Consider the following 72,089-nt stretch of genomic DNA (forward strand, 5'->3'; position numbering starts at 1 on the left):
CCCTGTTACGGCGCTGTTAGTGAAAAGTACAGGACTCTGAGGAGATCAAAGATTCATGAATGTGTACTGACTATTCACTCGGTGGACATTTTATTAGGTACACACCTATTATGCATCAGGCAGGTATGACCCCATTTTGTGTGTCGCCCCCATCTTTTTCAAGGTTTTAACAGTGGCTGGATGATGGTTTATTTATTTTCAGTAAACTCTATCAACCTTTAAAATGTCAATTTAGGCCACGGACGTCCATTTGATATTATCTATTTTCTTTTTATCTCTGGGACCCAATTCTAAACTCAAGGACACCCCATTGAAATCCAGTGCTGTGCACAGCAAGGGTTTTCAACCTTTTCAGGCCATGTAATGACCCTAAATAAATATTTGAACTGACAAGCACTTGGAATTGTAGGAGTAGAGGCATTACATTTAGTTTGACTCTGTAAATATTGTGAGAATGGCCTATCTACAAGCTCAAAACACCTCGCAACACGAGGCGTTATGAGCTTGTAGATCGGCTATTTAAAAAAATGTTGCCTCTTTCTTATATTATTTGACAATTTGGCCAATGTTTGACCAGTTTTTATAGTATAGTTTGTTCATTGCTTTTGATGCAGTATATGGTCTTTTTTTCCTTATTAGATAATTTTTTTAGGTATTAAAAAGGTCTTAAAAGTCCTTAAATTGTAACTTTACTGTCACCTGGGGACCCTCCCAAAATCATGTGGGGACCCCCGTCGGGATTCCAACCCACAGTTTGAGAACCACCGCTGTAGAGGAGGGTATAGCTCTTTCCGAGACGCTGGAACCACCCCGTCTAGCACAAAAACAATCCTCAACCACGTTCAAAGTCACTCTGGATCGCGTCACTCGCTCATTCTGATGTCTGGTGGAACTGTAACTGCATACAACACGTCACATACAGAGTCGCAGCCATATCACGCTCCGTTTGGAGGAGTTTGTTGTTCGCACTGAAGTGGCCTCTGAGTGTATATATTTCTCTGTGATATATACGCGTTCCTACTCCCTTTCCCTGGACCGTTTGTTCAAGCGTTGCAGTGAGTGTTTGATGTGCTTCGGCATGAGAGAGGCGATAAACATCCAAACGTGGAGGCAAGCCTTGATCAGTGTTGCCAGATACTGTGAGAGAAGCAAGCAACCAGGTCTAGGAAAACCAGCCCAAAAGAAATGACTATGGGTACTTTGAGTACATGAGTACTTTAACATGTACTGTACATCAGCTATTTGAAAATAGCAGATCTACAAGCTCACAACGCGTCGCGATGCGACGCGTTGTGAGCTTGTAGATCGACTATTTTCAAATAAAAATCTTGCGGGAAAATTATAATAAGCAGATCTGGCAACCCTGGCCTTGATTCCGCCCTCCTGCCGTGACTTTGATGGAACAGCCTTGTTGTGTGTGCAGCACGCATTTGTGTGTTTTTCACGTGCTTGTGTGCCCGCTGGGTTCATTTGTATTCATCAGAGAGTGTGTTTTCTGTGCTTCGGGGCAGAATCCTTGCATCTCCGTATTTCGTATTTATATTTTTCCGTAAATGAATGCCCCGCTTCTTTGTACAAGAGTGTCCCGCAAAAGTGGGGAAAATAGCCGATCTTGAAACATTTTAACTCTCTCAGTGCCACACAACGAGTTTAAAAAATATATTTATTTTTTTTGGAAAAAAATGTTCAGAACCCAAGATATCATTATCTGAAGATTTGCAGCTCCATCCACTCCTTGTTTAACTTATAACTGAAAAAGGCTGTAACTCGCTTCCTAAGCACTTTTTTTTTACTTTGAAGAAAAAAAAATTGCTGGCACAGTATGAACATATTCTTTTATTTCATTGGCACCGAGAGAGTTAAAAGTGAAAGTGGTTACAGTAAGTCTGTCTGTGTGTTTTATAGCAGAAACAAAAAAAAACGAGCACACTCGGACACACACATTTCCACCCGACAGTGACGATGTTATGTGTCGGCTTGTGTGTAACGCATGCCTTTCTCTGACAGCCACATGACAACAGACTACCGAGTGCTGCTTTTCTAACGTCTAAACGTGACTTTAATCCAGCAGCAGTAGCAGCCACGGCAGCAGTCTCATTTCCCCTGGTGGATATGGCTCTAATGAAAGCTTTTGTGCTGAGATGGGGATGGAAGGCCGACTTTGATCCCCAGAAGCCACCGCCCTCTCGACCTGCCCGCCGCCCGCTGCACTGCTCTTAATCTGATTGTCCCTCAAAACAGAGCCTGTCACATGGAGGCGTGCTGCTGGACACACTCACGAGTTGTGGAGAGTCCACACTCCGGTTTTTACTTAACCCAATAAGACCGGCTATTCAAAAATAGCAGATATACAAGCTCATAGCGCGGCACAGAGTGAGCTTGTAGATCTGCGATCTTGTGCAAATCTTTGAATATATATACAGTACAGTATATTTTTTAAAGCAACATTCTTAACTCAAATCGTTTCTTCTGATGGTCCCTGGAACAAAATATTTTGAGATGGGGTTGGTGGCCAAATACATATCATTTTTTGGGGGTCGTCCTTGACATGAAAACGTTTGAGAACCACTGATATAGAAGCATAGTTAAAAAAAAAAAAAAACTGTTAGGATTTTGTAGAATCGGAACCTCGGGCCTTAATGTGTTATGTGGAAGTAGCAATAACGCAAGATTAAAATACTCTGTTACAAGGCAAGGGCCTGTATTAAAAATGTTACTTGAGTAAAAGTACAAATGCATCGGCATCAAAATGTAATATATTTATTATTACAAAAAAAAAAGTTACTTAAAATACTCGGCTGTTAAGTCGAGATTTTCAAGAGATTGGCAGGCTGGGGACCACTGTCTTACACATTATAGTCAGATGGCTAACCAGGGGGAGATCACTGGCCAGCATGTTTGAGTTATATGAACCTCTGCAGAGATTTAATTCAGGAAAAGTCACCACTGCCAGCACATTTCAACGATGAGGAATTGGGTCGCAAAAAAAACCCTGCTACTGTAGGTGCCAGATATTCAACCTGCTCACAAAACTCAATCTGTCACTCCACGGGGAGAATGGCAACTGTATGCACGTTTTGCAGATAAAGTGGCAGCGTTCAAAGTCAAAGTGGAACTGTGGGGAAGGGGAGTGAACAGGAGCATATTTGACATGTTCCAAACATTGTCAGCGATTTTGGGGAGAAACTGCACAAATATGCTCACTGTCAAAGGAGCTCGAGCATTACTTCCCATTAACCACCAGTGGTGGATGGACACAAGTACTCAACCTCAGTACTTGTCAGAGTAAATTGTAGATATTCCGGGTCAAATATTTGTTCCAAGTGAAAAATAGCTTCAGTTAAACTTAACTTAAGTATTCCAAAGTATATTTTCAAATCCACTGTGAATATATATTTTTTAAAGCGAACATTTGTAACTCAAATCTTTGCTTCTGGGGGGTCCCTGGAACAAAACATTTTGAAACAAAAATGCAGATCTACAAGCTCATAGCGCTGCACTCGGTGCCGCCCTATGAGCTTGTATAACTGTTATTTTTGAATAACCAAAGAATTCTTAAAATTACAACGATTGATATGGTATATAATAAATACAAGCCATGTAGAAATTGATGTTTTGTCCTACTTTGTTTTCATTTTTACTCCCCTGTCCACCTGGACTACTGTAGATGAAAGTCCTTTTTATTGCTCAGAGCCCTGCCGTACAGAAGCTGCGGTGAATCATAATCTACTGCTCATCTGAATTCATGAGCCTCGACGATGGCTGACACGGTTTATTGTTGTGTAGTGGTGGGTCATTCAAACACATGGACAGGAAACAATTACTGTCCGACCTTGTTTAGCGTTTTTTTATGGTGATAAGACTGAGTCAAATTTAAGTATGAAACAGTTAAACCTTGCCCCATATACTTTGATGTATGTCAAATAGCAAAAACAAGCCTAATCTCCAAGCCTATTTTCAACAAATGTTTGTCTAGTTTTTTCAAAATGTTCACCTATTATGACATGCCCAGAATAGGGACACTACGGTTTATGTGGTAAAACAGTACACCTGTTTATATAGGCATATTAGGGCGGCTTCACATTGGGTGCGTTTGAAGCGAAGCGTTCACCCTCCGTTCCCGAGTGCGCTTGGTTGGCCAGCATTCACACTGGCCAAGACTCGAGACCATTTCATTTAACAGTAATGATAAGGTGCCTCATGGGGGCGCTGTGGACTACGACGCTTTGGGAGAGCGAATGTCATTCACAGAAGAAAGGTCATTCTAGAGTGAATAATAAAGTTTGACTGTGTTCCTGACGTTGTCTTGAGTTATAATAACAACAGATCAACAATACACAACCAAAGCAGTGTGTGCACTGGTCTTTGAAACCTCGAAATGCACTGACGTCTGTTAATATGATATTGGCGTCACGGACGCATCCTTTGTAATTTAGCAGTGACGTCACGTCACAGACTAATCCTTGGTGTATTTATCCTTACAAATACGTTCGCCACACATGTGTTTTTTTGTTTATTATTTTTCACGGCTCGCGCTACTCAAACACTAGCAGGATTATTATTTCTTGTCAACATTCAAGTATAACTATGAGAAGGTATAACCCAGCTAAAATAATGCGTCATTATAAAAATATATAAATGATATATGATTAACAGTCCACTTCCTTCTCTTGGTACGGATGGATTCACACTGCCGCGTTCCGTTCCCGACTCCGCAGCAATTGGACCCGAAACTACCTCCCGAAGTGGTTTCGGGTACGGAACGGTGATGCGTTACGGGGAACGGTTCGCTACGTTCACACTACCACAACATCAGCCAAGTGGTCCAGGGTGCGCACCCGGGACCATAGTGTGAAACCGCTATTAGTGTACTGTGGTCCTGCAGTACTCTGGGTAAAGAATACTTCCAATCTTAGCGATTCGTTTGCAATTGGATCCTGTCACAAATGTAGTACCAGTATGGTGGAAAGCAGTATGCAGTCATGGGGGTCCGTGACCTAATGCATACCAAACTGGGCGTCCTTGAAATGTAAACGTTTTGGTACACTGCTTGCTGTGGTTGTAGCATTACAGAAGCACCTGCAGTAGAACCCCAACCAGGACCAACACATAATGGAAACAAGACCAAGCTTACAACATTTCTCCACTCTCCACCATTTTACTTTTTTTTACGTTTCATGCACATGAAACAAACCGGCACGGAATGGAATGAAGCTATAATACTTAACCAAACTGAACTGAACTAACCCGTTCAAGCCGAGAAAGCATCTCTGTCATTTTAGATTTTTTTGGGCTATTCAAAAATAGCAGATCTACAAGCTCATGGCGCGGCACCGAGTGCCGCGCCATGAGCTTATAGATCTGCTATTTTTGAAGAATAGCGAACATTTGCGCAAATCTTTGAATATACATTTTTTAAAGCAAACAATTGGACCAGAAGAATAGATTTGAGATACAAATGTTCGCTTTAAAAATATATATATTAAAAGAAATGCACAAATGTTCAAGGTTTTTCAAAAATAGCCAAAGTATAAAATAATGCAGAGCTCAAATCTAAAATGACACAGATGCGTTCCCGGATTGAATGGGCTAAACTAAATGTGTGCAAATCTTTGAATATATATATTTTTAAAGCGAACATTTTTAACTCAAATCTTTGCTTCTGGGGGTCCCTGGAACAAAATATTTTGATGGGGGTCCGCGGCCAAATACATATCATTTTGGGGGTCCTTGACATGAAAAAGATTGAGCACCACTGATATAGAAACATACGTTTTTCAGAAAACTGTTGGGATTTAGGAGACATGTAGAATCGGCTTCAGGTCTCAATGGGTTAAATTAAGGTGCAGACAAAGTACTGTACATTGAAATGGGACATTCAATGTACAGTATACAGTATACATCATCATCAGGTCTGGACCTGATGAAGATGCAGTCCGAGTTGCTCCAGTGCCTTCCTTTGTACCTCCACTTGTAAATCTTATCCATGCGCCAGCATAATATAAACATACTGTAGGTGGTATGTATGAAGCCCAATAGATAAGCAGAATCCTGTAGAAATGGAGTTTATAATGGAGTTGTGGGTATAGTGTTAAAGTCTGTAGGCAGCAGTGTTCTTTTTTCCTGGACAATGGTGTCTCTTTTCCTGCCTCTTCCTGTCTGGGGAAAGGAAATCTGTGCTTATCGCCTTACTGCTGATTCAGCCTATATCACAGAAGCCCAAAACATTCTCTACAACATGTCCCAAAACACCCCCATTCATATAGATAGTGGAGCCAAAAAAAAAACAAGGGCAGAAAATCGACAATGGCAACCTCATCACTTGTAAACCGTACAGAGTTTTTCCTCATAGAGGAAAACACTGTGTATGTGTGAGTGTGTGTGTGTGTGTGTGTGTGTGTGTGTGTGTGTGTGTGTGTGAGTGTGAGAGAGAGAGCGTGTGTGTGCGTGCGTGTGTGCGTGTAAGAGAAATAAACAGTGGTGGAAAAAAGTACTGAAATGTTTTACTTTTTCAAGTGAAAGGATCAATACTGCAATGTAGAAGTACTCGGTTACAAGTAAATTTCCGGAATTAAAAATGTACTTGAGTAAAAGTACAAAAAGTATTGGTATCAAAATGTACTTAAAGTACCAAAAGTAAAAGTACTATAATGTTAGAAAGTAGCTCAAAATATAGCTCAAAAAAGCTCACAACGTGAGCTTGTAGATCGGCTATTTTCAAATAGCCTAGGTATAGAAAATAGGGTTAAAGTGGTTAATGTATGTTTTATCATGTAATAATTATTGCAAAGTTACAAGTAACTAAAGTTTTCGAATAAATGTAGTGGAGTAAAAGCACAACATTTGCCTCTGAGATGTAGTGGAGTAGAAGTAAAAGTACTGAGAATTGGAAATACTCCAATAAAGTAAAAATACCTCCAAATTGTACTTGAGTATATGTACTTTACACCACTGGTGTGCGCACGTGTGTGTGCGTGCGCGCGTGCGTGCGTGTAAGAGAGATATAGAAACTGAGGGTTTGTATATCGTTGGTGTTGGGCAGAAACTCTGTATACTGTATTTCAACGTCATTTTGAAAACGTTTTTTTTTAAAACAAGATCTCACGTTCCTTCATCTCTCGCCACGACACATTTCATTGTAGCACACCCGGATATGGAAATATCCGGAGACTTTCGCTCCCGTCCGCTTCCTGTTTAGGTCCCGCCTTCAAACGGGCTTTTCTCGGTTGTTGTTTTTCTCCTCGCTGATCGCTGTTTAGCGACGCTGTTTTGAAAACGCTACTACTGCAAAATGCAATGTCGCCGATTGAAACGGTCTTCTCTGGGGCCACTCACACAACTACCCTGTGTGTCTACAAACAGTTGAACACGCAATCACAAGGGATTTAGCGAGGTCTGTGGCGAGGTGGAAAAAGTAAGTGAGTTTTCCGTTTACATAGCGAAACATGGTGTTTTTACGCTGGGCTGGAGGAGAGAGACTCCGCCCCGATCGGAATGTTTGTTGTCTGAGCGGCGTGCACGACTCGCATGTGTGTTTAGAAATGATTGGACTTGCGATCATAATGGGAAAAAAAATTGTGATTTTTTTTAAGTTATAAAAAACAATAAATCGCTGGCAGTGGGCAAACACAGCCAGAGATAAGTCTGGCAGGGAATGAGTTAACAATGACTTGCAATGATAAAAGTCCCCTAGGCTGCCAGTGCATTGTTGCTTGTGTCATTTTTATAATTTCCCCTAGGGGTGTACCGTCTGTCTTTATGTATATATAGGCCACGTTTATGCTCAGCCCCATATATATTATGTCATTGTACTGATTAGCTTTGTTATGTATAGAATATGAACCGTATACAGTGGTGGGGACAAGTACTCAAATGTTTTACTTAAGTAAAAGTATTAATACTGCAATGTAGAAGTATTTTGTTACAAGTAAAAGCACGGAATTCAAAATGCACTTGAGTGAAAGTACAAAAGTATTGGTATCAAAATGTACTTAAAGTACCAAAAGTAAAAGTACTAAAATGTTTGAAAATAGCAGATCTACAAGCTCTATGTGATGCGTTGTGAGCTTGTAGATCGGCTATTTATAAATAGCCTAGGTATAACATAGGTCTGAAGTGGTTAATGTATGTTTTATAATATGATAATTTATATATGCAAAGTAACTAAAGTGTTCAAATAATTGTAGTGGAGTAAAAGTACAATATTTGCCTCTGCGATGTAGTGGAGTAGAAGTAAAAGTATAGACAATTGGAAATACTCCAGTAAAGTAAAAATACCTAAAAATGGTACTTAAGTACAGTACTTGAGTAAATGTACTTAGTTACTTTACACCACTGTATGTCTGTAATCCACAAGCCCAACCTGGCCTTTGTATTGATTGAAGGCACATCATACGTACATTATTCTAAAGGCTCAGCACAAAGGAGGCATGATCAAACATCACCATGTCTCATTAGCGTTAGGTAACCAAAACACCTCGTTTATAGAAGTGCAAGGTCAACAGGATGTCCATTGTTCCCGTGTACATTAAGTACACAGGAAAATCCTCACTTTCCATTCATCCATTTGTATCTGAGATTGTGTAAAGGTACAGTAACAGAATGCACCCTTACGGCTCCCTATGGTTCCATCTGTACACTCTCTGAGTTAAATGGTCACACAGCATTTTGTGGTGTATAGTCCACGTGTATTAGTATCTAGACCTGGAACCCCATTACGTAACTATGCCTTTCAAGCCGGGAACCCCTTTTTGGGTTCTTGTAGCTATGTACAGTATATAGCAACATCATTTTTGATTCAATTTGACGTTTTTCAGAAACCTTAGGCGAGGATTTAGAAGGTGCTTTTAGAATCGGCCTCAGGTCTAAATGGGTTAAGACTGCGCACACAAACAAAGGCGCACATTATATTGACGGCGTATGTTGCACAGGTATTGTATTATTGACTTAACTTGTTGTTTTGTACCTTAACTCATGCACTGCCAAAATCCAATTCTGCCACGGACGTAAAAAAACGTAACTATACATTTTTGGGTGGATGGATGGGTGGGGGGGGGCTGTGAATGATCCAAACACCACCGAAGAAGTGTACACTCAGAGATCACGTGACCAGAAAAAAAAAAAGTTCATCTGCTTTCATGTTGGGTTTACAAAAGTACATTTTTTTCTCGGATTTCTGTTGTTTGCCAATTCTTCCCCCCCCCCCCCCCCCCCCCCGATGCTATGGGACCCCTGTGCGTGCAACAAGCCCCTGTTCTGCGAGAATCGGGTACACAGAGAATATTCCATGATTTTTCAAAGGTACAGTAAAATCGCCGTTTTCGGCACCTGGCAAGGGTACAGTAGATGGATAAATGAATTCCTGGCAGTGAATGACTTAAGTAGTCTCATGTTCTTCATCTACAGACCCCAGTCTGGCCTTCATATCGTTAAGCATATGGCTGCGCAACTATTGTTGACCAGCCTTTGCTGACTTGCACACCTTATGTTCTTCAAACTGACGGCTCATTTTGTGCGACTGCCACGAGCAGAACGACAAAAACTCTTCACATCTCATTATTGACAGCCCACGGACGTCGGCTAATTGAATGACCTGCCCCTGCTACTCACCACCTGTTTTTAAATGCCACTATAGCCTCTGTCTGACATGACCTGATTAACCCATTAAGACCTGAGGCCATTCTTAAAAATGTTTTCTAAATCCTGACAGTTTTTTGAAAAAAATCAAAAAATTGTTTTTTCAAGATTTTTCAAAAATAGCAGATCTACAAGCTCGTAGCGCGGCACTCGGTGCCGTGCTATGAGCTTGTATATCTGCTATTTTTGAATAGCCAAAGACATCTAAAGTGACACAGATGCGTTCCAGGTATTAATGGGTTAAGATGAACCGCTGACATTGAAACGCTGTCTGTCTTTCTATGTACTAGCACCTTTAATAAAAAGGCTTAAATCGACCCAAGCTGCTCCAATGCTTTCCTTCTTTATTGCTGCTGCGTCCTTTTCCCATGATGCAACAGATCTGCCTAATAGCCTGGTTCGAGGGGCGTTGGAACTCCCTTTCTTCCTAAATAATAAGTATAACTATACTGGATCTGGTCATTTTTTTCCCCCAATTTCCTGAAAAGTGGCTGTAAAGCACGCTCTAAATGAGGTGCCGATACCTGCACTAATGAGGGAACGGTGAGGCCCTTCCTGCAGCAGTGACACAGTGGGATAGCAGCGATGTCCCAAACCTGAGGCAGCTGCTCCTTCTCTACAAAAAGCTTAATAATAGCTTAAAATGTAAGCCTCAAATGTGACTGTATGCTGTGAGCACTGTGAGTCAGAAATGGTTTCGCTAAGCAGAGCTGACTAGGCATGTAACAAATTCACTCAACTCACGATACGATTCGAATCACGATGTTAGGTTCACGATATGATTTTTAAAGATTTTTTTAACCCAAATTTATTGTCCAGACAAATGACCGAAAAAAAACGTTTTAAAAATGATTTCTCTTACACAAATCCCCCCCCCCCCCCCCCCCCCCCCCCACAAAGACCAGGGGTCTTTGGGGGGTGGGGTTCCCGGGGGTCCCCAACAAAAGTAGTTAATGTCTCATGTCCTTCATCTACAGGCCCAGTCTGTCCTTCATATCGTTGGCATGTGGCTGCACTTCACATCTCATTATTGACAGCCCACAGACGTCGGCTAATTGAATGACCTGCCCCTGCTACTCACCACCGGTTTTTAAATGCCACTATAGGCTCTGTCTGACATGACCTGATGAAAAAACGTATATATTATTTTTTTTGTGGATGTTGGCTCACTGGAAACTCTGCTACACCAGTGGGTCTAAAGTTGGGGTCCAGGGACCCTCATGGGCTTCCAAATGGCCCCTTACAAGTGTGTAACTCTGAGAGTGTACAAATGGAACCAAATGAACCCTTACGGGTCCATTTGGTTCCATTTGTACACTCTCAGAGTTATGGGGGTCGTGGAAATTGAAAAATCTGAGAACCACTGTGCTACACTAAATGGAACAGAGCCTTCATTAGTATCATTGGTAACACCTGTGAAGGAAGTGATAATATGGCTGCTGTGCATAGAGCCTATCCTCAGCCTCACCCGCCGCCTATGAGCTACTGCATCAGTATATATATTTTTTTTTGTGGTTTTATAAAAGGTCGCGCTGTTCTCTGTCCGTCTAGTGATCAGGTTCACTTTCCACTCACCCGGATCCGGAAACTACGTCATCCGAAGATTTCCACCTACGTCCACTTCCTGTTTAACTTTTTCAGCAAAACGCTTCTATCTCGAGTGGAAATGTTTTCCCCCTGTGCACCGCGAGACGTCATGTTTTCATCATGCTGCTGCAGGAGAAGTGAATGTCCCGGTTGGAATATTTTTCTTTCTTTGGGCGACACTCACACGTAGCGTGTGTGTTTACAAACAGTCGGACAAGGGATCATAAGGGATACTGTATACATTTTATGTAGCTAGTTGAAAAGGTAAGAATAGCGTGCATTTTTGGCGAGAAATGGTATATTCACGGCATATAGACGGCAAGGGGGCCATCGCGGTTGTAGTATTTCTTTCTCTGGGCAAGCATACACATAGCGTGTGTGTTTACAAACGATCGGACAAGTGATCATAATGAATATACATTTTCTGTGACCAGTTGAAAGGATAAAAAAAACAAGGATTGCTGGCAGTGGGCAAACGCAGCCAGATATAAGTCTGGCAGTGAATTAGTTAATATAGCATCACAATAATTTTAAGCACTTTATCCATTTATATGTTGGCTATTCAAAAACAGCAGATCTACAAGCTCACAGCAAGCTCATTTTTTTTAATGTTTGAAAAATATTTTCCTGGTCCCTGGCACAATTTTCAGAGGGGGGTCTGTGGCCAAATACATAACAATTTGGGAGTCCTTGAGTTGAAAAAGTTTGGGAACCACTGCAACAGACATACCTACAGAGTATACGTGCATCTGATTAACTAATTATGATATACCCCCCCCCCCCCCCCTCACACAGTGACATGGCAGCATATGCCGTGCGAGTGTGCACGCAACGCAGCGGAGGATTCCCACTGGTTCTGCCATGAATACATTCAAAAATCCAAGTGCTCCAATTAACCCATTTAGACCGGGAAAGAATCTGTGTCATTTTTGGATTTATTTAGCTATGAAAAGAAAATAGCAGATATACAAGCTCATGGCACAGCACCGAGTGCCACACTACAAGCTTGTAGATCTGACTCTTTTTTTTTTTTTAATCGTGGAAAATGTGTGCAAATCTTTCAATATATATATATGTGTGTTTGAAAGTGAACATTTTTAACTCCGATCTGTGCTTTTTTTTTTTTTTTTTTTTTTATATAGATTTTTTTCAACAGTATATCGATTATTTATCGCGGGAGAAAGTATCGCGATATATCGCAATATCGATATATCGTCCCACCCCTAGTTGCTGTATCAGTTGTGCTCCAGCTTTTCCATGTCAAGGACCTCCAAAATTATATGTATTTGGCCGCGGACCCCCATCTCAAAATATTTAGTACCAGGGACCCCCAGCAGCAAAGATTTAAGTTACAAATGTTCGCTTTCAAAAATATATATATATTCAAAGATTTAGCCCAAATTTCCACAAATTTTCAAAAAATAGCAGATCTACAAGCTCTGTGCCACGCTACGACCTTGTATACCTGCTATTTTTGAATAGCCAAAGTATAAAAATAATGGTTTAACTGGCTACACAGAATGCGTCCCCGGTTTGAATGGGTTAATAGATATGCATCCTTGCATTTGGAAACAGAACTGTGGTTATTTAACCTTTCTGAGGCTAGCGCATGGTTCACAAAGGTCAGCCACTTCATCCTGTTCTGGCGGGATTAAAACTCAATTTCTCAACAACGGACAGACAATTTTCCCATCTGCCCACGCATGCAAATGAAGCAGTCGGCCGCGTTTCGTTATTAGCTGTGCGTACGTGATAATATTTTTCCTCCATGGTTGTTGAAACAAGTATGATATGGTCGCATATATTAGCCTTCCCAATAGGCTCTATGCACAGCAGCCATATTGTGAAGACATTCACAGGTGTTAGCAATGTTACTAATGAAGGCTCTGTTCCATTCTGGTCAAACAGAGTCAGGGTGCTGATATTGTGCATGTTGGCTCACTGGAAACTCTGCAACACCAGTGGGGTCTAAAATGTGGGTCCAGGGACCCTCATGGTTCCTTAAGGGGTTTCCAAATGGCCCCTTACGGGTGTGTAACTCTGAGAGTGTACAAATGGAACCAAATGGACCCGTAAGGGTCCATTTGGTTCTACTGCAGCTACTGCATCAGACGGTCTAAGTATTATTAAGTATTACTGCCGTGCCCCCCTGGTACTTGATCATGCTGTGAAGAGGAACATTATGCAACATTATTTCATGAAATATTTTTGGCCATCAAATACTGTCACGACCAACAGTTGCACTGTTTATTCCACCAACCTGAGTGCTCAAACAATACCGCTATCATAGGATGACAGCTTTACACTCCAATATAACAACACCTCATCTAAAAACACATTATCAACACACATAGTACAGATTAACAACCTAAACTTAACGTCACAAAGACTAAAGACATGTACATTGATTTTAAATGATCCCCACCAGCTTTTCAGAGTAGTGTCATAAAATGGCCAGACAGTGGATTTGGTAACCACTTAAGAAATACATCGGCTGCATTATTGACAACCGTCTGAAATTGTATTTTAATACTGAAATAGTGTGTAAGAAAGGTCAGCAGCGCCTCTTCTGTTTGAGGAAGCTATAGCCAAATTGCTGGTGGACAAGTCACTGATGATTTTGTTCTACAGAGCTTTCATAGAGTCTGTTACGTATTTCATTTGCTGCCATTTGTTGGTATGGAAACCTTGGCGTTATAGATAGAAAAATGCCCTTAACAGGGTTGTGAGGGGGGCTAGCAAGATTGCGGGGGTACAATTCAGCTGTCCGCGTCATATATATGACCAGCAGGTGCTTAAGAAAGCATCATCTATTTAGAGCGGACAGCTCTCACCCCCTAAATCCTGAATATGAATTCTTGCCTTCCGGCGAAAGGTTAAAGACCCCTGCAGCTAAAACCAATTTCTCATTTGTACCTACTTACCATTTGTGCCATCAATGATGGAGGCAGGAGGAGGCAGCAATTGTTATCTGGATCTTGTGATCATGTCTATGTCTACGTCTACGTCTATGTTTATGTCTTGTGTATGTACTGTATGTTTACTGTGTTTTGGAGTGTCTTATTATTATCTGCTGTAACATAAATTGCGCAGTTTGGGACATAATAAACCAGGGGTCTTCAACGTTTTCAGGCCAAGGACCCCCTAGCTGAGAGAGAGATGAAGCAGGGACCCCCTCTGTATTGTATAAAATGGCGTTTCAGATATACTTTTGCTGCTCTTTTTTCCCTCTACACCTATAACTCTTTGCCAAAAACAGCCGATCTACAAGCTCACAACGCCTCGCAGCGCGAGGCGTTGTGAGCTTGTAGATCGGCTATTTTTGGCTAAAGTTCTCCTCAGAAAAGGGATGCTAGGGTTCAAGTGGTTAATATAAAAAAAGGAAAAATCATATCATACAAAGATTTGGCGGACCCCCTGTAGTAACTCTGAGGACCCCCTAGGGGTCCCGAACCCCCTGTAACAAACTGAACTTGAACAGACTCTAATCGCTGCATTCCTGCCGTGAAATACAGTACCCAGAAGTTTTGTCATCGTCGACATCGATGGGACTGCCATAAGCAATATCATCATCGCTGCGGGGTGTGGAGACCTGCCGGAGCAGTTCACAGGCGTTCGCTCCGTCATCCACTGCCTGGATTTCAGACACAATGTCAGCCCAAAAAAAAAATATCCAGCTTTCCAGGAAAGGGGGATTTGGGATTAGAACACTTCAAAAACTATCATGTCAGCCAGGCTTGTTGGCTAAATGGCCTGCGCATGGGGCTTGGATGACATTGCTACAGTACCCGTCATCCCTACCAGTCAGGTTGACAGGTCTCGCTTTGCACGTGCGCCTCATATTCTCGGGGGCGATCTTACTGAAGAGAATAAGGGCTCAGTAAAGCCTCTTGACACTGCAGATTCTTTTTTTTTTTGGGGGGGGGGGGGGGGGGGGGGGGGTTTGTGGATGGGTTTGTGGATGTACTGCATCCACAAACTCAGGATCTGCTGAGCGAGGTGGAAAAGTTCCATTAACTTTCTTTCTCTGCCCGTCTCCGTCCGAGCGGTCGTTCTTCACACTTAATCCATCCCAAGACCGGGAACGCATATGTGTAACTCAAATCATTGCTTCTGGGGGTCCCTGGAACAAAACATTTTAAGATGCGGGGGTCGGCGGCCAAATACATTTGTGGGGGTCCTTGACATGAAAACGTTTGAGAACCACTGATATATAGAACCTTAGGTTTTTCAGAAAACAGTTTAGAAGGATTTAGAAGGCATTTGTAGAATCGGAACCTCAGGCCTTAATGGGTTAAATGCTAAAAACATTGCTAAGCAGTACCATGACACGGTAGTAAATGTGAGTAGCACACACATGGCAGAGCATTTTGGACAGGTTGGTCACTGAATATGTGTGCAGCACACAGCGGATTGCAAGGCACAAGGCACAATGAATTAAAAATGAGGGACGGTTAGACCATACATTTGCTGTTGTTTTGTCACTGATGTATGCAGAGAGGCAGAGAGCGCAGGAATTAAGCAATTTTTCAAATTCAAAATATTTGGCTGGCAAATACATCATTTGCCACATTTTCCAGTAACGTATAAAAACACAAATGTAAATTGGCTACATCGTTAACTATGGTCCAACCGTTCTGTTGAGTTAAATACATACAAAATTGGAATTGGATTCACGTTGCCACAGTTCACTAACATGACGCCCTCAAGCTGAATAGTAAATCCTTCTGCTGTACTCCATTCTAAAAGCAAAGTGCAGCAACTAAAAATTATGTAAAAAAAAAAAAACTAGCCTAATTCAAACTAAAAGTTGCCACACAATTCTGTACTGCTCTTCGGAGACGAGAAGTACAATAAATGTCAATTTGAGTGAAATAATTACGTATTACATCATTATCAAAAGTAAAGAGCTCTGTATTAACCCATTAAGACCGGGAAAGAATCTGTGTAATTTTTAGATTTCTTTGGCTATTCAAAAATAGCAGATATAGATCTGCTATTTTATTTTTTGAAAAATCGTGACAATTGAATTTTTTTATATAAATATATTTTTAAGCAACACTTGTAAAATATGTTGTTCCAGGGACCGCCAGAAGCAAAGATTTGAGCTAGGAATGTTCGCTTTAAAAACATATATATATATTTTAAGATTTGGACAAATGTTCACGAGTAAAAAAAATAGCAGATCAACAAGCTCATGAGCTTGCATATCTGCTATTTTTGAATAGCCCAAAGAAATCTAAAATGACAGAGATGCGTCCCCGGTGTTAATGGGTTAATAATTAATGTGTTATACTATCCTACAAAGCGGAGCCTAACTAATCCTTCCTAAGAAGCCTAAGAAGAAGTGACTGATAGATCAATTAAAAATAAATTAAAATTAATGCGCGATGGGGTGTGAAGTGCCATGGGTTGTGAACTGCTGTCAACTGTCTGCTGTCAGAAGTCAGTCAGTGGGGGGAGGTGAACTAGCCTGGGATCCAGCCTGCTTCACTACGTTCGGCGGATTCTTTTTTTTTCTCACTTCGCTTCCCAGTCTGGAAAGGCTCCTATCTCCAAGGGAGGCGGGACATGCCATACGGCTGAAAATGACCCGTGGTTTCTGATTGGTCTGTGGTGCGGGGCGGGACAAAAACACCGGTGTGAACGTCAACGATTTGTGATTTCTTTGGAACAACATCCAATCAGAAACGATGTTGCCTACGTAACATATGTAGTTCCAGTGTAGTTCTGCAAAACGAGTCAAATAGGAGCCTTTCCAGACTGAGAAGCGAAGTGAGAAAAAAAATCAGCTGAACGTAGTGAATCAGGCTGGATCCCAGGCTAGAGGTGAACACAGGTGATGTGAACGATGGAGGAGGACACTATTCCCCAAAAAGCAAATGCAAAAATCACTAAAAGCCGAAAATAACACAGATGAATGTCATGGACATTCGGTGCTTTTTTCCCAGACAGCTCTTTCCTTTGAAATATTGTTAAAGCACATGAACCCTAGTGTCCCTATAGGGGCAAACATGTGGAGAAACTAGCCAATCTACAAGCTCACAACGCAACACATATTTTAGCTTGTAAACCGGGTATTTTCCGTGAAGGGATTTGGTATAGAGTGGGAAAAAGGCCTAGAATCAAAATACTGAGCTATATTCTTCTTTTACTCACAATAATTTATACTAGACCATACCCGTGGGGGGATTTGCGCACATGATTTGGCAACCCGGGAGCCAGCGAACACAAAAACGCTAATAAACAGCCTTCATTATTCCTTCAGTTTTTAACCCTAACCCTAATTCAATGCTGTGTCTACTGCCTTTATGTGTAAGCTCCCGAATTTGCCAGGTAAAACACAGGAGAAGGAGTGCACACCGTTACTGAAGAGGTGCTGATGACGGTAGAAATATAACTGATAAAACAAGGAGGCCGTACAGCTCGTAGCCACGATGCTAAATAGATTTATTAAAACCAACTTTTCGACAGTATATAGTCTTCCTCAGGGTCCCGAATTCAAAAACAATTTCCACTTCCTCTAACCTACTGAAGTCAATTTTTTTAAAGTGAGTGTGCAGCCTGAAAATAGGCTCTATGCACAGCAGCCATATTGGACAGAAATTGGGCCCCTTCCTTGCTTCCTTCACAGGTGTTACCAATGACACTAATGAAGGCTCTGTTCCATTTAGTGTAGCACAGTGGTTCTCAAACTTTTTAATTTCAAGGACCCCCATAACCCTGAGAGTGTACAAATGGAACCAAATGGACCCGGGAGGGTCCATTTGGTTCCATTTGGAACCATGGAACCATGAGGAACCATGAGGGTCCCTGGACCACACTTTGAGACCCACTAGTATTTCTAGTGAGCCAACATGCACAATATCAGCACCCTGCCTCTGTTTGACCAGAATGGAGCAGAGCCTTCATTAGTATCATTGGTAACACCTGTGAAGGAAGTCAGAAGAGCCCCATTTTTTCTCCAAAATGGCTGCTGTGCATAGAGCCTATTGTCTACTCCCGACAATGCGGGTCCGACAAGCAGAGTGAAACGGCTCCGGAGCAGAAATAAGCTCCCTCAACATTTCCCCATGTCTTTTCTGGAGGCGAAAGAGACCAAATTAAACTGGATTTGCCCTTTCACAAGCATCAGCTGGTAACATTCATTTCCTCTGGCTTGGCCCCTCTCACTGAAAACTCACGCATTTCTGATCAGACCCATTTATCATCCTCAGCGCCAAACTTGCTATCATTAAGGGCAGTCATCCCTGACAATCCCTGGGCCAGACTACAGAAGTTCTGACTACAAAAGTCAGCCTGAACACATTTATTAGACAGAGAGTTCGTTGAGGGGACATAACAGATGGGTTATAGATGAGACTGCATGTACTACAGGACATTGTTAACCATCAAGCCCTATATATATACTTTGACCTACAGTGAATAGCGAAAAATAGTCTGCCCAACGTGCAGTGGTGGAAAGCAACTAAGTACATTTACTTAAGTACTGTACTTAAGTACAATTTTGAGGTATTTGTACTTTACTTGAGTATTTCCAATACTTCTACTTCTATTTATTTGAAAGCTTTAGTTACTAGCTACTTTGTAGATTTAGATTATTATTACAAAACCTACATTGACCACTTCAGCTCTGCATACATTTCGGCCATTTGAAAATAGCCGATCTACAAGCTCACAATGCGTCGCGATGCCACGCATTGTGAGCTTCTAGATCTGTTATCTTCAAAAGATTTGTATACATTTGAAATATTTAAATCGGACATTCTGCAAAATGAGAACTCTTACTTTTGGTACTTTAAATACATTTTGATGCCAATACTTGTTTACTTTTACTCAAGTAAATTTTGAATTCCGAACTTTTACCTGTAACAGAGTATTTCTACATTGCAGTATTGATACTTTTACTTAAGTTAAGCAATTGAACACTTTTTCCACCACTGACAACACGTTGCTACAGTATGCGATGCGATGTTCTGCTATTTCTGCCATAAAAAAGAAAAACATGTTTTTTAGTTTTTGCCTATAATGACATGCCCAAAACAGGGACGCCAGGTTGAAAGTGGTTAACCTAATGCTCTTTTTTCCGCCTCATTTTATTTATTTATTTGTAAAATTGCTCTAACGGTGCTGTAAATGCCAGAAGTCAAGCATTTAGCACCTCTGTCTCATGTGCCCTTTGCTGGATAGTGATTGAATGCTGCCAGGGCTTTCATCTGGCGTCAACATCCTCGAGACGAGTGGGTGCCAGCGAACACAAAAGTGGGACAAAAAAGGAAGGAAGGAAGGCACAAGGCAAACAAAGAAAAGGTCACTCAGTCTTTCCAGCTGAGAGACAGCATTCGCCTACACCCCAATAAATCAAAGCGCAAGAAAAACACAAGTTCGCTATAGGTGCCGAACAACTGCGGTTAGCATAAAACATAAGACAGCGGGATGGCGGTAACAGCGGGGCGCATGGTAATAGACTGAGATTGGCAGTTATTGAGTGGTGTAAAGTAACTAAGTACATGTACTGAAGTACTGTACTTACGTACAATTTTGAGGTATTTTCTACTCCACTACATCTCAGAGGCAAATGTTGTACTTTTACTCCACTACATTTATTTGAAAACTTTAGTTTACTTTAGTTGCTTTGTACATTTAGATTATTATTACAAAACATACATTAACCACTTCAACCATATAAACATTTTGTCCATTTGAAAATAGCCGATCTACAAGCTCACAATGCGTCGCAACGCGACGCATTGTGAGCTTGTAGATCGGCTATTTTCGAAAGATTTTTATACATCTGAAAACTTGTGAAATGGGACATTCTGCATAATGAGTACGTTCTACTTTTGGTACTTTAAGTACATTTTGAAAACAATACTTTTGCACTTTCACTCAAGTAAATTTATGAATTCCAGCCTTTTACTTCTAACATTCAACATTGTAAGTATTGATACTTTTACTCAAGTAAAAAATGTGAGTACTTGTTCCACCACTGCTAGGTGCCGACCAACGTGCGGTTAGCATAAAACATAAGACAGCGGGATGGCAATAACAGCGGGGTGCATGGTAATAGACTGAGATTGGCAGTTATAGTGCTCTGCGTGGTCCAGTCAGTGTTATTGCAGACAGGATATTGCTGTTGTTTTTTGCTCATCCGAATTGGGGGCCAGGGTCGTGTGGAGTGTGCCCCGAGACTGTCACGCCCTCTGACAGTATAGACAACAGCACCGGGCCCAGCTGGTCGTGCTTATCTGTATGCCGGGTAAATCCAAGGACGGTGGCGCCAGGCCATGGTAAAATAAAAAAAAAGCCCTTTATCTCCTCTGACAGTGAAAAACAACTAGCAGCCATTCGCCGCCCTGCAATTTACACTGAGCATTACATTTTATCACCAGAAGCTGAAAGCTGGTCAGAGTTACTGAGAACACAATAATAACTTCATAATAATAACTTTATTTATATAGCACTTTTCAAAGCAAGAGTTACAAAGTGCTGAACAGCGGTCGGAGCATAACATATATAAGTAAAACATACACGTTTGGACCTTTCTGCTGTAATGTATAGGAGGCTACAATGCTGGAAAGTAACTAAGTACTGTATACTTAAGTACTGTACTTGAATATGTCAATTTCTCGATACTCAATACTTCTACTCCACTACATCTCAGAGGCAAATATTGTATTTTTTTTACAACGCTAATAACAACGCGTCGCATCAGAGAAACTGACGAAAACTGAGTACTTTCAAATTTGGTACTTGAAGTAAATTTGTATGCCTTTGATACCTTTGTGCTGTACTCTGTATTGCTACTTTTACTGAAGTAAAAAAGATCTGAGTGCTTCTTCCACCCCTGGTCTGTCCCATCTCCGTGAACCCAGATTCAAGTGACACTAGAACAGAAGGTCTGTGGCTAAGTGTCGACAACCTGCTTCAGCCACAACATTTATAATTCATTTCACATTTTAGACATTGTGTATCCAGAGTTATACTTATAATGACTGAGCAGGGAGGGGATTCTTGCTCAAGGACACTTGGGACTGTACCAGGCAGCAGAGGGTCAATACAGCACTTTTCCATTCCACAGGGACAGTCTACTCCCAGACACCTCAACATACTAAATGTACAACTTTGTTTTGTGGTCATTTAGCTTGATATTCTTATTCTTCTGAGCAAGATAAGTGAATAAGTGCTGTGTATGGGAGTTGGGTATCTTGCGTAATCCATTAACACATTGACCGCCTGAATTATTTTCACTGCCTATTGTTATTCATGCCAGAGATTTTTCAATGAAAAAAAAAAAGTACTCAGGAGCCGAGATACAAAATTTTAAAGTTTTAAGTTAAGGAAGTGGATGAGAGTAAAGATCTTCGAAAATTCATATCTCCTTGGTCTTTGGGTCAAAAAAATGTTTTTGTTTTTTTTTGCTAAAATCGAGTTAACTCGATCTAGGCAGTCAATGTGTTAAGACCGGGAATGCATCTGTGTAATTTTAAGATTTCTTTGGCTATTCAAAAATAGCAGATTTACAAGCTCATAGTGCGACACAGAGTGCTGCGCTATGAGCTGCTATTTTTTGAAAAATCTTCTCTCTTTTTTTGCAAATCTTTGAATATATATATTTTCAAAGTGATTTTTTTTTTACTCAAATCTTTGCTTCTGGGGATTCTAGAAATGTCTCCTAAATCCTAACAGTAGGCCTATGTTGCTACTGTATATCAGTGGTGATGTCAAGGACCCCAAAAATGATATGTATCAAAATATTTTGTTCCAGGGACTATGGAGTTACATTTGTGTCTTTATTAACCAAACAAAAGAAAAACATTCGAGAGAGAAAAAATATAAACAGAGCAAAGAATAGTTTTGAATGAAAACAAAATAAAACAGCAAGCAAAAAATTATAATTAGTAAGCAAAGGAAATTATATAAACAGAACAAAAACATTTTTTTCATTAAAACAAATTAAAAACGCAATAAAAAAAAATATTTGCAAGCAAAAAAATATAAGATCTGAAAGAAAAGAAAAAATAATTGAGAACAAAACTTAAGATTAAAAAAATAAGGAAAAACTGTTTAAACTACATAAAACAAAATACTTAGTAAAATGTTTGGGTAATAAAATGTGTTGTGCTAAATAAAATGTTTTTAATGTTTTTTTTTCCTTGTTTGCCAATGAAAGTTTTTTTTTTCTGATTGCAAAACGTCTTCTCTCTCAAAACCTAAGTCTTTGGTCTCGATTTTTTTTTCTCTCTCTCTCGGATTTTTTTGTGTGAGGGGTTGAAGTTCAGAAGGCGTGTCCTAAGCTGAAAAGATGTAAGACACCTCTCCATTGGTCACTCGGAGTCTGAGTGACAGCTTGACAACTTCCTTAACCTCCCCCCTCCCCCGGCCAACAACAACATTCTACTCCTGTCCAGTACATTTCTCCAGCTGTGGCAGATTTTTGTGGTGCGACACTTTGGCAGATAGTCAGTGGTGCGTAAGTATTTTAACTTCCCTCCTTTTCACCTTTTCACATATTAGGCCTATGGCGACTTTATTTAATTGAATTATATAAGATAGTAATTTAAAATACATAATTGTGCTGCTAGTGGCCGTCACTCCGTGACTCGCGCGTCCAACGCCTATTGCCAGCCTGCAGCATGTCGTTGCATGTGTATTATGTAGCTACTCCAGTTACCAGGTCAATCATCCATAACGTTAGTTCATGCTCTTATTGTGATGTGCTGCAATTATTTTAGCGTTGTTTGATGCAACTATTATCATTGAGTAAATGAAAAGTGCAGCTTAGTGTGCTAGGCTCTCAACTACGACGCATCCAAACAGGTACATTCTGACGTTTGCGTAACTGTTTAAATATATTGACATAATTGTTGTTCTGGGAACCCAAATGAGTATGAAACTTAAGCCAGGGGTCTTCAACGCTTTTCAGGCCAAGGACCCCCTAGCTCAGAGAGAGATGAAGCAGGGCCCCAATACATAGTGTATAAAATGAAGATTAAACTTGTTCATATATTTCATAGATAGCTTCATAGACTTGTTTGACAGACACTGTCATGTTGGATTCATGTTAATGTGTATTTTCAGACATTTAACCACTTCAGCCCTCAAATACTTAGTATTTGAGGGCTGAACTACTTAGTAAAGACCTTTCACTCTGTACTTGGTCTGCTCTTTTTTTTTTCTCTACAGCAAACATCTTTCCAAAAAATAGCAGATCTACAAGCTTGTAGTGCGAGGCGCTGTGAGCTTGTAGATCTGCTATTTTTGGCTAAAGTTCTCTTCAGTAGTAGGGAGGGATGCTAGGTTACGGTGACGGACCCCCTGTTGAAGACCCCTGACTTAAGCATTCTATTTTGTCTCACCACACCGACGTGCTACTGTACACGGTACAGTAAAAGGGGAAACCACACCAATGTCCTAAATTGACCGAAATGATAGTACCCAAGAAAAGTGTTTCTTAATCAAAATCAAAGCAGCCTAATCAAAAATATGAAAACAACACGGTACACATTCAGGCTCCTACAGCCTGTAGCCATGTATTATGGCCTCAATGACAATAACTTCTCCTTGTCTCCCTGGCAGAATGCAGAACCAACCATGCAGGCCACAGGCCCAGGTAAGGATAATTTGTTCACATTCACATACATTTGGTCACCTTGTGGTCATTGCGGGACAACAGAGACAAAATATTAAGTTGTTTTCCAGTGTTGTCCTGCGTTTGTGTGACTTGAACAATAAGAACAAATCAATGTTAAATCCAATCGATAACTGCAGAGTGGCGACAGTCTCTTTGAATGAGTGCATCTGCCAATTGTAAAAAAGTAGCATTGTTCTTCATAAATAGCCAATATTATTTAATAAAGACGGAATGCACTTGCCCATCGGGCAACCTGAAGGCAAACTCCATTTGCCTGAACGTTTTATTAACTTGCCACGGGCAGTCGGGCAACCGTTAGTGTCAACCCCTGCTTGTGTTTGCCTTACTTACTGTGAATCACTCTTAAGAGTGTCTGCTAAATGCCTAAATTGTAATTGTACATTTTAAAATGGCTGTCATAAAATTTGATGTCTGTTATTCTTTTCCATTTGTAAGGGCTCTTGTCCTACACATGCGCACTAAACACATACCAATGCTGCAACAGCTTCATGAAGGCCTTGAGGTTTACGACCTCATCAAGAGATAGCCAATGGAGTGTTGCAGTATGTTTGTTGTTGGGGAAGATGACATGGTATGTTCAAGTGTATATTTTTTGTCTCTGCAGGCCGAAAGGCGTGTGTGTGTGCGTGCATGCATGTGTGGTTCCGTCTGTGGACAGCTAATCTCTGGCACCGTTGGCTGGATCGCAGCCAACTGTGCACGCACTCCCTGGATGGCAGAGCCGAACCTCTGCCCCAATTTTTTCACATGGGCCACAGTGTTTATATTACTCCTCCAAATTTTGTGCAAACATCATGCAAATCGTTACACATTATCTCTATAGTCAAGTGATCAAGACGGCTCCATCCGATTTTTCATATTCCATCCTTATTGGCGCATTCCCAACATTGCTGGCCCACAATAACCTACCTTACCTGGTGGAGACCTGTGCTCCGAGGAGCGCTTTTTCTAGTCTTGTATTATTTTGAATGCCTTAACATTTCCTCAAGTGCCAAGTGGTATTTTCATTGTTGGATCAAACTGTTGGGCTGTAATACTCTTTTGTTTTCTTAGGTGGACGTGCATTACATTGTGTCACACCTGGTCCCAGAAATGTCTCCACAAGGCTCGGCAAATCATGTGGAGGAGTCGAAGATCTTGGATAACTTCCAATATCTTTTACTTGAGGGTAGGTAAAACCTTCCATAAGACATTTTGATATTGGCTTAGGTCCTAAGCTAAGTCCAAGAAGTTTGGGAACCACTGGTGTAGGATCTCCTATACCTTAGGAGATCCTACACCAGTGGTTCCCAAACTTCTTGGGCTCAGGTCACCCGTGTAAATAAACTTTTCATCCACGGCACCCCTGAATTACACTGTTACTTTACAGCACCTTACATTTATGTCACATTATGGTATGTATTATTTAAATCCTCCCCCCTAAATTACAGTTTGTCACAAGGAAAACTGAGAGAATATCTGTTTCCATTACAGGACACATTGCAAATAACATTATACTTGACGTTTAACCACTTGAACCCTAGCATTCCTATTCTGAGGGGAACATTCACCAAAAATAGCAGATCTACAAGCTCACAACGCGTTGTGAGCTTGTAGATTGCTAATTTTGGTGAAGAGATTACGCACCAAGTACGGTGCACCTCAACTCCGTTTTATTAAGTGTAGAGGTTCTAAGTGTTAAACTGAAGTGATATTGATACATTCCAAACATTATCAAAGTATTTTGCGGCACCCCTGGACTTGGACCTGGGCGTCACGGCACCCACTTTGAGAAACCCTGTCCTACACTCATACAGCACATAATATGCCCAGATTTTAACCAATTTTAGAATCAGAATAGTCTTTGTCACAATGATCTTTATTGTCACATCACAGGTTTACAGGTGTAAAACAATGGGTGAAATGTGTTTTTGTGCAAGCTCTGTAGTTTTTTGTTTATTTTCATAAAGGAAAAAGAAGTGGAGCCACTAACTAACCGGGTACAGGGCAAGCAATGTTCTCAACTGATCGTAGTGTATCTTGTCAGTAGCACAACACAATTTCATTATCTGGATATCGGACTGTCAGACAAATAATACAGTTTCCGATCATAATCATATTTGGTCCGTTGTGTATTTTATTGGTGATTCTTGTGAATGAGTTGTTTAAGCTTTGAAACTTGTTACTTCAGATGTTGATTCTGATCTCTTGTCCTTTCTAAGATGTACAACCAGAAGATGCGGCTGAAGAAGAGAGACCCTCTGTGCCCATGGTGATGCAATGGCTGACTGGGCAGGGACACAGGCATTTGCTGGTGTCGGAGAGAAAGAAAATCAAAATAGTTGACCACAACTGTCTAGTCCACAGGCCACACTGTTTGTTATCCAATTGTTAGTGCTTGTAACACTTCCAACAGCCCACCTTGAAGATTACGAGTCTTTTAAGACCAACTTGCTTTCTGACATTAACGGTGCAAGCTTTGACAGAGTGTAACTTGTAAATAACTGTACATTGTCACTTTTTTACTCCAGTCCATTGTCAATTTTTACTTGTGTTAAGGATACAAACTTAAAAGTGAACTTGGACGATTATGAACCTAAATTGCACTGTCCTGATGTGAGGACATCATATACTATGACATTTGGATGACATCACAGCAGGAGGGGGTACATTGTTTAAAAATGTCAGCTGTGGTGTAGAAATGAAATGCAAAGAACACCCTCTTCATTTTTATAGTGTTCCAGGTCCAATTGTGTCTGCTTATTTATTTGTGTCATCACTTCCAATTTCACTTCTGTATCTTGACTGAGGTTTCCTTGATTGGATAAAATTGGCATCCCAACCTGAGAATGCATTTTCTGTTAGATAGCCGGAGAGACATGTTACTGAACCCTCTAAAGCAATGAGTACGATCAGAATCTAGAGCTAGAGCTATTTAACACTTAATTTAACGAAAGAAAATCACTTACCCTCCCTAACTTTTGAAATGTTTGCACCTTTCAAGGGCACTGGCAGTGTAACACTGACAGTGTAACTGTTTAAAAAAATAAATCTTATCTTTTTCACTGAAAATGTAGTTGTATGAATACATGGTGAATTGCTATCTGTTAATTTGACCTTCAAATGCAGTTTATGCTAATTATAGGAAAGTCAATGTTGGATAAATACATTTCTGCTCAATTTAGGCCTTGTCTGTGTATACTGAAATGCTGGTTGAGAATGCAAAAACAAAAAGTGCTTCTGCATGCTAAGTTAGAACTGCATTTGTTAGGATTGAAGGTATTGTTGGCAGGTTGAAAATATGCATGTGGCATTTAAAGCTACAGTCCCAAATAATCTGTACTACTACCTTTTTAATTCAATTGGGCAAATGAAATCCAACCCAAGTCTACCACCAGGTTTCCCTAGGGTATGAGTTTCAGTGAGTGAGTCAGTAGTCTCTTGATGGGTATGTGGGTCCCTCACCTCTGCTCTTGTGATGCTGCCAGCGTAATTCAATAGCCTCACAGAAAACTATACCTTACCTTAACCTGACACTAACTAACCTATCATAAAAAAGTGACCCGCAGTGGATTCGAACCCTCAGGCCTTGGATGATGGATCATAAAGTAAGCGCACAATCAGACTAAACGTTTCCAAAGCAGTCTATCTGGAATGGGCCTGGCCAGTAGGCCAGTCACTTCAGCCTTGCCTTAATTAGAATAATGAATATAACATGAAATAATGTATAGCTTTATTTTATAACTTCAAGGGTTCCCAAACGTTTCAGGCTGTGACTCCCTAAAATAATCGTATTTGAACTGGGGACCCCCCAAAATAATCATACTTGAACTGGGGACCACCCACCCTGACAAGCACTTGAAATTGTAGGAATTACATTTAGTTTTACTCGGTTCCACAGATAAATATTGTGAAAATAGCCAAACTACAAGCGCACTGCGCACAATGCCTTAAGAAGGTCTTAAAAGTCATTAAATTGTCACTTAAAAATATGTTACCCTGTATACACTTGGTATGTATAGGTTGGTTTGTTTACTGTTGAGAGAGAAAACTATGTTGCCCATTAAGCTAATCTGGGGACCGCCTCTGAGGGTCCCGGTCCCAAGTTTGGGAACCACTGGCCTACTATAACAATAACAACAATACAACAATTTTAAATACAGATCACAAACTGTAAGTAGAACAGAAACCTAGCATTAGGGAATCATCTGAATTGCTAATAGCCTAAAATGCTCAATAGTGTAGCGCCCAGAGTTGGGATGGAGCTCTGACCTCAGTCCCAGAGGACCACAATGGAAACAAGCCTTTGTGTGTTATCCTTATAACATCATTGTAAAAATCGTACCTCTGTATCCTACTGTTAATAAAGTATTCCATAAATCTGTTTACTCAAACTGTTTACTGTACATATATTTATGTTTTGTTTTTATGATGTTTTGCATAGTAGTGTATATACTGTCTGTCATAAATGTCTCTATGAATTCAGTAGGAAGGACCTTAATGGAAACAAGTCATAGGCTTTCTTGGGTTTAAATCCTCTTAGCTGACCTTGCATTAAACTGTACTTTCATGTTTGTTTGTTTTTTTTGGCAAACTGCTAATATTTCAATCAATCAAAAAACAGTGCTGGCCGTAACACACCTCCATCCCTGCATTCAACAAACTACATAAGGAAGGGAGGCGCTGTCACTCAGACTCCGAGTGACCAATGGAGAGGTGTCTTACATCTTTTCAGCGTAGGACACGCCTTCTGAACTTCAACCCCTCACACAAAAAAATCCGAGAGAGAGAAAAAAAGAATCGAGACCAAAGACTTAGGTTTTGAGAGAGAAGACGTTTTGCAATCAGAAAAAAAAAACTTTCATTGGCAAACAAGGAAAAAAAACATTAAAAACATGTTATTTAGCACAACACATTTTATTACCCAAACATTTTACTAAGTATTTTGTTTTATGTAGTTTAAACAGTTTTCCTTATTTTTTTACTCTTGAATTTTAAAAGTTTTGTTCTCAATTATTTTTTCTTTTCTTTCAAGTCTTATATTTTTTTTGCTTGCAAATACTTTTTTTGATTGCGTTTTTAATTTGTTTTAATGAAAAAAATGTTTTTGTTCTTTTTATATAATTTCCTTTGCTTACTAATTATAATTCTTTGCTTGCTGTTTTATTTTGTTTTCATTCAAAACTATTCTTTGCTCTGTTTATATTTTTTCTTTCTCAAATATTTTTCTTTTGTTTGGTTAATAAAGACACAAATGTAACTCCATAAGGGACCCCCCAGAAGCAAATATTGGAGTTAAAAATGCTCGCTAAAAAAAAAAAAAGATATATACATTCAAAGATTTGAACAAATGCTCACGATTAAAAAAAGAAAAGCTACTCTACAAGCTCATAGCGCGGCACTCGGTGCCACGCTATGAGCTTGTATATCTGCTGTTTTTGAATAGCCATAAAATGACACAGATAATGGGTTAAGAACATGCTTTTACTGTTGTGGTGATTGAACCTGTGACTTTCTCGTTACAGGTCCAAAGCTGAGATAGTACAGTAGGTACTGAAACTGTCCTGTCGTTTCAATTGCATCTGTAAAACGTCAAACTTGTCTGAGATAAGACGGCGGACGATGAATCATATTTTATTGAATTTAATCAGCTACACTGCAGTGCACGGTAATTGAAAGGGAAGAAGAAACGTTGAGGTAATCTTCATTTTAATGTCTTCACAGTAATCACTGAACTTGTCTTATATTCTATTAACACAATGATATAATCTTTCTCTCCCACTTAATCCTGCTTCATTTTAACACATTGGCTGCCAAAGACGCAGATCTGCGTTCTATTTAAAAAAAAAATATATATATATATATATATATTATTATTTTATTTTATTTTTTTTGCAATTTGACCCAAAGACCAAGGAGATATGATTTTTCGAAGATTTAAACTCCCATCCACTTCCTTGTTAACTTAAAACTTAAAAATTCTGTATCTCGGCTCCTGAGTACTTTTTTTTTTTCATTGAAAAAGTCTGGCAGTCTACTGTAGAAAAGAAATAAATAATTCTGGCAGCCAATGTGTTAAGAGACATTTGCCTCTACAGTAGTTGCTTTACGATAGTCAGAACTCAGTCGTCTAGGGCGACGTTTATAGACAATTGATCCTGTTCACCCTGTTTTCCAACCATGTCTGAATATTATATTGTATTATATTGTATTACTTAAATATATATAAGGCCTTTTGAGGGAGAGAGGGAGGGAGTTGGGAGTTGGCTCACTGACAAGCTGCAGAAGAGGTGCTGTGACCTTTGCTGAGCGAGTATAATATGACGAGTGAACAGCGTTCTGCTTAAAAAGACCACCTAGAATGAACCATCAGGATTGAGGGCATCTGGTGGGCGAATGAGATTGGAGGCTGACGGAATGTGTGGAACAACCCCGACTGCCGTGAAAAGCCTGAACTATTGCGATGCTCGATGAATTTTAGTGTGGATCGGGTTCCCAGAGATTAAACATGTTATCAAATGGGGGTCCATGGTCTAATGCAGGGGTCTTCCAACGTTTTCAGGCCAAGAACCCCCTTGCTGAGAGAGAGATGAAACGGGGACCCCCTCTATATTGTATAAAATTGTGTTTCAGATTCAACTTTTTTTGTTTACTTGGTCTGTTCTGTTTTCCCTCTACACCAAACACCTCTTTGCCAAAAATAGCCGATCTACAAGCTCACAACGCCTCGCAGCGCGAGGCGTTGTGAGCTTGTAGATCTGCTATTTTTTTGCTAAAGTTCTCCTAAGAAAAGGGATGCTAGGGTTCAAGTGGTTAAGGTTAAAAACAAAATCATATCACACAAAGATTTGGCGGACCCCCTGTAGTAACTCTGAGGACCCCCTAGGGGTCCCGGACCCCCTGTTGAAGACCCCTGGTCAAATGCATATCAAACTGGGGGTCCTTGAAATAAAAGGAAAGGTTGAGAATCACTGCAGTTGAAGAGTCTCCTTTGCCTGTGCTGTGCCCTTCCTCACAACATCTTGCTCAGAAAGGCCTGAGTCAGGCCTTTGGCGTCCTCTCTGACAGATGGGACGGGCCGGCTGCTCTTCTGACAGCCAGCAGCTGGAGTAGTAGGGCAAACGTACACTATATGGGAAGGGGTTCCCAAAGCTTTTCAGCTAAACAGACCCAAAAAGATAAATGTGGTGTCGCCCCGGGGAACTGAGTGAATTAATCACTTGAGCCCCTAATTAACCCATTTAGACCGGGAACGCCCTATACGGTAGCCTGGTAAAGCCCCTCCCTCCGGGGAAAATCTCATTTCCATTTGCTTTCAGGAAGGAGTCTGGCCTGAAGGCTTGTCTGGGCGTTTCTAGCCCGTTCAGCGTCGTCGCTCATCGTTCTGTGATTGACAGCGAAAGTTGGCCAATCAGGTGGCGAGTTCGAGTGAGCCCGAATGGAACCGAGTGCAGCCTGAGTGCAGCCGACAAAAAACGAACGCCAGCCATCTTTTTTGACCGCAGTGTTGTCTACTCTCTTTGACTTTTAACTTGAAAACGCTCTCAAACTTCTATTTTGAGGCACGGAATTTACTTTTACGATATCGTTTGGGTCGAATTTAGTTGTTTAACTTCATATATGGTAAATTAATCATGACAGAGCCTATTTAAAAATAAAAATTCTGAGAACCGGCAGGGGCGGGCAGTGACACGCATGTATCCGAATAAGGCAACCCATTTTGGGCATGGCCGTCTCAAAAGTCCCGTTGCGCCACATTAGTCTGGAGGTGGTAAAAATGCACTGGCTGAAGGGGAACACAGCTGATTGGCTGAAGGGGTTGTCAGTCAACTAGGGTATTACTCCCGCCCAACTCCAGCCCACAGCCAAAGTGAATGAATGGGCGATCATGCCAGACTCACTCCTGAAATAAATTACAAATGAGATTTCCGGAGGGAGGGTTTACCAGGCTACCCATACATAACCCCTATACGTTTATATTCGAAAATCCCCTATTTGAACATTTGAAAAGCCCTGGGTGATGGATTGCTGAGGTGGAACACAACACCTACCGTCATCTCCCCGATATTTACCACACGTCTTAGTTCTCCAGGCCGTGCACCTCATACATACAGTACACAGTTGGCTGTGCCCGGGATCAAACCCAGAACCTGGTGGTCCAAAGGCAAACTGGACCACCAGTTTGTTTCCAATGGAAACAAGCCATAGGCTTTCTTGGGTTTAAAATCCTCTTAGCAGACCTTGTATTGAACTGTACTTTCCTGCGCTTTTTTTTTGCTAGTAAAGTATTCAATTCAATTCAACAAGAGCTACCCGGAAAAATTGTTGGTGTTAAGTAAGGCCGGGCCGTTAACGCCGTTACCGGGCTAAGTTAACGGCGGACTCTTATCGTGCGATAAAAAAAATTACCGCCGTTAATCTATTCTCAAAGTTGGGTCTGGGAGCCAAAACATTAGCTGATGTAGCTGGGCGAATTACTCTGTGTCTGTGTGTGACTGCAATGTGTGTGTGTGTGTGTGTGTGTGTGTGTCATGATATTTCAAAAAAGATCCAGCCGCCAAAACCATCAATTTTTCCTAAATACGATCCCACTAGAACAAACAAAAAACTATACCTACCTTGGCCTAAACATCAGCAGCACAGGGAACTACAACCAAGCTGTAAAGGACCTGAGAGACAAGGCAAGAAGGGCATTCTATGCTATCAAAAGAAACATCAAAATAGACATCCCAATTAAAACCTGGCTTAAAATACTGGACTCTGTGATAGAACCAATTTCCCTCTATGGTTGTGAGATCTGGGGACCATTAGCAAACCATGACCTTGAAAAATGGGATAAACACCAAACCGAGACCCTACACACAGAATTCTGCAAATCCATTCTCCGTACCCAGCGAAAAACACCAAATAATGCATGCAGGGCAGAACTAGGACGATACCCACTCATAATCAAAATAAAAAAGAGAGCACTTAAGTTCTACAACCACCTAAAAGAAAGCGACCTAAATGCACTCCATAACAAAGCACTCACACACAGCGAAACTCTAGAGAGATGCCCCCTCAGCCAGCTGGCCATGGAACTCCGGGCACAAACACAAACAGAGCCACGAGATAGAAAACCCATCGGACCAAACAAAATTATAAAACAGCAAAAGGAAAACTACCTGACACATTGGAAAGAAGCAACACAAAAGCAGAGTAAACTAGAATGCTATCTGGCCCTAAACAGAGAATACGCAGTGGCAGAATACCTGAGCACCGTGACCGACCCAAAACAAAGAAAAATCTTAACTAGATACAGACTCAGTGAGCACAGTCTTGCGATCGAGAAAGGTCGTCACAGGCAGACCTGTATCCCGAGAGAAGACAGACTATGCACCCACTGCACACAAAAGGAAGTGGAAACCGAGCTACACTTCCTAACCGTCTGTCCATTGTACCAAGACATCAGAGACACATACTTCCCACAGATTACAACCACACACAGAGACTTTGAAAACATGACCAACGACAAAAAACTCCCATATCTGCTGGGCGAAGTACAACAATGTGCAAACACAGCAGCAAGATTCGTGAGTTGTTGTGATAGGAGAAGGATATCGAACGGAACACAACCACCCTAAAGACTAATCATTGTGTATATTCCTGCACTATACCTGCACCCAGTGATCTTGGTACATAGAAATTGATCTATCGAAGATTCTGACTTTCAAATGTACATTTTTTGTTTTGATTGTATTGCTGTATTGTTGTATTGTGCTTTTTGCTTTGGCAATGTAAACGTATGTTTTCTCATGCCAATAAAGCCCTTTGAATTGAATTGAAATTGTGTGTGTGTGTGTGTGTGTGTGTGTGTGTGTGTGTGGGGGATAGGTGTCGGGTTTCACATGGTGTACAGACGTGCGCACTCACCGCACTGCCTCAGTGCCTCTCATTCACTCAGACAGAGTGTGTCGTTGTGAGCACTGCTCGGTGCAAGCGTGCTCCACTCGTTAATTCATTTGCTTCAGGTCTGTAAGCCCAGCGAAGCTTATTAAAGTGGTCATTGGACAAAAGCAGAGCCTCCGCTACCGTGTTGGTGAACAAACATAGCAGTAGTTGGGCGCTGTTTGGCAATACTTGTTGCTATAGAGCATGCTAATGAGTGCTACGTGCTAACAAGTAACAAACAAATGTATGCTATTAAGACACACACACACACACACACACACACACACACACACACACACACACACACACACACACACACACACACACACACACACACACACACACACACACACACACACACACACACACACACACACACACACACACACACACACACACACAGTGTAGGACAGTGGTTCTAAAAGTGGGGTCCGGGGATCCCCAGCTAAATGATGGGTAGTTAGGAACCAAATGGACCCTTATATGGGTCTGTAACTCTGAGTGTACAAACCAAATGGACCCTTATGGGTCTGTGAATTCAGTGTCCAAATGGAACCAATTGTTCACAATTTTCAAAGATGGGCCTACTGGGGAAACTTTTCAATAGCAGACTAGATACTTTTTTGGAAAGATTTAATGTAGCCTACTCTCAGAGAGTCAATATGGTTTTAGAACTAACAGATCAACATCTCAGGCATTGATGGAATCCATTGAAAGAATCACAGCTGCAATTGGAATATTAATTTACCCCAAAAAAGCTTTTGACACTATCACACCATATTAATAAATTAGAGGCATTGCAGTAGACTGGATTAAAACAAAGTTATTTGGACATACGTCAACAGTTTGTGAAGCTGGGCAAATACAGCTCAAATCATTTGGGCGTCTCCCAGGGGTCAGTATTGGGGCCCAAACTTTTTATTCTTCACATCAATGATATTTGCCAAGTTGCTAAGCTGCTGTCACTGGTACTTTTTACAGTTGACACATATGTTTTTTGCTCTGGGGATTATCCAGATGATAATATACAATTATTTGGAATAAACAGGGATTGCTTTTTCAAATGCAGTGTTTACACATGTTTTTCAGACTGGATAAAACTGTTTTTTTTATCGATCATATCGACATCGGTTATATAGGTTATCGGCCATAACAGCAATATATCATATCGGATATCGATATCGGCCAAAATCACATCGGTGCATCCCTAGAACACACATATTTTGAATGCCTTCGGCAGACTTCAAATGAGCCATTTTAATCTAGATTAATCTAGATTAACTCCAGGATTGCAGATAGATTAATCTAGATTAAAAAAAATAATCTATGCCCACCTCTAGTGATAAGAAACTGAAATCTGGTTGTGCTTTATAGCAAAAAAATGATACTCAATACATGCTCATAAGGAATAACAAGTTATGCAAGTTCAGCATCAAATTAACTAGAGATCATCTATGCTATGAGCTTAATGCTACTGCTGCCCTCAATGTAAATTCCTCTGGATAAAAGCTTGAGCGAAATGTAAATGAGAGTTCATCTATTATAGAGCTTCGCAATTTGAGGAATTCTTATTGTGGAAAAAGGGCTGTCCCACTGTCCCACTTTAAGAGTTGAATTGACAGTGAAAGCCCTACAATCTCCTCCTACACCCCATCATGTCCTGAGGTAGAGACCCCCTGTGGTGTTTGTTCCCCCTCGCTGGGAACAGGAAGGGCCAGTGGAACGCCATATGGCTCTCTTCTATCAGCAGGTTTGAAGAGTTTACAGGATCTAAACACCCACATTAATCAGCCACAGCCAGACACTAAGAATACACACAGTGCTGCTCCGTTGTTCATACACACACTCTGATACACAGAGCAAAGGCAAAGAGAGTGAGTGAGTCAGTACGACAGACAGACAGACAGACAGACAGACTGTTTAGAGCAGTGGTTCTCAAACTTTTTCATGTCAAGGACCTCCCAAAATGATATGTATTTGGCCGCGGACCCCCATCTCAAAATGTTTTGTTCCAGGGACCCCCCCAGAAGCAAAGATTTGAGTTACAAATAAAAAAATATATATATTCAAAGATTTGCACACATTTTCAAGATTTTTGAATAGTCAAATATGGTTAAAGTGATTAAAATGATTGTGCCACTATTACCCCTGGGGCTGGGGGTACCCGGACCCCACTTTGAGAACCAATATTTGGAGTGGCCAATGATTTTGTATATCCCACAGAACACGGCACACAGTAAGACAAATGTCTCCGCGAGGTCAGGTAGGTTAGGTGGGCCAGCAATTTTTGAAATTCGCCAATCCGGACGGAATATGAAAAATCGGAAAAATCTGTCTTGATCACATGACTATAGAGATAATGTGTACCGATTTGCGTGATGTTTGGACACAACCTGTAGGATAGGAATATAAAAAAAATCTGTTCGGCCTCCTGGTGGCGCTATAACAGGACAGTGTGAAAAGGGTGGCATTCATGATTTGAGGCATTTTGTTCAAAACAAGCCACTCCTGCAGACTTTAATGCCAATCTTGGCCAATCAAGATAGATTATGAAAAATAGGACAGATCCGTGTTGATCACATGACTATAGAGATAATTGCCCTCATTTATCAAAGTGGTGTAGACCAAATAATGGGCGAGATCACCGCAATTGTGGGCATTTATCATTCTATCGTGACTTTGACTTGTGAAAATATAACATTTTATAAAGGCATACATCATGCAGCAATTAAAATCTAACATAGCCTATTTGCAATGTTACAAGTTAGGCGCTTAATCATTCACTCATTTAAACAAACTGCTTTAACAATCATTCAGATAAGATTGCAGATCTGGCTGCAGTGGCTATTTGAAAATAGCAGATCTAACAGGCTCACAACATGTGACGCGTTGTGAGCTTATAGATCTGCTATTTTCAAAATATACGGGCGCTTTTGAAAGAGCATTTTCGAGAGTCGGGACCGGTGCCGCTGTAATCTTTTCATGGACAGTGAGGTCTCTAAACTTATATACAGAAGCGTGTCCTATGGAGTTATGTGCAACCTGGGTTAAGGATATAAACCCGATGCTCCAAACCTGTGTCCAGCGCAGGTAATCTTCAGGCTGTGGATTTATTTGGGCCACCGGGAGATCGGAGATATATGCCTCCCACGATCACAGCGCACACCAGCCTAAGGTTTATGCATTCACTCATCAATCACTCCATAAACGTTCATATTATGACTGCCTTGCCAGGCAGGCTATCTCTCATTAACGTGGCATCACGGCAGCCCGTGACTCACAAGGAATAAATGATTGCTTTATTTTAGTGTAACTGGAACGCTCACTGTGCATGTAGGTATGGGTTAAATTAATATACAAACGCAATCCATTCATGACGATGTGATTGGTGTCTGCTGCTAGCCTACTTTGTCAAGTAGGCTGCTAGCCTACTTGACAAAGATTGTACCGTTACGGAATACATGAAAGACTACACAGTTGGGCTTGCACGTAGGTAGGTGAAGGCTTGCACGTGTGCGCACGCACGCACACGCACACGCGCACACACACACACACACACACACACACACACGAGGAGTTAAAAAACGTAAGCCCTATTATTATTATTAAATAAAAATAGCGAAATAGTTGATCTATAAGCACAATTTTAGAATAGTTATGTCAAATTCGTATGGCATGGCGCAGTTCAAAGAGGTATACCGACTCCATTGGTCTGAAGAGCAATGAGCTAAAATCAATCCAGGCTTAAACCCAACATTTGACAGGTGCAAACAAGCCCCTGCTAATCTCTTCCACATTACACGGTCTGGACCTGCCTGAAAGTAATCCGACTTCCCAGAAGCTCTCGCATCAAAAACAGGAAAGCCTGAAAGTGACCCAGTTCTGGTAATCCATCTTTGAGGCCTTAGCCACAATTCTACATTATCCACTCAAATTGCCAACTTTGTGGTCGTTCCAGATGAGGCACACTTAAATTGTCAAACAGGCAAACGTGTTGGCCTACTGTATGCCAAGGACCCCCCAAATTGATATATATTTGGCCGCGGAACCCCATCTGAAAATGGTTTGTGCCAGGGACAAAGAAGATTTGTGGAGTTCTGTCCCAAACCACTGTACTGGTCTGGGACGATGTGTCAGCTCACATTCAGTGAAAATAGAATTATAGAGTGTGTTTGTCATTATGAAAAACATACAGAATGTTTGTCCAGCCTGGCCCAGGCTGGTATGGTGCCGTCAGATAGGCTTTTACCCTGCACCAAATCATTTTTCTCATTGCTGCAATCCGTTTCACAAAGAAAAATCCTCCTCCTCAGAATGAAAAGGGTTCTGCTCAGAACTGTTGTGTTGAGAGCGAGTCTCTGTTGCACTCTGGTTTTCTTGGCACAAAACTTAAAAAGAAAAGTTTGTCTACCCCTCTTCTCTCTCGCTGTGTGTGTGTGTGTGTGTGTGTGTGTGTGTGTGTGTGTGTGTGTGTGTGTGTGTGTGTGTGTGTGTGTGTGTGTGTGTGTGTGTGTGTGTGTGTGTGTGTGTGTGTGTGTGTGTGTGTGTATTACTATAATTGTGCAGTCCAAATGTCCCCGCCAGTATAGTAGAATTTGAAACATACCATTTTTGTGAGGACCATTTTTCTGGTCCTCACAAGATCGTTTGTTTTATGGTTCAAACAGATTTTTTGAGTTAGGCTTACATTTAGGAAAGGATTCAGGTTGGGATTAAGATTAAACATGTATTGATTACGTAGTGCCCCAGACAAGACCCAGCCACAACAACTCTGCCAATAGGCTCTATGCACAGCAGCCATATTATCACTTCCTTCACAGGTGTTACCAATGATACTAATGAAGGCTCTGTTCCATTAGTGTAGAACAGTGGTTTCCACGACCACCATAACTCTGAGAGTGTACAAATGGAACCAAATGGACCCGTTGTACACTCTCAGAGTTACACACCTTCATTAGTATCATTGGCATCACCTGTGAATGTCTTCACAATGTGGCTGCTGTGCATAGGGTGCATTGGGCTCAGCTCTATTGGCACGGTAGGTTGTGCGTTGGAGACTAGCGTTCGATCCCGGTTCGGGTCTAAATCACTACAATTAGGTTTAGGGGCTGGAGTTACTGTACAGTATGATGGATGTATAAGTAGTTGCGCAGCGGTAGCAGTGCAATGCGTTGTTTTCTGTTGTTTTCAGCTTTAGGGGTATTTAGGGGTAGAAGAACTTGTGAAACGTGCGTGCGTGCGTGCATGCATGTGTGTGCGCGTGTGCGTGTGCGTGTGTGTGTGTGTGTTTCAATTGGGTCAACATGTGTGGATGTGAATGCTGAGAGTTCAGAAGAGGATAGATTTCATAGCGTTGGGGCGATCAGAACCGCAGTAGGACCACAACAACAACGCATAACAACCCATGGCCTTGGCTGAGAGTTTGCAGCAGCTGTGGCCGACCGATGTGTCAGCTCCATTTTGAAGTGCAAATGAATAGCCAAGAACCTTCATCTTTCTCTACAGTACACTGTCCTTGCCATTGCACTAACAAGCTGTTGTTTCGCACCAACCAATACAAGACAACACTTCACCAGGAGTCTATGTGCCTTTGTTGTTGTCATGGCTGACGTGATGCCATTATCCAGAGATACCATTATTATTCACACACTGGTCCATACCCGGGGATGTGCGCACTCAAAATATTGGCAGACTATTAGTTATGTGTGGGTGTGTTTTCCTATGAGTCGATGTCTGTCTGCCTGTCAGTTACAACACACATACTCTACAAGCTCTTTCGAGCTTGTAGATCTGCTACTTTTGATACTTTGGTGTGACGCTGTAGTTTGATTTAGTTTTTATACTCGTCTTGAAAGTAAGGGGTTCATAGGCTCTATGCACAGCAGCCATATTGGAAATAAATTGGGCCTCTTCCTTACTTCCCTCACAGGTTTTTACCAATGATACTAATGAAGGCTCTGTTCCATTTCATGTAGCACAGTGGTGCTCAAACCTTTTAATGTCAAGGACCCCCATAACTCTGAGAGTGTACAAATGGAACCAAATGGACCCTTACGGGTCCATTTGGTTCCATTTGTACACCTGTAAGAGGAAGCCCAATTTCTCTCCAAAATGGCTGCTGTGCATAGAGCCTATTGTCAAATGGGCCGTCCACACCAAGCACTATAACCATAACTATATATATATACATATTGTTCACTGATAGATTAGGAAATCATATGCAATAATGCAATAATTAACCAACCTATCGATCGGAACCAGAATCTTGGCCAAATATAATGAAAAAGAGAGAATTATAACGTGTTTAAAGGCATTGTAGGGAACATTAAGCCTAAATTTAAAAAATATGTATATATATATTTTTTGCATTTTCTCCCCTCTATCAGCCACTATATAATGATGCTGGGGTGTTTTCCTTCATTGAAACACAGTCCTCTGTCTGAAATCCGTATTTTCCCTTCTGTTTATGTTCATGTTGTTTATGTCCGGGTCGTAAATTAACGCACGCATGTGCGTGTCCGTGCGCGTCCGTGCCCGTATCAACTTTTTACTTTCGGTTTTAAAACGCTCTCAAACTTCTTTTTTGAGGCACATAATTTACTTTTAAAAAATCGTTTGGATAGAATTTAGTTGTTTAGCTTCATATATGTGGTCAATTTATCATGAAAGAGCCTATTTAAAAATATAAATTCAGAGAACCGTAGGGTCGGGCATTTCCGCGAATTGTATCCGCATAAGGCAACCTATTTTGGGCATGACTCATTTAAAAAGTCCGCCCTGCGTCACCCCCTGGTGGTCGGGGAAAAGAACTGCTGGAGGGGCGGTGTTTGACAACAGTTTTTTTCTTTGATTATGTCTGAACTCCCTACAATGCCTTTAAAAAGTAGACAACACGACTGGTTATAATAGGTTATTATATTGCATTAACTTTGCACAAAAATGGAAGAGATATGAGGCTGGTACAAACAATTAGATCTAAAGCGACCGTAGTCTGTAATAAAAAGTCTCTTCTGACTTCGATAGCACAAAATGCATGATATAAAGTGGTTTGTTTTAGAGTCTGAACCAAGGAGGGGGAGTTGAATTCTTATCACTAAAGAGCCATGGTGGTGACCTTCGTCTGGATTTCTTCAAATTAGAATTCAAAGTAGATAGCAGGTTCCAGGAATCCACAACAATACAGTTCTCATCGAACCAGGTGTATTCAACTAGGCTACTGTTTAAAGTTCATGGCTGCATACTGGGGTTGTATGCAGTCTGGCATAGAAATCACTCTGTGGCCTTTTATGTATGTACATGACTGTTAAACACACTACAATATATATATATATATATATATATATATATATATATATATATATATATATATATATATATATATATATATATATCTTATACAATAAAATCATGAATAAATAGATATGAAAAAATATCCATCATTCACCTTTGTCGTCGTTATAGTTGTGGTGTGGTCTCTGGCATCCAGTTGAGTTAGAAACGATTCTCATACTGTATCTTTATAGTTAAAGTTAGAGTTATAGTGCATTGGTGTGGACGGACCCATTACTGCTGATTGAATCAACGTCTTTCCCTCTTCACAGAGTCGTCTCTCAAACCATTAGGCCGCAAACGCAAGGCACTCTCCTGGAACAAACGCCCATCTGGGAGCGCTTGACGGCGCTTTGGAGGTGGAGTGATTTTTCAGCTGAGACACTTGGTTGTGTCAGGCAAACCAAACCAATCGTATCACAGCAGGAGTAAACAAGGCGGTAGAGCACTCGTTCTGAGCCCTGGCTCTGGGTGCAGGGAAACATCACAGGGAGAGAGAGGACAGACCTGCCGGTCAATGTGTGGGTACAGTACATGAGATTTTGTCGGCGAGGACAAATCTCAGCGAGTAACCTGTGTGGTATCATCCTCGCATGATGTACATGTACTGTAGGCAGTGGTGGAAAAAGTACTCACATTTTTTACTAAATGTAAAAAAATTAAGTATCAATACTGCACTGTAGAAATACTCTGTTACAAGTGAAAGTCAGGAATTCAAAATGTATGAGTAAAAGTACAAAGGTATACTATATCTGTATCAAAATATACTTAAAGTACCAAAAGTAAAAGTACTAAAATGTTTGAAAATAGCAGATCTACAAGCTCACACGGCAAAAAAAAAAGAGACTAAAAGAGAGAAAGGCGTTCGATAGTTCACAGTTCACGTGTTATCTGGTGCGCCACGGTTCGGGCCGAAACAGTGTCTTTGAAAAGATCACCAGCACTCACTTTGTGGTCCTTTTGGGATCTCTTATTTATTGCGTATAGCCCCGGCAGCGGATCGATCTACGCCTACGGACGTCTCGGCCGACTATTCTTCCTCAGCGTGACCAAGCTGAGTGCTGGTGCTCTTTTCAAAATATACGGCTTAGGATAACCTGCCTGCCACTCACCAATCTCTTTTTAACCCATTAAGACCGGGAAACGCATCTGTGTAACCACTTTATCTATATTTTATACTTTGGGCTATTAAAAAATAGCAGATATACAAGCTCATAGCGCGGCACAGAGTGCCGCGCTATGAGCTTGTAGATCTGCTATTTTTTTTTTTTATTATTGTGAAACTTTGGTGCAAATCTTTGAATATATATGTTTTTTTTAAAGCAAACATTTTTAACTCAAATCTTTGCTTCTGGGGATTCTACAAATGTCTTCTAAATCTACATTTTTTTTTATTTTATTTTTTATTATGTTGCTGGTTCTCAAACCGTTTTATGTCAAGGACCCCCCAAAATGATACGTATTTTATTCCAGGGACCCCCAGAAGCAAAGATTTGAGTTAACAATGTATATACATATTCATTGAAAGATTTGCACAAATAAATAAAATGGCAGATCTACAAGCTCATGAGCTTGCAGATCTGCTATTTTTGAATATAGCCATAGAAATCTTAAAATTACACATATCCGTTCCCGGTCTAAATGGGTTAAGGGGGTCTACAGAAAGCAATGTCTGGAATGGTGTGGAGAGCCGGTGCCCTTGCGGGCCTAAGCATGCACACTGACAGAACCCATTCTTTAAAACATCAGAAGAATGGGGCATGTCTACGCTCTTCAAAAAAAACCAAAGTCCACAAGGTCTTCATTTGCAAATTCCAAAATAGCAAAACCGTACGGCAGGAACAAGAAGTGGAATCTGCAAAAATGTCAGGAAGAAAATCTCAGGAGAAAAGTCTAATACATGGGATTTATACAGCAGAGCGGGAGAAATAAAAGCATAGCCATAGCCTGAGGGCGATGTCTTCTTCTTTCAAAAGTAATGCGGCAGTATGGCCTGACAAACGTCCTATTGGCACTGGTGGAAAGTAACTAATCACATTTACTCAAGTACAATTGTGAGGTAGTTTTACTTTACTGGAGTATTTCCGATTTTAAATACTTCTACTCCACTACATCTCAGAGGCAAATATTGTACTTTTATTCCACTACAATTATTTGAAAACTTACTTACTTTGTAGATTTGAATTATTATTACAAAACATATTAACCACTTCAGCCCTATTTAAACTTTGGCTATTTGCCAATGAGTTATGAGCTTGTCCTAGATCTGCTATTTTCAAAAGATTTGAATACATTTTATACATATGATACCTTGTGAAACGGTGAAACATTCTTCATAATGAGTACTTTTACTTTTGTTAATTTAAGTATAGTTTGATCAGATGCCAATACTTTTGTACTTTTACTCAAGTCAATTTTGATTACCGGACGTATTTCTACATTGCAGTATTGATACTTTTACTTAAGTAAAATAAAATATTGTACTTTTTCCACCACTGCCTATAGACCAATTATTTGTTTACTAACATTGAGACTGGACGCACAGGTGATTGTTTCACGCAATCAATTCCCAACCTGTTGTTTCGGGGTGCGCTGGTTTCAGCGCACCCCAACCCCCTCTTGTGTGTTGGCTATTGAGGCGCGTCCTAGCGATACCTGATAGAATGGGTTTCATTGCACGCATACTGGTTGCACTCATTCTGGTTCTTATCAGTGTGACGTCGTCTGTTAAGGGGTCTATTTGGTTGACACACTGGCCCTCAGAAGTGCACACACCCCCCTGCTGGTCTGGGATCAAATTCCACCCAAGACCATATCTACTTATATAAACGAGGATTGACTTCCGCCTCGCCGCTGAAGCCATACCCACAGCACTGATTTCGACTAAACACAACAACTACACACCACATTTCTCCCCCACAGTAGCCACAACGTGCGCGCTGAATTTACGTGGGTATTAGGCAACGTCACATTGCTCACTACACATTTTCCACCTTGCAACATAATTATTTCTACTCACCACATTACGGCCACAACGGAAGGGGAAACAGTTTCGTACCGTTTACCCCGCGCACCACCGACACCGAACGCCGACGGGCACAGCCGAAACAACACGAAGCGGCCGCCATTGAAATCACCGTCCTTCGCTTCAACCCCCGCTCCACACACACATTCTTTCCCTTCATTGCACCGTGTCTTCTGCTTCCACGTTCCATTCAGGTCAGTACAATGCTAATACATTCACGCTCAACCTCACAATCACACGCTTCTCCGTTTACTGTTTCATTAGCGCGAGCTTGGAAAACAACAACAGCGCGTTGTGCTGCTGCGCATCTGCTACACAATAGCCTAGGATCATGATACCAAGGATTTGACAGTGATGTCATCATTATGCAACCCGGAAGTAAAGATACCAAGGATTCGTCAGTGATGTCAGCCATCTGCGTTGCCACGTTGCCAAAAGAACACAAGCACAAAACACAAGACAATATCAGTGTTGCCACATTTGCGCCAGAAACAAGCAACCACCGTCATGAAAAAAAAAAAAACAGCCGAAAGGGTTCGCCATGTTCCACGGGGGTCCCCGGGGGTCCCAACACTCCCAGGGGGTCTAAATAATAATAATTATTTCTAAATAATAAATAAATAATAATAATATATATATATATATATATATTTTTTTTTTTACTTTTGGAATTTTTTATCCCACGATTTTGGTACCCCAAAATAAGTAGAGCCCCGTGCGCGGCTCGTAGGGCGGCCGGACCTCTAGTAGTTATATATACTGTATATTGACATATAGTATGCCCATTTCTACTAGTGATACTGTAGATGGCATATTATATTTCTTGACGTCTGGCTAATCTAAGTAAAGACAGCCAAGTCCTTAAGTCTATTTACAGTATTATGCTGGTTTCATTGGTGATAGAATGCACATCATATCTATCCATCCATCCATCTATCTGAAGGGGGGGATTGAAAAGTGGAGTCCATTCACATACAGTTAGTTAGTATGTCTGTACCCTTCAAAACCACATTCCTTTCAAGTTTCAATTCCCCACACAATAAACTTGCAAAGCGAAACACGGTGAATGCAGAGAGTGTCTCTTCCTCTGAAAAGATGACTAATAATAATGAACTAATAATGATTAGTCAGAGATCCAAAAAGCTTGAGTCTTAAAAAGCAATTACCATCCACTCTTCAGGCATCACTTAAATAGTGCTGGAGCTTTCAAAGCTTTAGAAATGTCACACTGACATCCATGAATTCAAAGCTGAAGTTAGCGGTCAGTGTCTCCCGTCATCTCTCTCTCCTGTACCTCCCCTACTATGCAGCTCGCCCACCCAGCCACCTGTTTGTTATTAACCCACTAAGATCTGGAACGCATCTGTGAGAATTTCTTTGGGCTGTTCAAAAACAGCAGATCTACAAGCTCGTAGATCTGCTGTAGATCTGCTGTTTTTGAACTAAGCAAATCTTTCAATGTATATATATTTTTAAAGCAAACATGTGCAACTCGAATCTTTGCTTCTAGGGATTCTACAAATGTCTTCTAAATCCAAACAGTTTTTTGAAAAAACGTGCTGCTATATCAGTGGTTCTCAAACTTTTTTCATGTCAAGGACCCCCAAAATTATATGCATTTGGCCGCGGACCCCCATCTCAACATATTTTGTTCCAGGGACCCCCCAGAAGGAAAGATTTGAGTTAAAAATGTTCGCTTTAAAAATACATATACAGTATATTCAACAAACTTTCACGATTTTTCAAAAATAGCAGATCTACAAGCTCATAGCACGGCACTCGGTGCGCGCAAAGAAATCTTAAAATGACAAAGATGCGTTCCCGGTCTTACTGGGTTAACACACACACTAGAAATGAAGGTGAGTGTGTCAGAGCAGGTGGTGTCCTTGTGCCATCATTGTGCACTGTCGTGGAATTCTGGATCCAATAGGCTCTATGCACAGCAGCCATATTGGAAAGAAATTGGGCCGCTTCTTACTTCCTTCACAGGTGTTACCAATGATACTAATGAAGGCTCTGTTCCGTTATGGTCAGGGTGCTGATATCGTGCATGTTGGCTCACTAGAAACACTCCATTTTGGTTCCCAAATGGCCCCTTATGGTGGGTGTGTAACTCTGAGAGTCCCGTAAGGGTCCATTTGGTTCCATTTGTACACTCTCAGAGTTATGGGGGTCCTTGAAAATAAGACAACCACTATACCACACTAAATGGAACAGCGCCTTAATTAGTATTATTGGTGACACCTGTCGAAGGAAGGGGCCCAATTCATTCCCAATATGGCTGCTGTGCATAGAGCCTATCAGCAATCTGATGAGGCAATAGGTGTCGAGACAATATTCTAGGCGGTGATGGTTATGCTTTAATGTACATGATATCATGGGGAGAAGTACGATCACACTCATGTCGGTGGTACGGTAGTTCTGCCTAGAGGCGCAGGGATCAGACCATAGTTATACTGTAGCTGCTTCAAGGACGAGCTGAACCATAACAAGATAGGCTGTACCAAAACAATAGCTTTTTTTTGAGTGGTGCTAGCCACTCCAAGGACTGACTTTGTCTGTGTGTGTGTGTGTGCGTCTGTCCGTATGTATGTTTGAGCACGAACTGAGCATGACCTCAACAGCTGCGGCTGATTGCAACACAAAGATGCAACCAGTTACACTAATTATACACAAACAGGAGTGCAACACACACACGCGCGCACACACACACACACACACACTTTTGAGTAAAAATACTTAAACTGAGTAAAAATACTTAAAATGAGTAAAAATACGTAAAAGATGTTAAAATGAGTAAAAACACGTAAAAGTCAGTAGAAACATTTTAAAGTACTTAAAATGAGTAAAAATACTTTAAAGTCATCAAAGTCTGTAAAAAATAACTCATTCAAGTCAAAGCACTTGAAAGTTACTAAATTGAGTAAAAATACTTGGGGGCCAGTCTTAGGCTAATAATAGCTTAATGAAATGAACTCATGATAGGCACCACTCTCTTCACACTGGGTGTGATTTTTTTATTCTACACAGCACAACACTTTGCTGAAAAAAAAGCAGGTCTACAAGCTCACAATGCATCACGTCCTGAGCTTATACAGATCTGCGCGGTTCATGGTCAATTGAGAACCTTGCTTATTCCTTCCTCATTATTTCACGATCACGAGGCATACTGCTTCACCGCACGACCAGAACATGAATATTATCAGCATCAGGAGCAGACGGGGGTACAGATTATCACACTAGCATAGCATCCTTTTTTCGAGTGTCGTCTCAAAATTATATCTTAGGAAGTATCCTCTTTGCTTTACTTGACTCGAGGGAAAAAAACGCAAAAGGCTTTTCCTAGAAAAATACAGTGGTGGAAAGTAACTAAGTACATTTACTTAAGTACTGTACTTAAGTACAATTTTGAGGTATTTCTACTTTACTTGAGTGTTTCCAATTTCCAATACTTTTACTTCTACTCCACTACATCTCAGAGGCAAATATTGTACTTTTACTCCACTACAATTATTTGAAAACTTTAGTTACTAGTTACTTTTCAGATATACATTATGATATAATGAAACATACATTAACCACTTTAACCCTATTTTATACATAGGCTATTTGAAAATAGCCGATCTACAAGCTCACAACGCGTCGCACCGCGACGCGTTGTGAGCTTGTAGATCTGCTATTTTCAAATATTTAGTACTTTTACTTTTGGTACTTTAAGTACATTTTGATGCCAATACCTTTGTACTTTAACTCAAGTACATTTTGAATTCTGGACTTTTACTTGTAACAGAGTATTTCTATATTGCAGTATTGGTACTTTTACTTAAGTAAAGAATTTGAGTACTTTTTCCACCACTAGAAAAATAGATAGCCAGGGGGAAATGGCACTCAACGGGAGGGGAGCCAAAATCATCTGATTCACCCCCTTTCATACGTGTCACAGGAGCTTCTGGTGGACTTGGCCTTTCAGAGGAAAGCTCATTTAGCAAATGCCAGCCTTCCACACAGAATGGAAAGAATACTGTAGAATTGAATAGAAATGGTGTGAACAGGTTCTCCTGTGGGTTTTCTGTGTAGGATGTAAAACTGATGAGATGCAGTCCATACAAAATCACAAACACATGCAGACAACATAAGAGAAGCATATCGAAAGGGCTTTAATTGGCCGTGTTTGCTCCAGTGCCTTCCTTCCTTCCTAAAAGAAGCTCCTATCCTACAGTAGTCCATGTTACAAAGTGCAATTCACAACTGCAGAAGTTTTTTTATGAGGCTAGAGCCAAAACCACAGACCGATATATCGGCCATTATTTTACTTTTCTCAAAATATCGGCTATTACGCAGCCCAAGTGTCCAGATTTTTTAACCACACGTTACAGACGTTTTCAGAAATTCCCCAAAAAAACGCTGATCTTCAAGCTCAAAATGCATGGTATGGCATTTTTTAAAATTGATTAGAATTGATTTAGCACATATTGAAAAAAAGTATGGGTCAAAATATGGGTAATCAGTGCTCTATGACACTCCAAAATCGGAATCAGCATCAGACCCAAACATCGAGCACGGATCGGGCTCTAAAAAACACCACCAGTGTTGATTTCGTCGACTAAAACTATGACGAAAAATGCTGGTCGATTACCTTTTTTCACTGACGAAAACTAAACAAAAACTAAATGAAAACTAAACTATGATGACTAAAACTAAGACTAAATATATTGACGATTTCGTCCACAAATAAAAACTACATGAAAATGTTAGAAAATGACGAGTGGAGAAGAGATCCAGTAGAACTAAAAGACATGTTATTTTATGTTTGGTTGCGCTCAGGTGTTGCACTCTGAAAATAGCCGATCTACAAGCTCACAACGCGTCGCAGCGCGACGCGTTGTGAGCTTGTAGATCGGCTATTTTCCAGCATGCAACCAAGTGTAAACTCAGCCATCACGACGCCATCAAGGCACCGCCAAAATACATTTTCTAAAACTAGACAAAAACCAAAACATTTCAGATGACTAAAATATGACAAAAACTAAATGGAATTTTGTTCAAAAGACTATGACTAAAACCGAATCAAAATGTGCTGTCAAAATCAACACTGACCACCACACCATATTTTGACAACGAGCCACGGCTCGCACGTGATCCGTCTCCAGCGTTAGTCATTTTTGCACAGTTATGTGTGGTTTCCCTCTGTCTTTACACTTTGGCGACACGTTGTTCACATAACCTTCACGCCAACAAAGCCCATTGAAAGTCAAATGACTCAGGCTGTCGCCAACGCCGCCGAAAAGCGCTCGGGTGCATGACAGTATTGATTTATCAGTGGCAGGGGGTTCGACCCACGACCACAGAAAGCGCTCGGTATAGGCCCAGCGTGTTCAAAACAGCCTTTCATACACAGAACACCATATAGAGAGAAACCTTTCACGGAGAGAGAAAACAGAATATTAGACCACTGACGGGCAGTGAGGATATTGCCAGTGGGCCCCCAAATAATTGGCTAAACACTAAGATCTTAATGATAATGTAACAATATTTAACACATTGAGTGCCAATCGCGTATATCTACGCGAACCTATTTAAAGCCGCCACGTGCCAGTCGCGTAGATATACGCGAAGTGGTCTTTTTTTTTTTTTTTCACTCACAGGTTCACATAGCATTGTAGGCCTCGTTCGCCACGACACATTTCATTGTAGCACCACCGGAAACGGAATTATCCGGGATCCGTTTTTTTCCGATCCCATCCACTTCCATTCTAAATCTGACACAAAACCATTTTCTCGTTTGTAGTTTTTCTCGTCGCTGATCGCTGTTTAAAGGGGCTACACCATGAATTTTAACTTTTTCTTCATTTTTGTGTGTTTTGGTCTCCCCCACCTCTCTTCTGTTCCAACAAATACCCGACTTCGAGCATGCAGGCTTTCATAGGCTATCTGTGGTTTTTATGTAAATTGGTCTGAAAACAGTCCGTCAGATTTGTTCCCCCTGCCTACGTCACGTCTGGGAACAATTCCTCCCGTTTTTCAGTTCTAACCAAAAAAGAAAAGAAAAAAAGTTTTTTTTTTTTTATTACTTTTTTTAGATAAAAATCTTCTTTTTTTTTTTTACTTTTTCCACACAGAACCAGGACATAACATGCATACAAACTGTCTCAATAGCGCCCCGTGGCAAACAGGACAATGTGGTATTGCAGGTGAAAGTGCTTTATAAGCCAGAGAGAAGTTAGTTGGAATGAGTATATCTGAGGCTTGATTTAGGCTCAAACCTTTTGAAAAACGTTTGAGGGACATAAACAATATGATATTAAATATTATTATTATTTTTTAAATTCATGGTGTAGCCCCTTTAACATAAACCGTTCTAACTACAAGATGGCGGATCAGATTTTCATGCGGTCTTCGGTGGTCGACAGACAAGGATCGGCTGTGTGTTTACAAAGAGTTGAATGCGCGGATTTAACAGATTAAAGGCCATTGCACACAGGATGCGATTATTGCGATTATTAGGTTGGCTCAGACAGGGTGCGTTTTTTCCGTGCGAATAATCGCATCCTGTGTGCTATGGCCTTAACTTTGTCTGTGGCGACGTGAATAAAACAAACAAAAAAAACAACAAAACACTGGCACTGGTGAGTACATTATGAGATTAAACTCTGGCGTGCAATGTGTTGTTAATGGTATTTTTATTCAAAACCTTGAAAAAATGAATTGTGATGGCGATAAATAGGAACTTAATGCATACTGTGTTAGTTCCATTGATCCAAGCCGTGACACAATAGATTGATCGACGTAAAATAAACATGCTCTGAAAATGCACGTGGCCCACCCATGTGACCACTTAAATAAGTGGTCAGATGGGTGGACCCGCGAACACTTTCGAGATTTTTCAAGTGGGCCCCGATCCAGAAAAAAAGGTTGTGAACCAATGCTGTGAGAGAAAGAGAGAAACAGAGAGAGGGAGATCAAAGAACAGAAAGGAGGGAGAGACGGAGAACGAAAGAGAAAGGAAGAGGCAGAAGAGAGATAACCACAATGCTGAGAGAGCATGAAGAACGAAATGATACGGAGAAAAAAAGCAGAATGGCAAAAAAAAGACAAAAAAAACAACAACATAAGCCTCTTTTAACACGGAGATGCACACCATCGGGGGTGACAAAGCGACTGCCATTAACCCTTTGAGGCCTGAGGTGGTTCCGATTCTACAAATGGCTTCTAAATCACAGTCTAAAAAACAGTTTTCTGGGGGGGGGAAAAGCATGTTGTTATATCAGTGCTTCTCAAACTTTTTCATGTCAAGGACCTCCAAAATGATATGTATTTGGGCCGCGGACCCCCCTCATCTCAAAATATGTTGTTCCAGGGACCCCCAGAAGCAAAGATTTGAGTTACAAATGTTCACTTTAAAACATATATTTAAAGATTTGTTCGCTTTATATATATATACACATTTTTTTCAAAAATAGCAGATCTACAAGCTCATAGGTATGAGCTTGCTTTTTTAGCTCAAATCAAAAAAATGACAGAGATGCGTTCCCGGTCTTAATGGTTTAGTGCCGGCTTTGCCATCCTACACAGAACAGCAGTCAAAGCTGCCCTGTGTGTGTGTGTGTGTGTGTGTGTGTGTGTGTGTGTGTGTGTGTGTGTGTGTGTGTGTGTGTGTGTGTGTGTGTGTGATTCATATTGCATGCCGGCATGGCGGGATCAGAGGCGTGACGTTACACAACAGAGTCAGCGCTTTCACAGCAGCTTGTTGATAGATTCTATACTATTTCCAACCGTAGCCAACAGATTTATTTCACAAAAACACCTACACAAAATGGACAGACGACGTACATGTAGCAGACCAGTCACAGAAGCTACCGGTATATACACTGAAGCAATTTCCATCACCGAGCAACATGAAGGCTTCTTTTTCAAATGCTCGAGTCATTTTACATTTTCGCTTTGAGAAAAAGACAAAGGAAATAAAAGGGGAAAATGTGATTAAAAAAAACTACGCCAACGTTATTTTAACACCATCCTTACATTATATTCCATGTTCGAAAAAGGAGTAGGAAGAAGTTTTGTGAAAACTTATCAGGTCCTACCTCAGATATCTCAAATATATTATATATTTATTATTATATATATTATATATTTTGGTTTGCCGCCCCAGTATTTACACACTCACATTTAAAAACAAGTTGTATAGCCTACTCAGTTTGTTGTCAAAAAAAGTTACAAAATTCACTTCATCATAACCTAACTTCACACTCTTGCTTTCCCTCATCCTCTCGCTCTCTTTTTCCTCCCACCCCCCCCCCCCCCCACACACACACACACATACCCCCACACCCACACCCACACCCACACACACACACACGCGAGAAGCAGGGAGCGGTTCAAGGCAGAAAGGTGCTTCACCCCTCACGTCACGTCATGCCGGCTGTGCACTCCACACGGCCGGCAGATGTCGATTCGGCAATTTGACTCACCCTGCTGGCCACCCTTAAAGACGGCACGTAAACAACCTCTACACACCTTATACACACCTTATATACACAGAACAGCGATGGATGGGGGCAGGATAGGGGCAACACTCTTGGCAGGTACTGTATAAAGTGTTAACAGAGAGAATGCAGCCGTGGCTATTACAGCGTGAGAATGAGTGTGTGTGTGTGTGTGTGTGTGTGTGTGTGTGTGTGTGTGTGTGTGTGTGTGTGTGTGTGTGTGTGTGTGTGTGTGTGTGTGTGTGTGTGTGTGTGTGTGTGTACAAAGAGAAGTCCAACGCTCTTCAGCCAGTTGAAGGTAGAAGGGCTGGTCGGTGCTCAACAGGGACAAGTTGAATCAGAGAGAATATAATACCTGGGCACTTCAGGAGAGACTATACCCACATAAAACACTGGACTCTGAGGAAGACGCAAGTCGAAACGTCAATCGCCCCTACTAAATAAGAAATATGTGCAGACCAAGGTTATAATAGTTTGGGATTTTTCATTTTAGTTCAGTTTTAGTTTGTTTTGAAGTATTTTTTTTCTAATTCAGTTAGTTTTTAGAGCGGATTCTCTAGTTTTTATTATTTATAGTGTTTTTTTTATACTTTGGGTTATTTGTCAGGTGCAGGATTGAAAAGGTAAGTATTGTGTGATAAAAACTTAAGAAAAGTTTGCATTTAAAAATGTATTCAGTAACAGACGAACCACCAACCATTCACAAGGGAATTTTGGCTATAATTTCAGTTCGTTTTAGTTAGTTTTGTAAACACACAATAAAGTTTCAGTTAGTTATCGTTACATTTTTTTATCGTAGTTTTTATTTAGTTCAGTTGACGATTAAAATTGTAGTATTCGTTATTTTGTTAGTTTTCGTTAACCATGATAACCTTGGTGGAGACCAGTCGAGTGCTCCATGTATTTTACTTATAGTCTTTGCTGAAGTGCCCAGGTATTATTCTCTCTGATATGTGTGTATGTACTTGTATTACCATCTGTGTTGGGGACCAAAAAAAAACACATGGATACTACTACCAGTCAAAATTCACCTTGCGGGGACATTTTTTATGGTCACCCTTGAGTGAAAGGAACATTGTAATGGCTATGAAATTGTTTTAGAGCTAAGGTTACAATTAGTCAAAGGAATTCAGGGTGGGGTAAGAATGAAAAATTAAGGGGTTAGGGTCAGGTGTTGGGTTTAGGATTTTTTCCCTCTGCCACGCAACTGTGTGAAACATTTTTCAGCATTACACTGTATGGTGTAGTACAGATATTCCACTACATTATCGTCTCTGTCGGGTGGAAAACTCTCATATGTCCAAAATCGTTACTTTTCAAGATTCAAATTCAAAAATAGCAAAAGCAGCAGATCTGCAAGCTCGAAACGCGTCGCTTCGCGCCGCGTTTAGAGCTTGCGGATCTGCTACTTTTGATGCTTTTGTGTGACGCTGTAGTATGATCAAGTAGGGTATTAAGAAAAAAACACAAAAAGTTCTGACATGTTTCCGTCACATGGTGCAGCCTTACCTGGCAGTTGTTCCACAGCTGCTCCGCCAGCCTGTTGATCTCAGAGAGGACGTGGTGGACGACGGCAGGCTTCAGCAGGCTGCTTCCTCCCAGCAGGATCACACAGTCCGTCCGCTTCTCCTCCAAATTGAACTGAAGCAGAGCAGCATGACATGTAAAACAAACACACACACACACACACACACACCATGGTCAGTACACAAAAAAATCTGAAGATTACAAGTCTGTGTGTGTGTGTGTGTGTGTGTGTGTGTGTGTGTGTGTGTGTGTGTGTGTGTGTGTGTGTGTGTGTGTGTGTGTGTGTGTGTGTGTGTGTGTGTGTGTGTGTGTGTGTGTGTGCATTTTCATGGTAATCTGCGCTCCTCCAAGCACCCCTTTCTACTTCACTTTCTGCCCTGTCAGTGTGCCCTTGAGCAAGACACTGAGGCGGAATTTACGCAATGAGTGTAGATCAGTGTCTAGAATGTAAATTAAATGAAGTTATATTAATCCTGCAAACTACTGGGCCCATCGGTGCGAGTATTTTTCCAATTCAATCAATTAATCTGATCTACTACCACTTATGTGGAGTTGGTCGTGGAGGTAACAGTTCCAGCAGAGAAACCCAAACTTCCCTTTCCCTTCCCTATCATCTACTTCTGACAGGGAGATCCCAAACCTCCAATCCATCAACAGCTTTGTTATTTCATATTATTGTGAATGCATTGCCGCAGACCTACAGTACTGTACAGTCCCTCCAGGCTATGGGATACATTTAGACACAGCTATAGAGTGGAGTTTACAACCTAATCTGAGAACACACATGATCAACACATATACGCATCCAAAGTACAGATTCTAATCACTGATACAGTTTTACCCTTCATTTTTAGCATCCAACCCTTCCCTTTTTGGGTTGATGCAATGCCACATTCTGCTAACCTGACTCTGCTAGATGGAAGAAGCTTGCGTCAAATTTGTTTTGTGAAGTCAATACGCCCCCAACTGGCGGAGTCAGGTAGCCTCGCATAGCCAGACTATATCACTGCGTGGATATGAGTCTGGTGCTTCAATGAGGACGTTTTTTTTCCCAAGGGGCGGGATCAAAACAATGGCCCTCGACGCAATTGGTTAAACCTACAACCAACTACCAATTACAGTCTTCCATATTCGAATACTGGGCCCTGATTGGTCACCCACGTCTTCTGGAGCAGGAAATGGATTCTCTATGGAGTGGTGCAAGACCCAAATCGCAGAGTGCAATTTTCTTTTGCACTCGCAGATTCGTCTGGTCCCAGGCTAACAGCCGATGCCATGCAGTGGAAAAGCGACATTACACAGACAGGCCAACCTGGCCTGGCGGAGATCTGCACTTTCCAGTTGACTTTCTGCCCTGTCAGTGTGCCCTTGAGCAAGACACCGAAGCGGAATTCACGCAATGACTATAGATCAGTGTCAGGAATGTAAATTAAATTTTATCTACGGTATAGAAGAGCCAGTATGCGAAACACCTTAACATAATTTACATGCTGAAGTGTTATGGATAGCACTGTCAGCATTAAGTTACTCTGTGAACTCTGCATTTAGAAAAGTGCTATACAAGTGCATTTATCGTGTCATTATAAAAACACTATGGCTGTGCGTAGCCAAGTGAACGACGTCAGATTGCCATTAGAGGATGACTTCAGTTCTAAAACTCAACGTACCGCAGTGCCAAGCCCTTTAGGAAGAAAGTCATTATCCTGAAGTAACTTTATTCTTTAATAAAAGTTCATTCTTCAAAATCTAACCTATAGTGTGGTCAAGTCTGCCAAAGTGTGAAATTGCCTATTCTCAATTTTAAAATATAGTTACTGTGGTATGGATGGGTTATAATAACTTTTCTTTTGCCATCTGAACGTCCAAACTTAATCCATTAAGACCGGGAACGCATCTGTGTCATTTTAAGGCTACTTGGCTATTCAAAAATAGCAGATCTACAAGCTCATTGCACGGCGAGTACCGCGCTATGAGCTTGTAGATCTGCATTTTTTTTTTAATCTTGAAAATGCGTGCAAATCTTTGAATATATATATATATATATATATTTAAGGCGGACATTTGCAACTCAAATTTTTGCTTCTGGGGGGTCCCTGGAACAAAATATTTTCAGATGGGGGTCGGCGGCCAAATACATATCATCTTGGGGGTCCTTGACATGAAAAGAGTTTGAGAACCACTGATATTATACGAACATACATTTAGGATTTAGAAGACATTAGAATCCCCAAAAGCAAAGATTTGAGTTACAAATGTTTGCTTTAAAAAATATATATATATATATATATTCAAACTAAAGATTTTCACACATTTTCAAAAACAATTGCAGATCTACTATTTTTGCATAGATTTTACCTCTAAATCAATGGTACATGTAAACATAACGTATATAAAACAAACAAAACATTATTAAAACATGCTCTTGTATTCTACATTCCTGAGGAAAAAAAACAGAGCGGTTCTGTCTGCAGAGAGAAAGACTTACACACCATAAATCTCAAACAGGCCAAATACTGGACATCAGCGCATTCTGATGTCGGCCGGTCGGCTTCTCGGATTCTGAGCCATTTATCAGGTCAATGTAATAAACCCCAAAAAGGGTGAGATGGTGCAGAAACGCTCTGGCATCTGTGGTGGGTTTTATGCAGCCCCAGGGGCCACCTCGTCTTGCTGGGGTCAGTGAATGATGGGCCTGTGGAATGAAACCCTGATCCACATGTAATTGGAAGGTCCGCACGGTGAGGAGATTTGCCATGAATGATCACGCAGCCCATGGGGTTGCATTATGTTCATGGACCACAGGACAAAAGCACGATTGCTTTGTATGTGTTCCTTAGAGGGTGCTAATAAGCTTGGCAGTCATTTTAACACTTTTATTTAAAAAAAAATATTGTGAAAACAGCAACCTACAACCTCACAATGTGTCCCATTGCAATTCGTTGTACAACTAAAGCTGGCTTTACACTACACAGGATTTGCTCAATCTTAAAACGATTTAGAAATCTGGTAGCATCACACGCTACGGGATAATCTCGGGTGATCGGATAATCTTAACGGCATCACACACTACACGATTCTATCCAGATTCTCGGGCTTGCCCGAACACAGCAATAATACAAAATATAATAAATTAAAAATATCACCGATCACGCTGCCTTGGTCCGTGATTGTATTATAATTATTAGTAGCCTACTGTATATTATTTTCATATGAAATAAAGTTAAGTAACACGACATTACAGTACGTATATATTTTCAACCATTTAAATCATATTTAAAGTTTTTATGAGCATACACTGCGAATCAATTCAGTGTTGTTTTTTTTCTGTCCTGAGCTGCACCTCGCAATAAACATTGCTGCCGATGGCTCTCACCAGGGGAAGGCGTTCCGCGTTACTTACTACTGTATATGATTACGCTTTCCACAGATTTATTAACACACAGTATGATCAATGTACTGAAAGCATTTTGTCATAGATTTTTATATCGGTAAATACAGAGATTAAAAAGCAGTGACCAACACCTCACATAGTGTAATACTACCACCAGCACAGAAGGAAAGAGACACAAAGTGGAAGAATACAGGTTAGCCCCCTGCTCCGTACAGCCTGTGTTGACAGGAAGTCATTGGACATTGCATTTCACGGAAAACAAATTGGACAACAGCCCTCCAGGAATAAAAAAAAATGTGAATGGAAAATGTGGGTACATTAAATCATACCATTACTACCACCAAAATATCTCAAAAGCATTTGACAACGGAGCTATCCGTTCAAAGTGCTTAATACCCTCCTCTCACCAGCACCAGCATACCCTCCTCTCACCAGCAGATCTACAAGCTCGCTTGTAGATCTGCTGTTTTTGAAAAATCTTAATAAATCTTTGCTTTTGGAGGTCCCTGGAACACAAACATTACAAATATTCACTTTAAAGAGTATATATTCAAGGGCGATTTAAAAAAAATAGCAGATCTACAAGCTCATAGCGCGGCTCGGTGTCGCGCTATGACGTACTCGTACAGACTCAAAATTGTACACAAGTACAACACTTGAGTAAATGTACTTGTTTACTTTCGACCACTAGAATTTAGACGCCGCTGTTCTCTACAAGTTTCTTTTGCGTGAGATATTATGTTGGGGTTGGCTGGTGTCCAGCCCAGTTGGGGAGTGAGGACTTTGCAATGTCATCGTCTTACTCTTCACCTTGTCATGTCTTGTCTTGTCATGTCATCTCCTCCCCCTACCTGTCACTACAGGCTGCCCCGCTGGTTACTGCCAGGGGCGGACTGGGACCAAAATTCAGCCCTGGCATTTTGGTCTGAACCGGCCCACCAACCCCCGGACCGTTTTGTCAAAACCCAGCAACCCTGTGTAAATGACGCCACTGCTGGAAAGCATCCCAGCCCAAACGTTAACGTAACCAATAATTGGGCCGCGTGACCCGGAAATGTCCGCAATAATCCTAAAACGGGAGCAAAAATATTTAAAAAATACGGGTGGCCCACCGGCCCAGCGGCCCACCAGCCATATGGCCAAATGGCCAGTCCGCCCCTGGTTACTGCCCACGGCCCGTTCCAGGTGCTTTTGGAGAAATTATTATATGCACTTTATTGCATGCTTGCAAAATAGTTTGTCAACTTTATGACGTGTACTATTTAGTCTATTCTTAAAGCTGGGACAGCTGCCCCCCCCAAAAAAAAGGTGAAACACTGGCATTGTATCTTTACACCAGTGGTGTAAATCATGCCTATTCTGCTATGTTCTGCTATTCAAAAATTGCTATTTTTGAATAGCCAAAGAAATCTAAAATGACACGGACGCGTTCCCGGTCTTATAATGGATTAATGTACGAAAAAAACATAAAAAGTAAAGAATATGGAGCTTTCTGCTCGACAGCAACAATATACATGTTACCGTAGTTCCCCTTTACATTTTCTGGCAGTCATTTGGTATCAACTGAATACTAACAACATGAAGTACAGCTACTACATTATAGTTCTGACTAAATACAGTATAGTGGTGGAAAGACGCAATGGTTTAGATTTGTTCACATCAAGAGATGGGGGGAAAAAAACTAAATCCTATTTTGGGGATCAAATATCCTCTGTCCTTGTTTTTGAAAGGCAGATGTCTCAGAGAGGATTGTGTTCTCATTAGAAATCAAACTGTCATATTTTAACCCATTAAGACCTGAGGCGATTGTTAAAAATGTTTTCTAAACAGTTTTTTGACAAAAATCTAAAAAAATGTTTTCAAGATTTTTTCAAAAATAGCAGATGTACAAGCTCATAGTGCGGCACCGAGTGCCGCGCTATGAGCTTGTACATCTGCTATTTTTGAAAAAATATTGTGAAGATGTGCAGCAAGAGCGGTTACTGCCACGCTATCTGCTATTTTTAGAAAAATCATGAAAATCTGTGCAAACCGTTTGAATATATATTTTTAAACATTTTAACTCAAATCTTTGCTTCTGGAGGGGTCCCTGGCACAAAATATTTTTTTCAGATGGGGGTCCCGCAGCCAAATACATATCATTTTGGGGATCCTTGACATGAGAAAGTTTGAGAACCACTGACAGAAGCAGCTCTGTATAAGAATGAGCTAGGCCTAAATCTATGGACAAACTATGTGTTCAAATGTTCAAATTAATCTGACATGATATTCATCCTAAGTAGGGCTGCAACAGCTAATCTATTTAATCGATTATACAAAAAGAATTGATAATGTAATAAACAATCGTTTCATAAATTATGACTACTTTGCGCATGTTATCATAGAAGACATTTTTAAATAAACCAATCAAAAGTTCAAAACACATTGCGGCACATTTGAGCTTGTAGATCAGCTATTTCCCCTATTTCTGTAAATAACAATTAGGTTGTCGTTTCAAAAACAATATATATATATATACTGTATATATAATTATTTAAAGAAAGGGCTTCTCGATTACTTGATTGTAATCGAAAAAGTAATCAATAGAATGATTGCTGAGAAAGTCCTCCAATAATTAAACAAAGCTCTGTCTGTCCGCAAGAATGTGTCTGTTTGAATACCGGTCAGGTGGGCACACTGGACATCTGGGCACACGAGTTTCTAGACAACTGGGCACACCGGATAAGTGGGCATACGGACATCTGGGCACACGAGATGAATGGGCACATGGACATATGGGCACACGAGATGACTGGGCACACGGACATCTGGGCACACAAGATGACTGGGCACATGGACATCTGGGCACACCGTATGACTACCAAGGATTTTTGTGTTCCTTTGATATTTAAGTACCCCCCGCCCCCCCACTGTGAGAGAGAGACGGTGGGAGACATTGTGTAATGTCTGTTACTGATATAGTGTATTGCAGTGTGTCCTTGCAGTTCTGACAGAATCCTCATCCATTTGTTGTGAGCTGTGTATTGCCTCTCCCATGTATGTGTGTGTGTGTGTGTGTGTGTGTGTGTGTGTGTGTGTGTGTGTGTGTGTGTGTGTGTGTGTGTGTGTGTGTGTGTGTGTGTGTGTGTGTGTGTGTGTATCGGTGGAGACTCTTACATTCTAACCCTCACCCTAAACCCTAACCCTAACCCTAACCTGGGTGGAGGGTGATTATGCGGGTGAACTCAGTGGAGGAGGGCCATTAGGTGTAAGCAGTGGGGAGGGACCGCTAGGTTGAATCCTACCCAACTCTCATCCTAACCCTAGGGGCGTGATTATGCGGCTGTCTGAGGGGGGGAACTCAGGAGCGTGACTACTCAGGAGCAGACAATTCACAGCAGGGGTTCACTAATCTCTGGATTTCATAGAAAGGGGGGGCACATCAAAGCAGAGTGCCCAGCTGTCTTGTGTGCCCACTTGACAGTGTGCCCAGTTGACTGTGTGCCCAGCTGTCTTGTGTGCCCAGTTGACTGTGTGCCCAGTTGACCTGTGTGCCCAGACGGCTGTGTGCCCAGTTGTCCGGTGTGCCCAGTTGGTTTTTGTGCCCACCTGACCGGTTACCGTCTGTTTGTCCCCAACATCTCTTCTGCCCAGTTCTCCTCAGTGGCTGGAGCAACTGATCTGCATTTGCACACAGCCATTGACCATTACCATATGCACGGACCAGCGATGCCTGTTTTTCACTTTCCCCCAAATATCAGCTGTTTATTAGCGTTTTTATGGAAAAATAATTCGGGATATTTGTCCACGAGCCAGACAAGATTTCATTATCGAAAGAGTGGGCAAAACCATACCTATATTAAATTGCTTATAGGGTCAATATAAGTAAATAAATATATGATAACCTTTCCACAGGAGTAGCTTTTTCATGGTTATCACACATTTTGTTATTTTCCCCATACGTACATGACAGGTGAAAAAATGACAACATAAAAAAAAATGTTATCATAATGGAACTTCCCCAGTTGATTAATTACACTGAAGACAATGATTTATCGTATTACAAGTTTTCTGAAAATGTATATTTAAATATGCAAATTAGGCATTAGGAAAATATGCCCGAATTTGCATAACTTTCCAGAATCAACATTGGAACATTGGACAAAGCCAGAGTCAACATTCTTATTTCATTTTGTTAAGATGTTGGAGTCCAAGGTTTTTAAACGAGGGAATATTCAATATCTGGCTCAATTTTGGGGCTCTGGCTCATGGACTAAATGCCTAATTTGCATATTTAAATATACAATTTCAGAAAACTTGTAATACGATAAATCATTGTCTTCAGTGTAAGTAATCAACTGGGGAAGTTTCATTATGATAACATTTTTTTAAATGTTGTCATTTTTTCACCTGTCATGTACGTATGGGGAAAATAACAAAATGTGTGATAAATATGAAAAAGCTGCTCCTGTGGAAAGGTTATCATATATTTATTTACTTATATTGACCCTATAAACAATTTAATATAGGTATGGTTTTGCCCACTCTTTCGATTTTGGGGCTCTGGCTCATGGACTATATGGGACCTATCCTCGCCATGCTTACAGCCGTCGCCATGGTTACGGGTCCCCCGAGCTATGGGATGAATGATCAAACTGCCCATGCGTCGAATCCAAAGACCCGCTCTGTTAGACCGTTGCCGTCTGGCACAAGCACACACAGACAACGTGCTTAAACTTATAAAGGACTTTCATTTACGGGCCGTGTACACTACGAAAACATTATTGTGTGTGTGTGTGTGTGTGTGTGTGTGTGAGTGTGAGTGTGAGTGTGAGTGTGAGTGTGAGTGTGAGTGTGTGTGTGTGTGTGTGTGTGTGTGAGAGAGAGACGGGACACGCATTGCAAATGTTGCAGGTACCGAGTCACTTTCCATCCATGACATTTTTTAGATTTCTTTGGCTATTCAAAAATAGCAGATCTACAAGCTCGTAGCGCGGCACCGAGTGCCGCGCTACGAGCTTGTTGATCTGCTATTTTAGAAAATGTGTGAAAATCTTTGAATATGTGTATATTTTTAAAGCATCATTTGTAACTCAAATATTTGCTTCTGGGGATTTCTAAAAATGTCTTCTAAATCCTAACAGTTTTTTGAAAAATTATTTTCATGTCAAGGACCCCCAAAATGACATGTATTTGGCCGTGGACCCCCCATCTCAAAATATGTCGTTCCAGTTCCAGGGACCCCCAGAAGCAAAGATTTGAGTTAAAAATCCTGTCTGTGCACAGCGCATTACCCACATTGCACATATTTTGGATGCTCATATCCCCCGATGTGTGTGGTCTAGTAATCAATAATTGCACAACTTGCCCTCCTAATCCTGAGAAAGTCTCCCAAACAAACAGGTCCCTTCATCTTGTTAACTGCATTGGTGACCGAAAGAGCAAATCTCACCATGGAAAAATATCAATTAAACTAATAGTTCGGACACTCCTTGCTTTGCTCAAGGCGGTGGTGGAAAAAGTACTACACTTTTGTGCTTAAGTAAAAGTATCAATACTGCAATGTAGAAATACTCTGTTAAAAGGAAAAGTCCGGTAATCAAAATTGACTTGAGTAAAAGTACAAAAGTATTGGCATCAAAAAAAAGTGGCGTTAGGAGGTTTTGTTCATCATTGATATGAACAGCTAAATGAACCTCAAGGCTCACAATGAGGTTGGAGGTCAAAAGGGGGTGGAGCCTGGAGTCAGCAAAACCAGCTAACTCCACCCCCCTTTGGTGGACTTCGCTGGTTTAGCAGAAAGTTTGAGGATCCAATGGAGTTAGCTGGTTTTGTCAGAAGCGCTTTTTAATACTTTTCATTGGTTCAATATTTTTATAAAGGGTGTTCAATAGCACTGATTTATGGAAAAAATGCGAAAGTGGAAAAATTGAGTTTGCTGGTTTCTGCCGGACAGCAACGATACTTAAAGTACTAAAAGTAATTATTATGCAGAATGTTTCAAAAAGGTATCACGTGTATAAAATATATTAACATCTTTTGAAAATAGCAGATCTACAAGCTCACAAACGCGTCGCATCGCGAGGCGTTGTGAGCTTGTAGATCAGCTATTTTATAATCGATATAACAATTCTGTGACCGGTTGAAAAGGTTATAAAACACGAAAATCTCTGGCACTGGGTGAGTATATTATGAATATACCCTGGCACCGAATGTGTTAATACAAAACATACATTAATGTCTGTTTTATACTTCGGCTATTCGAAAATACCTGTTGTGAGCTTGTCGGTCGGTTATTTTTGAAAACATTTCAAGCGTTTTGGAAAACTGGAGTACTATTACTTTAAGTGTATTTTAATGCCATTTGAATAATTGTCTAATCTACAATGGTGGTATTGATACTTTTTACTTGAATAAAAGAACCAAAATGACTTTTCTCCACCATTCAAGAGGCGTTCTTTATAGTTCTATCCGGCGTGGCATGTCATGGCCTGGCTCTCTATTCACTGTGTAAGTACAAGATGTTGTTTGCCCACACGGTGCTTTATCTTACACACAGGGCTCTGCATCTTGGCCTCCTGTCTCAAAAACGTACAGCTAACACAATAAGACCGGGAACGCATCTGTGTCATTTTTTGATTTCTTTGGCTATTCAAAAATAGCAGATCTACAAGCTCGTAGCGCGGCACAGAGTGCCGCGCTACGAGCTTGTACAGATCTGCTATTTTTGAAAAATCGTGAAAATATGTGCAAATCTTTGAATACTGTATACCAATATTTTTAAAGCATCATTTGTAACTCAAATATTTGCTTCTGGGGATTTCTACAAATGTCGTCTAAATCCTAACAGTTTTTTGAAAAAACCTTTTCATGTCAAGGACCCCCAAAATGACATGTATTTGGCCGTGGACCCCCCCATCCCAAAATATGTTGTTCCAGGGACCCAAGAAGCAAAGATTTGAGTTAAAAATGTTCGCCTTAAAAAAAAAAATGTATATATATATATATATATATATATATATATATATATATATACCGAGTGTGCCGCGCTATGAGCTTGTATATCTGCTATTTCTGAATAGCCAAAGACCTGGTCTTAATGGGTTAATCTGTAGAACCACTGATTCATGTAGTGTATGCAGGTAACTGTGATGTTACACGTCTGACTTGGCTTTTCGCTTGTTATCTGGAAAACAGCAATGTGTCAGGCGGAGTAGAGTTACAGTGTTGTTTTGTCCGTATGGATACTGCTCCTGGAAATGCTTTCAATTTCAGTCACAACCGCACACCGCTCTGGATTACTTACAACCAGTGGCTGGGAAAAAAAGTACTCACATTTTTACTTTAGGTAGAAGTACCAATACCGCAATGTAGAAATGCTCTGTTACAAGTAAAAGTCTGGAATTCCAAATTTACAAAAGTAGTAAAAGTACAAAAGTAGTGGTATCAAAATGTACTTAAAGTGCCCAAGTTTTCAAATGTATAAAATGTCTACAAATCTTTTGAAAATAGTAGATCTACAAGCTCACAATGCGTCACGATGCGACGCAATGGCAATATTGGGACGCCATGCAGTTAAAGGGAATAAATCAAGGATAGGACTCAGTCCCAGGATCCCATTTCCCGATATTCCAAGTCGTAGGAAAATTGTAGGAAAGTAACACCAGCAAGAAGACAAAAAAAAAAACAGAGAGAAACATAAAAGAAGAGAGAGACATGACAGACAGTCACACAGATAGATGGATATAGGGTGTCTATGGTTGCAAGGCTTTTTCTATTCTACAGTACCGGCCTCTTGGGTAGATAACGCAAGATCATTCAGAAGCACAGCTGGTGACTTAATTAATCCATTAAGACCAGGAACGCAGCTGTGTCATTTTGAGATTTCTTTGGCTATTCAAAAATAGCAGATATATTAAGCTCATAGTGCGGCACAGAGCCGCGCTATGGGTCCCTGGACCAAAATGTTTTGGCGGCCAAATACATATCATTTTGGGGGTCCTTGACATGAAAAAAGAATCAGTGATATTATGGAAACATGAGTTTTTTCAAAAAACTGTTAGGATTTAGAAGACATTTGTAGAATCCCCAGAAGCAAAGATTTGAGTTTCAAATGTTCGCTTTAAAAAATGTATATATTCAAAGATTTGCACACATTTTCAAATGTGTCAACAATAGCAGGTCAACAAGCTCATAGCGCGGCTGAGCTTGTATATCTGCTCTTTTTGAATAGCCCAAAGAAATCTAAAAATGACACAGATGCGTTCCCCGGATTGAACGGGTTAATTTTAGCCTTTACATGTCCTCAACTATAGTGAATGAAAGAGATGCTGTAGTTTTTACTGCAGTGGGTGAAACTATGCACTCATTATGCAAGAGTGAGTCCCATTCAGCAGCAGTTTCCCTGCGTTTTCATCACAAGAGACGTATTCCTCTCTGCGTTAGAGCAGAGAAGAAGAACACATTTTGCTCAGACTCAGAGTACTTCATCTTATATGCAATGTGTCCCTCTCTGGCTGTCTCATATACATGGGCTTTTAGCCCATTAAGACCTGGAACGCATCTGTGTCACTTTTTGATTTGAGCAAAATAAAAAAACATTATTTTTAGAGGTGGGCATAGATTAATTTTTTTAATCTAGATTAATCTATCTGCAATCCTGGAGTTAATCTAGATTAATCTAGATTAAAATGGCTCATTTGAAGTCTGCCGAAGGCATTCAAAATATGTGTGTTCTAGGGATGCACCGATGGGATTTTGGCCGATATTGATATCCGATATGATATATTGCTGTTATGACCGATAACCGATATAACCGATGTCGATATGATCGATAAAAAAAACTGTTTTATCCAGTCTGAAAAACATGTGTAAACACTGCATTTGAAAAAGCAATCCCTGTTTATTCCAAATTATTTTATATTATCATCTGGATAATCCCCAGAGCAAAAAACATATGTGTCAACTGCAAAAAGTACCAGTGACAGCAGCTTAGAAAGAAACTTGGCAAATATCATTGATATTGAATAATTGAATAAAAAGTTTGGGCCCCAATACTGACCCCTGGGAGACGCCCAAATGATTTGAGCTGTATTTGCCCAGCTTCACAAACTGTTGACATCTGTCCAAATAACTTTGTTTTAATCCAGTCTACTGCAATGCCTCTAATACCAATTTTCTCCAGTTTGTTTATTAATATGGTGTGATAGATAGTGTCAAAAGCTTTTTTGGGGTAAATTAATATTCCAATTGCAACTGTGATTCTTTCAATGGATTCCATCAATGCCTGAGATGTTGATCTGTTAGTTCTAAAACCAAATTGACTCTCTGAGAGTAGGCTACATTAAAATTTTCCAAAAAAGAATCTAGTCTGCTATTGAAAAGTTTCTCCAGTAGGCCTATCATTGAAAATTGTGAACAATTGGTTCCATTTGGACACTGAATTTACAGACCCATAAGGGTCCATTTGGTTTGTACACTCCCGAGTTACAGACCCATATAAGGACCCACTTTTAGAACCACTGTCCTACACTGTGTGTGTGTGTGTGTGTGTGTGTGTGTGTGTGTGTGTGTGTGTGTGTGTGTGTGTGTGTGCACCCGCACGCTTAATAGCATACATTTGTTTGTTGTTGTTAGCATGTAGCACTCATTAGCATGCTCTAGCAACAAGTATTACCAAACAGCGCCCAACTACTGCTATGTTTGTTCATCAACACGGTAGCGGAGGCTCTGCTTTTGTCCAATGACCACTTTAATAAGCTTCGCTGGGCTTACAGACCTGAAGCAAATTAATTAACGAGTGGAGCAACACGCTCGCACCGACGACACATACTCAGCCTCTCTCTGTCTGAGTGAAATGAATGAGAGGCAGTGCGCACGCCTGTACACCATGTGAAACCCGACACCTACCCCCCCCCCCCCCCCCACACACACACACACACACACACACACATACACACACACACACACGCATTGCAGTCACACACAGACACAGAGTAAATCGCCCAGCTACATCAGCTAATGTTTTGGCTCCCAGACCCAACTTTGAGAATAGATTAACGGCGGTAATTTTTTTTATCGCACGATAAGAGTCCGCGTTAACTTAGCCCGTTAACGGCGTTAACGGCCCGGCCTTAATTATTTTACACTTTGGCTATTTAAAAATAGCAGATCTACAAGCTCGTAGCGCGGCACCGAGTGCCGCGCTACGAGCTTGTAGATCTGCTATTTTTGAAAAATCGAGAAAATGTGTGCAAAATAGAATATTTATATTCTTTTAAAGCGAACATTTTGTACTCAAATCTTTGCTTCTGGGGGTCCCTGAAACCAAGTATTTTGCGATGGGGTTCCATGGCCAAATACAAAATGTTGGGGTCCTTGACATGAAAACCACTGACATAGTAACATACGTTTATACAAAAAAAAATAGTTAGGATTTAGAATACATTCTGTAGAATCGGCCTCAAGTCTCATGTCTAACCCATTCAATCTGGGAACGCATCCACAGTACAGACGTCTTCTAAATCCTAACAGTTTTTCATGTCAAGGACCCCCAAAATGATATGTATTTGGTCGCGGACCCTAATCTCAAAACATTTTGTTCCAGGGACCCCCCCAGAAGCAAAGATTTGAGTTAAAAATGGTCGCTTTAAAAATATATGTATTCATAGATTTGCACACATTTTCAAGATTTTCCTCGGTGCCACGCTACGAGCTTGTATATCTGCTATTTTTGAATAGCCAAAGTATAAAATAATGGTTTAAAGTGGTTCAAATCTAAAATGACAGATGACTTTCTTGGTCTTAATGGGTTAATCTGTGGAACCTTTTTCAAGTCAATGGGATTTTACAACAACAACAAAAAAAGAGAGAGTTTTACTATTTGGCTTTCCAGCGGCTTTAAAGCGTTTTAAAGCCTACTCACAAAGCAGGTTTACACAGGTTTTTGAGAGGGTAATCCATTATATTACTATGGTGCATACACAATTTGAGCACACTATGCAAACAAACAAAGACTACACACTACACAAATAAATAGGATATTATAGTAAGCAATGCATGTACAGTACTCGTATCATTGTAGCAATAGATTTGGTAGAGAATACATTTCCTCTGTGATATCCAACATGCTTTCAATTGTTATGCGACAGATTTGTGCAAAGTCACATTGTTATAGGATTGTTTCTCATGCATGCTGTGGTCCTGACATGCTTCATCTCTCGCCCAAAGCCTTTCAATTTCAATTCCTTCCAGGGGATTCCGCCAAACCAGTTCAGTCTAGGCGCACCGCTGAGACTGAATAGGCTCAATGCAGAGCAGCCATATTGGAAAGAAATTGGGCTGCTTCCTTACTTCCTTCACAGGTGTTACCAATGATACTAATGAAGGCTCTGTTCCGTTTAGTGAAGCACAGTGGTTCTCAAACATTTTAATTTCAGGTGTTACCAATGATACTAATGAAGGCTCTGTTCCGTTTAGTGAAGCACAGTGGTTCTCAAACATTTTAATTTCAAGGACCCCCATAACTCTGAGAGTGTACAAATGGAACCAAATGGACCCTTACGGGTCCATTTGGTTCCATTTGTACACTCTTAGAGTTACACGCCATTTGGAACCCCCTCAGAGAACCATGAGGGTACCTGGCCCTCACTTTGAGACCCTCTAGTGTAGCAGAGTTTTTCCAGTGAGCAAACACGACACAATATCAGCACCCTGACTCCGTTTGACCTAAATGAAACAGAGCCTTCATTAGTATCATCGGTAAGACCTGTCTGTGAAGGAGTTAAGGAAGAGGCCCAATATGGCTGCTGTGAAAGTGTGCATAGAGCCTATTGGTCACCACCTAAGACTAAACGTCAGAACAATATACCACTATGGCACTGTTACATGCTGTATTTGAAGAAAAAAAAATACTTTTCACTGTTGCTACACTTAAAATATAAAATAAGTCGGAACCCAAAGTTTGGTATTGAGATATTTGGCCAAGTCCAAGCGTGCGCAGGCACGTGCACTTCCGCGCCTAGAATTTCCTGCAGGAAACCCTGCCTCCCAACCCCAAACACAGACATATAACAAGGGTGTCAACATTGTCTCCAACAATCAGCTTGACTGACAGAATGAACAAGAGTTCTCAATCAACGTCATGGAAAATATGGACAGTGAATTCCTGAAAGTGACTTGAAATATTAATGTTTCATGAGACCAAGGAAAGGCAGAGGGTACAAAAATGTCATAGTGGAGACAAGTGGAGACAAAAAGTTTCGAGGTCACGGCCAGGGCAAGGGGGGGAGGGGGGGGGGGCAGGGAGCAATATTAACCCATTAACTCATTCAGTGCCAATGAAATTAAATGAACGAATTGCGAACTGTGCCAGCAATTTTTCAATTTTCTTATACCTTTTTCAAGTAGTCACAGAATATTTATCTCCAGTATAATCGATCCCCTGATGGGTGCTAATCACTGAGGGTTGCACTGTGTGGTTTCACAAATGTCAACGAGGTCATTGGACCTTGTTGACATTAATTGTCTGAAAATAACATAATAACATTGAAAAATACATTGTAAAAAAAAAAGTGCTCAGGAGCCGAGATACAGCCTTTTTCAATAATAAGTTAAACAAGAAGTGAATGGAGCAGCAAATCTTCAAATGATGATATCTTGGGTTCTGGGGGTTCTAGGGGTTCTAATCATAGACTGTATAAATGAGATGGACAAACCCACTCCGCTGCTTTCTACAGACCGAAAATGAAGCCGATTGTTCCAAGACTGTAGGTCCGCCATCTTTCAATATCGCGTCAGAATGAGACCAGACCATTATTGGTTGGGTAGCTTGTCAATCAAGAGCGGGGGGCGGGGAATGAATGCTATTGGTTGTGTAGCTTGTCAATCAAATCATCCCGCCCCTCCTAGAGAATAGCCTACTTTATTGTCAATTTTAAAATAAATAGGACCATAATTTAGCAAAACGCATATCCTGATGATTGAAAGGAGACTTTAAACTAGCGACTGGAAGCATATAGAATGTATGACAATTTTTATTACAGTAAGAAAATGTAGTCTAAAGTTTGTCAAAAAACCCATTCACTTGCGTTAAAATAAATTCTTTCTGACACCGCAGGTCGGCGCAGGGTAAAACAGTGCCACTCTGGCCATTTTGTCGGCCTCATCGTAAATATCTAAGACTTGCCCCTTGGTTCTAATCCACCACGGTGCTTCCGGCTTTGTCGAGCGTCTATACGAACACAAGGCGCGGAGGGTGATACGTGTCACTGCATGTACTCCTATACGCACGGGCTGGGGGCGGGGAGTACACCTGTCAGCGGGGAGTGTTGGACGGGAGGAGCAGGACGGAGAATCTACATCCTCCCGGTGGGGGCTCCTCACTGGTAGGTGGGTCAGTCACTATGAGCTTGTATATCTGCTATTTTTGAATAGCCCAAAGAAATCTTAAAATGACACACAGATGCGTTCCCGGTATTAATGGGTTAATAATGTTAACTCAATTTTAAATATTAACTAATTGTGACATCCCAACAGGGTCAGTGTAAAGAAAAAAATCACACCCAGTGTGAAGTGAGCGGTGATATTTATTTTTTACATTATCATTAATTTCATCATGCGTCTCGCTAGCCAATCACAGCGCATCTGCGAAGTTTGAAGTTAATTTCATCATGTGTCTCGCTAGCCAATCACAGCACATCCTGCAAAGTTTAGCCTATGGGCGTGTTTTCCACAGCAGGGCGTCACAGCGAAAGACAAATTTTCACGACGGAAAGAAAAACTTTCGCCACGGATGGGTCCTAAACCCTCTTATAGGAGCGGTTGCACCGCTCAAAAATAACTGCCAGCGCTCACAAAGTCTTTTAATTAACTGTACATGGAATGTACACACACTTAATTAAATGGACCATAGACTCATGTCCTGCCATTGGCACAGCCATGGTGACCACTAAACACAGTGAGGTTTGGAAATGTTTAAAACAAAGTGAGTGAGAGAGCGTAAGATATGCAACCTCTAACTAACATCATAAGTACTGTGTCTCTGAATGAGTGAACATAATCAGTACACTCCATCAATAAATATCATTGTTTATACACGGCTTGGTTGACTGCTTGATTCTGATTGGTCAATAGCTGAATTCAGCGGTGTGTTATTTCTGGATAATGACCGATGAGCTCAATAACAACAGACCGCTGTCTAATCAAAGGCTCAGAGCACCTGCTCATATCAACATGCGCTGCTCGATTTTATGCTGTATCCAACATGACAGCCATGTAAACAAACACACCATGTCATTTACAACTATAAACATTGCTCTCAAGAATGTTTTTGAAAACATTTGAAGCGAGAAATAGACAATGCAGTAACTAAAAATGTATTATTTTTGATTGTTTTCCGAGGCGACCGTGTCCTCCCAGCGCAACACTTATGGAATACTTTCATTGCCGCTACGCGCCGGTGCCTTATCACCCTTTCGGGATTTATTTATCGATAATGACCGGCTACCCGTCAATTATCCCTTGCATAATTGTACAGTCTATCAACAGTCACAATGATTACATGAA

At 40.8% G+C, this 72,089-nt stretch overlaps 1 protein-coding gene across 2 annotated transcripts; it reads left to right on the top strand.

The window, feature by feature from the left end:
- The first annotated feature begins 22,616 nt into the window (after positions 1-22,616).
- Positions 22,617-26,662, top strand: LOC311063181 (uncharacterized protein). Of its 2 annotated transcripts, XM_084082459.1 has the most exons (5): positions 22,617-22,696; positions 23,803-23,836; positions 24,314-24,449; positions 24,932-25,046; positions 26,080-26,662. In XM_084082459.1, exons 2-5 carry the CDS (start codon positions 23,818-23,820, stop codon positions 26,131-26,133), a joined length of 324 nt encoding a protein of 107 aa, XP_083938585.1. In that variant the 5' UTR covers positions 22,617-22,696; positions 23,803-23,817; the 3' UTR covers positions 26,134-26,662. The 2 variants fall into 2 exon arrangements, with proteins under 2 accessions (XP_083938585.1, XP_083938586.1); XM_084082460.1 differs by lacking the exons at positions 22,617-22,696; positions 24,314-24,449 and adding an exon at positions 23,461-23,606.
- The last annotated feature ends 45,427 nt before the right edge of the window (positions 26,663-72,089 follow it).

The sequence above is a fragment of the Gymnoscopelus microlampas genome, assembly GCF_963454915.1.
Source record: "Gymnoscopelus microlampas genome assembly, chromosome: 16".
NCBI lineage: Eukaryota > Metazoa > Chordata > Actinopteri > Myctophiformes > Myctophidae > Gymnoscopelus > Gymnoscopelus microlampas.

Excerpts from the sequence above, each read along its gene's own strand:
- LOC311063181 (XM_084082459.1), top strand. Across the intron at positions 24,450-24,931 it reads TTGTTGGGGAAGATGACATG|GTGGACGTGCATTACATTGT; the intron begins GTATGTTCAAGT and ends TTGTTTTCTTAG. Across the intron at positions 25,047-26,079 it reads CCAATATCTTTTACTTGAGG|ATGTACAACCAGAAGATGCG; the intron begins GTAGGTAAAACC and ends GTCCTTTCTAAG.